The following is a 72,089-nucleotide window of genomic DNA, read 5'->3' on the forward strand; positions in this document are numbered from 1 at the left end:
ATGAAAACGTATCGAAAAATCAACCCTACCACCGCGTTACACCACCTCACCTTCCACTGCAGTGAAATCATATAAACTGAGCTCATTGGAAACTGCCTGCCGCTCTTCCGAAATCGCGCGTGGTTTGAAATCCAATCCCGTGTTGCCAACGCCGAATCAAGTTAACTAGTCGTTTATCTGTAGGCTAGCGGACACATTTTTGCAATGAATACATTCTAAAATAAAAATAAAACACATCCAGAATCTTAAAAATCTCACGATTGGACAATACCAACAAACTTTTCGNGGGTAGCCGGTCCCCTTAAGTAAAATCTAAAGGCTTTATCTATAAATGTAGCGGTAGCGCTGTAGCGGCAAAACCTCGTATCGCTACTCAAATATGTAGCGGGCGCTACCGCTACCGCTAAAATTGCTTAAATGTAGCGCCGCTACCGCTACTGCAAATGTAGCGGCCGCTACATGTAGCGCGCTACTGCCGACCTCTGACTATGATATGTAATGAATGAGTAAATTTACAACTAAAATCTTGTAGCTATATTAAGAGAAAGCAATTGTGTTAGTTAAATAATCGCAGTATTATGCTGCATTCAATAGATCATTGTAAATTTCAGTAGCCCTCTACATCCAATAATTCTGTAAATATTACGTTGTAATAAATGCAACTCCACCTGTTATTGATAACCTGAATCTATGTGCGATAGTACAGAAGACATGTTGTGATGAATGACTCAAAAAATTGGCATAATATATTCATTATTGATCGTAAATGTGTGAGCTTCTATCTCAAAAATCCTGATATCAAAGAAACGGGTCAATGGGGCTTTTGCTAGCTGATGATCACAATTCGCAACTAATTTTTTGTCTTCATGCTTCGCTTCATACTAATTCGTTGCATCTAATTCACAGTGAATGCAGTGAATATTTCGGAATATATTAAGGACATGAATGTGGCTGAGTCATGGTCACTTCTCAAGGACACGGTTATGTCTGCAGTTGCTGCGTATCATCGTATGTACCTAAAATTAAGCTTGGTGGAGCCAAAAAAAATCGGTGGATGAACAGTACAGTTTTAGCTAAGCTGAAAACAAAGAAGGAAGCATACCAGCGTTATTTACAGACTCGTAGCGATGATGACTATAACCTATACGCAAGAGCTCGAAATCAAGCTAAAGAAAGCTGTCGCACCGCTGTAAAAACCCTCGAAAAAAGTATTGCTAAAAATGCAAAAAAGAACCCGAAAGCCTTCTTTTTATACGCTAGCTCGAAGTGCAAGATGAAGGACGGTATTTCTGATTTGAAAGNGCTCCGAGTATGAACATCTTCAAAAACAGACTAGACGAAGCTATGTAGGAGCATATGTTCAGTCTTAGAATGCCTAGCAAATTACGGAGCAGGCAATAAGTCCAGCAGCTATCTCAATCAATCGTCAGTTATGGAAAGATCGGGTTCCAAAGGCCGGATCCTTTGTGAATCAAATCACGAAAAGTTCAAGAATCGGCAACAGGCCATGGGCCTATGTCTTTCAACGCCGACACTTCTATTCTATTCTATTCTATCTATACCCTGCCAACACCATATAACGTTCCAAGTATTGCGATCCTTCACACAATTATCAAGTTTAGAAATTCAGGGGGCAATGATACTTTAGTAGGTACTAGAGCGCACAGATGAAAAGTCATCGTACCTATTCTGCTCAAAAATTCCTTTATGCGTTAAAATTTCAAATTAAGTTCTACTTCGGCGATTGCAAGGAAAAGTCGTTTAACTATAAACTTTTGCAAGTCATTCAACACCTGATTTTCCAAGATAGAAATCGTCGACACCATTCTTGAGTAAGCATAGACAACAGATAATCAGATGGTTTAAGAAATATTCTTTTTTATCAGTCACTGATGTCCATTTTTTTTTTGCTACTTCGCATGCATGTGACAATATATCAAATTCAAGTTACGCAATAATTGCAGGAACTATTCAAGGATTTATATGATTTAAGTTTAATGAACACGGGTGCCATCTCCCTGAGTTCGATTGTACGCTAATTTTGATACGATGTTCACTCTAATAAATATTATTTGCATTCTCATGCAATGATCTATATTCGTAAAAACCATCACATATCTTTACAGGCTCGTTTTAATCTGAGTAAAAATCGTTAGGTGCAAATATTTGGGCAGATGTCAGGTCTCATCAGAACACAGATGTCAAATCCCATCAGCACTAGACTGAGCGCTCGACATCGGGTTTTTTCTCAGCGCAGTTGTACTTAATTTTTTTGATCTAAATTGAAAATTGCTATTAGCATCCATAATAGTGTGATGTTATCAATGTACTCCATTATACGTAAAGGTTCAGTCACGGCCCTAACGAGCGAGTATCGCGAGTTAGTTTAGGCGTCAAACCAGCGGAAGTGGCTCGTGAATTGTAACGCCCTTCCCTAACTGCGCACTTACTATGAAAACAATGATTCCACTATAGCCACGTCATGCTGGTAGTCAACTTGATAGCCGAATTACACCATAAATTGCATGACTTTATATTTTATATAACAAATGATAGCTTTTTTTATAAGCACAAGTAGACATGAATGACAAAGCATAGTCTCAGGATACGAATGCACGTGTCTGAAGGTGCTTATGCACGGGGCTAGCGTTAGCTGCGAGTATTCGCTGCAAGTTTTCGCAATCCAAAAATTGTGATGAATTATTCTTCAAATGCGAGTAGCTGATGCAATAGCGTCTGAAGCAGTTCATTTGCAAGTTTTTCTAATGTTATGAACTATGGCTTTTCCCAACAACGTTGGTTCTAATAACATCAAGTGGCGTTTAGATGATATTGAACTGCTCTTAAAGATATTCCAGAAGTACAATCTACTGTGGAATGTATGTCACGATGAATATTCCAACAAAAACTAATTGAGAAATTAATGTTTGGAAACTTAAACGAGACCTTATATTGGGTCTCTCACCCACACTCCACCCTGACCTACAAAGTTTTTCACCTCCTCAGCAGGAGAGGCAACTATGCCACCAACCGCTTCATCCAACTCGTCTTACCAATAATGTTCCAAATTCCATTATATACAGACCCCGCTCGACGGCTTCCAACAACGCACTAGCACTTGCGGATGCGAAAATACTGTTAAGAGGAGCGTCTAGGGTAAAATTTATCTCGGCTATTTACAGACGGATCACTCTGAAACTTGGTACACATATGTAAAACAGAAATCTAAGACTTTTTTGATTATGTGAATTTTTCGAAAAAATGAAAAAAAACGTGAAAATTTTAGAAAACGGCCAAAAGAGGGGGTAGCGTAGAAATCTATCTCCTCCTAGGATTTTCAAGGTACAACATCAAGACACCTATCATTCGATGCGTAAAGATCATATCTATAAAACGCTGTACGCGTTTTTGAAAATTCTCATTTTTGGGGGGGGGGGGGCAATTTTTGGAAAATTTAAGGAAAATTTTCCAATTTAACCCCCACACCCCCCTTTTTGCGGAATAAAATCCAAACTATAACGAAACTAGAAAAACGCCTAAAGGTAATAGTAGATCTTTTTCTTGCGCATCGAATGGTATATGTCTCATTGTTGTAGCTTAAAAACTCTAGGAGGAGATAGGTTTGCCGCGAGAGAGGTTTTCATGTTTTCAAACTTTTCATTAGAGGCGAAAAACCGCGGCGCACTATGTAAAGGCATGTAACGTAGCTTAGATACCGGAAGTAAGCGTTATCTCACTTCAAAGTCAGTCAACGGTGCATAGGACGACTACATCAACACCTTTCCGCATGATGGCTGAGTGATAACTGAGCTGCAGGTCCAGTGACAGTAATTTTATATGGCTCGGCAGTAATTATCCCCATAGACTTTTGTGAAGGGACCCCACCACCCACCACCCTCCCCCCTTTCGGGATCTGTCCTGAACGCATAAATCAACGTACAGAGATGGTTCTAGTACCGTTCGATGCGAAGTAGCTGATGCAATAGCGTCTGAAGCAGTTCAGTTGCAAGTTTTTCTAATGTTATGAACTATGGCTTTTCCCAACAACGTTGGTTCTAATAACGTCAAGTGGCGTTTAGATGATATTGAACTGCTCTTAAAGATATTCCAGAAGTACAATCTACTGTGGAATGTATGTCACGATGAATATTCCAACAAAAACTAATTGAGAAATTAATGTTTGGAAACTTAAACGAGACCTTATATTGGGTCTCTCACCCACACTCCACCCTGACCTACAAAGTTTTTCACCTCCTCAGCAGGAGAGGCAACTATGCCACCAACCGCTTCATCCAACTCGTCTTACCAATAATGTTCCAAATTCCATTATATACAGACCCCGCTCGACGGCTTCCAACAACGCACTAGCACTTGCGGATGCGAAAATACTGTTAAGAGGAGCGTCTAGGGTAAAATTTATCTCGGCTATTTACAGACGGATCACTCTGAAACTTGGTACACATATGTAAAACAGAAATCTAAGACTTTTTTGATTATGTGAATTTTTCGAAAAAAATGAAAGAAAACGTGAAAATTTTAGAAAACGGCCAAAAGAGGGGGTAGCGTAGAAATCTATCTCCTCCTAGGATTTTCAAGGTACAACATCAAGACACCTATCATTCGATGCGTAAAGATCATATCTATAAAACGCTGTACGCGTTTTTGAAAATTCTCATTTTTGTGGGTGTGGGGGCATTTTTTGTAAATTTTATGGAAATTTTTCGATTTTACCCCCCACACCCCCCTTTTTGCGGAATAAAATCCAAACTATAACGAAACTAGAAAAACGCCTAAAGTTAATAGTAGATCTTTTTCTTGCGCATCGAATGGTATATGTCTCATTGTTGTAGCTTAAAAACTCTAGGAGGAGATAGGTTTGCCGCGAGAGAGGTTTTCATGTTTTCAAACTTTTCATTAGAGGTGAAAAACCGCGGCGCGCTATGTAAAGGCATGTAACGTAGCTTAGATACCGGAAGTAAGCGTTATCTCACTTCAAAGTCAGTCAACGGTGCATAGGACGACTACATCAACACCTTTCCGCATGATGGCTGAGTGATAACTGAGCTGCAGGTCCAGTGACAGTAATTTTATATGGCTCGGCAGTAATTATCCCCATAGACTTTTGTGAAGGGACCCCACCACCCACCACCCTCCCCCCTTTCGGGATCTGTCCTGAACGCATAAATCAACGTACAGAGATGGTTCTAGTACCGTTCGATGCGGCAGAAAGTAAGCTTTAAGATGAGCTTAAAAACCGGAATAGCCGAGAATTTAGATTTTTAGGGTAGACGCTCCCCTTAACAAACTACTTTCCTTGTGTATATTAGCTTTATAGCAGCTGGCAAAACTTGGAGTGTAAAAACCTGCAGCGCATACTCGCAGCTAATTAATACTAGCTCCGTGTATAAGCGCCTTAACCTACATAAGTTTCGTCAAAACACATTCAGGATGACGTACATACAATGAAAATGTATAAGTAAGTTAGAGAAACTCAAAGCAGATAGATAATCAAAGAAAATACGCTTTTTATTCCTAGGCTTAAGTTTTGCCTGCTAAAAACTCAAATTAATTAATTATGGCGTAATAAACTACAGGATGATTCACGGAAGCATCCTGATTTGTAAGCTCAATTAAAAAACTAGTAAAGATATCATTACTACATAAAATTTATTGAAAACGACATTAACTGAATTTTTGTATCACTTAGTTTAAAGATGACTTTGGACAAATGACGGCTCCAATTGTCAATGCGTTCAGTTAGTCGATTTTTGAAGTTCCGTTCAACCGATGGCTTGGCGTATCTTGTTCTTCAAATGAGGTAGGGTTCTTGGACAGTCATTGTAAACAATTGATTTAAGGTAACCCCATAAAAAAATCACACGGAGCCAAATCGGGGACCGGCCTGGCCAAAGAAGGTCACCTTTCACGGAGATGAAACGCTCTGCCAAACGTTGTAAGAGATGGAGACTACTCGGCAAAACGGCCATTGATATAGGTACGCCTCGACAACAAACGCACGTTGCTCACTTGTCCAATGCAAAGTGGCAACAGACTAGGCGGGACACAAAATTTCATGACCTTGCCTTTCATACTAAATACTCCCTACTCTCTTCCTACAATATCATGGCTGCCTGGCACGAAATACAAAACAGGATTTTCCGTAAATCACCCTGTATTATAATACCTTCAGAGATCTACCAAATTAGGGTAAACTAAGTCATGTACCGTCGAACTAGTTCGTGAGATCTATATCGAGATAGTCAGGTGTACCTATCTCTGGGCAATGGCGAGACACATGGCGCTGAAAACACGCAGCTGTCGCAACACCGTGCAATCTATATTATTACTCACTGTCTGCACCTAACAATAGGATTTTCTAAAGATATATCGTTTGTTGAAGCATGAATTTATTTCAAAATTGTAAGGCATTCTGGTCGTAATTGCTGCATTTAATTATGAATGTTAGATTGAATAACCCCTAGTTAGACTTCAATCAGAAATCAGACTTGATACTTATAAATAATAACCACAACAACTGTGGACGTCATAATGTTAGCTACTGTCAATGCCGATAACGTCGCTACATAACATACGTCGCCGGCCTTCAATAAAACAATTTATTTTATAAACAAGGCTAAACCACAACATCGTAGCGCGATCAGAACGTGAGGTTATAGAGCCCTACAAATCGAAGTTCTGATTATTAGTATTACCGTATACAGTTTTTATTGACGAGCGGCGAGGTAAGTGCAGAATCTGATGAGTGCCGACGATGTCATTAACGGTTGTGAGAGGAAGGGTATCAACAAGTTATAAAGTGTCTGCCTTGTCAATATAAAGTTTTTCGTACAAATTTACAATGAAAAAACATAATCACAATCACCTGGTTTGCTAGGTTTATGCTCTCCAAGTAATACAAGACATTGACGCTAGATTTTTTACAATGAAAAAATATAAATTTTCTTTTGTACGAACTGCGGCTTTATTCGTTTTTTTAAATAAAGTACATATTTCTGTTAATGTAAAGTATTTATTTTAACTGCTATGGTAAAAAAAAAACTTACGGCGATGATAACAAAAAGAAAAAAGTTTGTTAATTTTTTTATAAATTTTAGACTCCAAATATCCTCAACTCACCAGTGAAAACCAGTCCCACAAGGCAGGTACAACATCTCCATTACCTTTTGTAAAAAAAACTAACCCTAACATTTTAAAGACGCAAGCTGAACGAGTCACGATACATTGATACATCGAGAAGCTGTTCGGGAGATAATAAGTATAGGTATCATGGATACGCCAGCAGACTTGGTTAACCAACAGAATAAAGGCAACCCAAAGCACATTGAAATACTAGCTAAGTAAATTATAATATCACAACCTTGAAACATGGAGAAAATCTTTGAGATTATTTTTGTTATTTAAACCGTAGTTTGTTCTCTATTCGTAGTCAAATTTAGATTGTTATTTTTAAGCTTACTTCAATTCTGGTCAACACACGCTGATTATTCACACCGGTGAGTGACATAATCATGTATAACATCTAGATTAAAATATCATCATATCTTAATCTGTAGTTCATTTCACTGTTTGCACGTGTCAAGTGGGAGAAAATTCCGTGAAAAATTTTCTTGCACATTAAAAATTCAATTTGATTTCCTAAATTTAACTTTCTTAATTTAGATTTATTAAATGTCAAACAATGATGATAAATAAAGTGAGCGACCGAGATATTACTACGTGTAAGCTGCCAACATTGTTATTATTCAGCTTGATTCCAATGATTGTTCTCAACATTAGAGATTACAAGTTGCAACTTTTCTGTTGGACTCGTTACGTAACAACTTCTGAGTCGCACAATATTTACACTAAAAGCAATCATACTTTACATCTAAAAATTTTCAGGCGAGACTACACAATTTGTTACAAGATATTTCTGCTAAAACTACAGTAAAATTGGCCTTGCAAGTTTATGCCTTTGTTTAAAAAAAATTAAGCTCGAGGAACCTGGCCCTATTTCATTCTGAATTTTACCTGGGTTATATATATATGAATATTTTTGGTCGTCATGACACTAGAATGGCCTTGAGATTTCAGGATACCAGCAGAGCAGCGCTTATAAGGCAGAGCTCAGGTATCACTGCGACAGTGCTTGTCTGGCCACCGTGTAGACAAGATGCTGCCACTCCTGCTGCTGGCAGGTACCCTCCTGGGGCCTGCCACGGGAGAGATCTTCTCAAGAGTTCCATGTGATCCAACAACAGAAAATATTTATGGCTTCAATGCCACGGTTTTGTACGGCAACGAAACCGTAGATTTCTCCGAGTTCGCCGGCAAGGTGAGACGTAATCATTTAACCGTGGTGAGGCGAATTCTGGCGATTCCACCCCATCCTAATTCAACTATTGAGAAAAAATTTTGTCATGGATAGGATAGCCCGATAGGGCATTTGCAGACCCTGGGATGTGGATTGTGGAAGGAGTCTCGGAAAATTTTTCTTCGTTACACGGACGTTGAAAGCTTGAAACGCACCACACCATATTTATGAACTTTATTGTGCTCTCTCCGGCCTCCGCTCCGTGCCAATTGCCATTCCTTTCATTTAATGGTGCATTGGTGTCCAATGTCCATATACGTATCACGTATGGATGTGGTACCTATGTAGAGCTCCTTCCGTTTAATCAGAATTTAGATGAATTGTGTATTCATGATAGTTATTGATATAGATATTTTGTTTCGAAAGTATCTGTAAGCTTCTAGGTACCAAATTACAAAAATATTTGAGAATTCTATGACGTTTGTATCAAGCATATGAACTTAACAAGAACTCGCACTACTCAGCACTAGCTGAGCTGACTAGGTAGGCGACGGATGGATCCAATATCATGAATACGAATTTGTTTGCTGATGTGACATTAATTTTTGAATAGTTTTCATATTATGCGATCAATAAGCTTGCTCACTGTTGTACATCTTTCTACATCATAAACCGGTCATGCGAAAAACTTCGAAGAAATTGTTGGTGAAAGTAGCTTACTCACCTCTAGCCTGCAGTGAATGTATCAATATGAAAACCTTGTCCAGCCTGCTTGCCGACTCGACAAGTGTCGGTTATCAAATCCAGAAACTTCTACAAGTAGCGAAGATAATTGCGTCTCTTAACAGCATTCCAGTGAAAAATATATTTCAACTAGTTTTACATCGTCAGTCGATTTCAGTTTTCATTATGATACTGGATTATGAAAAAAACATTCGGTTTGGAAGATGAAACCTTAGTAAGCTGGTAAAGCACATAAGAGGGTTTAGCCAGACTGTAACTATTACTCACTTTAGAATAAAATAATGATCCGAAAAACTATTGAACTGAAATAGCCTTTATTAAGTCCTCATTCTGATCAACATTTAACTTCATTCAAAGTTCTGCTAAACTTTAATCACCACTCTGATTAACTTCAATCACCATTCTAATTAAACTCCATTCTGCTTTATTTCTGTCACCATTCATCTTAACTTGATGTACCATCTGCTTCGACGTACACTGCCAATGTAATCTGGACCCATCACGGCACAGGTCCCACTCCTCTTGATCGTTGGACCTTCTAAACATTTTCCTATCATTGTGCTAACAAAGTTTCAGTGATAATCTTATTTAGATTTGCTGTAAACGGATGTTTACAGGGACGAAACCGAATGATTGGTTCTTCATTATGCAACCAGGAGAAAGGAAGAACTTAGGTTAATTATATTTGTTTTGTTTACCGCATGTTTCTTGCTAACACTGAGCTACGCATTGGTTCGTTCACTAGATTACCTCAATAGGAGCTTTGATTCCTTCTTAATTTATGATCAGTTGTCTGAAATTAGATCTCTTTATAAAGAGATGCCTGACATTGGTCACTTGCTGCACACTTCTGGGCATGTCTGTGTGGTGGCACCCAGCCATGCGGGGCACCCAACCATGCGGGGCATGTCTGTGTGGTGGCACCCAACCTTGCGGGGCATGTCTGTGTGGTTGCACCCAACCGTGCGGGGCACCCAACCATGCGGGGCATGTCTGTGTGGTTGCACCCAACCATGCGGGGCATGTCTGTGTGGTTGCACCCAACCATGCGGGGCACGTCTGTGTGGTTGCACCCAACCATGCGGGGCATGTCTGTGTGGTTGCACCTAATCAAGCTCCGCTCTTAGTCTTTAGTATCACATTGGAGAAAAACTAACCTATAACTACTATACTTATCTCATTGTGATACTTAATTCGCATGATTTTATCATGAACGACACTTCTGATAACATGACCTGTGATCAACAACCATGATAAAATTGCTCTTCATTGCTGATGTAATATTGTGCACCCAAGGAGCAGCTGTGACCTCTGTGCCCTCGACTCATTATGTGATAATAATTACATCCTTGATAAAATACTTTCGAGGACCCCTTTGATTGTTCGTTGACCACTGGTCGAGATTTCTTAGTTAACTTACATTGCGCCGATCCCCAAAGCCGCTAAATAAAAAAGATAATAATTGTTTATGCCTACTGACTTTTGTAATAACCTATCCACACGAACTAGTGTTTTTTTCACCAATTGGTGAAACTTCGCGACCTTTGATCGGTTTGCAAAAATTAACTCAAAGTGGCTATCCATTGCGCTTATTTTATGTGGCTGATTACATGATAGAATTTCTGGAAAAGCGGTCAACAGGATAAGCTGGAGCCAGTTAAGTACAAAAGGACGCAATGCCACATGCAATTTTCGACTTATCAAGAATCTTACTCTGGCATGTTATAATTGTTATAGCTCGATTAATGCAGGCATGTTCTATCGGGTCTTGCAGTGAAATTCGTGAGAATTTACATGCCCGTCTCTTGCCCCCTAAAACTTTTTTTTGGTATGCAAGGTTAAACATTGCACGACAAGAAGTTTCGTTTCATACGATATCGGACTCGGTGACATGCTAATATTCAGCCCGCCGCAATCGTTAAATTTATTGTCAAATAACCATCTATGGTAAAATAAAGATGAAATTTACCTGCTACAAGTAAATAAACAATTAAGCTCTGAAATGTTGATGTAAGAATGTGACGAGTATATGCAGTCATCTTAAGAGGCTAGTATAAGGATGCTCGTAACCAAACTAATAGCGCGACCGATAGTCGCTATTCGATCTCTATACATGCGCGTTGAAAGAATGAACCTTCAAGGTGCAACAATAGCATTGGAGAAGGACGGTAAGCTGCGGGAAAGTGAAAGGGTGTGTTGTGAGGCCAAACTTTCGACGCCAACAAATTTCGAACGTGTCCTCCAGCCGCCTCAAATGCAGTTGCCGACTACCTAGAGTCGTAGTTAACGTTTGCAATGAATTGCCTCCTTTTCATTGACAATTTTTTAACTTTTATACATCAATTCCGACTTAAGTGAGTGAATCTTCATCTAGCGTGCTATACTAATGCGTGCGCAGCCTGCCGAACATAGTTAGTGATCGATAATGAACATTTATTAAAGTTTGTATTGCTTCCGGAATTAACCTGGTAGTGAATTAAAAATGATCTCGTCAATAATTTCACTTTATGTGAATTAGTGTATTTACACATCGAAAAAGATGCTCTTCCATAGGTAACATGAGAACAAATAGAATAATCACATTATTTTTGGCATGAACTGCAAGCGTTCGTGGAAAGACGTAACCTCGACGTTTTTAAATGTTCACCACAACAATTTAGTAGAGGCGTCTTAAAACATTTACAAAGTTTGAACCCCTGTTAACTCTCGGACAATCTTGGCTTCCATAGTCCTAACCATTTTAGTGGTGGTCTATGCTTCGTTCTACAATCGCAGCTTGCATTATCGTGAAAATTTTAGTGCCCATCTTTTTCTCATTCTTCTCTCTTAGCTTCTACTATCGGGAACATTTCAGTGGTTGTCTATACATAGTTATTCAATCGTAGCTTTCATTAACATGAAAATTCTAGATGCAATCTTTTCCTCGCTCTGCAATCTTAGCTTCCATTTTGCTAGCTGTTGAGTCGAAGACTAGAACGTTATCGGCACTTGCCGTTCTGTTTATCGCAGGTGTCCTCACCTTACTGTCCTGTATAGTGTTATGGTCGAGGCGCATCCTTATTAGATTGTTTCTTCAACGTCAGGTGCTATTCTGAACTAGGATGAAAGTTTAGAAGTTGAAAGAACTTTTTCACCGTGTTAGTGTAAAAAAACACCAGCCATTTCAACTTGAATGACTAAGTCCCATGAAATGGTAACGAGAAAATTTCAAATCACCGTCGATAAACAATCTTTTTAAACACGTGCAGGTATGAAATTACTTTATTATAGCCTTTACCGCAAGTATAGAGACCCTATTTACCTGCGCACATCCATGAAGTTATGTATTTACGAGTATGTGTGGTGTGACGCAATCCACATGGATGATGGTATGATGGAACCCCTTATTTGGGTTTGCTTGTTGACATCCGTAACCTTTGTCTATACTGTTCTCTGAAGTCTGACGTTTTAAGTGCAGCCCCGTTATATCAAGGCTGTTGGAAGAAGGTAACTTTATTTCTGCTATTAATAATCACGCTCTGGATGTCTTACGCCATGAGCTCATAATTATTAATTCTGCTGTAACGATGCATTTTATGAATATAAGAGTCATTTCGATCATAATATCTAACTTTTGACTCTTTCGATCATACATATTTTAAGATCAGATTTATGCAAATTTTCGTGCATTCTTTCAAGATCCCTAATAAAGATTATTCAGTGAATAAAACGAAAATTCCGACCTACGTAGATGGTGTTTGAACATCGTAATTTATTTCCTATTCAATCTCTCACGACGTTTTGTTCTCACATCCCCAATAAAAGAGACTTTTATATTATATATATCTCTGCTCTAATCGTCTAATTATTCATGATTTGTCTGCAGTACTATACTAGAGCTGTGCCTTCAGAGCGCTTAACAGGTTTTACAATCCCTAAAGCAATGATGCTTCTTATAAATTTTTATTCGAAATTAATGGTTCCACGTACTTCCATGAGACTCTGCTGAATTTTTTGCTCCCTCCTGCGTGTTCCAGATATGGTGGTACCGGTAACTCAAGAGAATGCCGGAAAATGTAAGAGTTAAGCTTAGGCACTTGTATATATACAGACAGGCACTTGCCTCGAATACCAAACAAAGACAGCGAGGTTGCCTGCGTCGGAACTAAACGTGTAAAAGCTATGGAGTGTGTGTGTTGTGACTTGTGAGGATTGGATGTGGTCGGGTTCGGTACGCCCGGTTGGGCTTAGTCACTGCGTGGTTTAGTGCCAAGTCCACTGCGTAGCCCACGTAGCTCACTAAGTCCACGTACGTGTAGGCAGTGCGTTTTGTGAACATTGATGCGTAGGCAGTGCGTGGTCTAAAGATGGGATCTGGTGGTGCTTGGTCAGGTCTGAGGTTTGGACCGTGGTCGGGTGCGTGGTCAGCCTATTGGGATTGCCAAGTCTTTTTGTGAGTTCTCGACTCGCTCCTGGAAGTCTTGGCCCTGCGATGATTTCAAGGCCAAGTTGGTCGCTCTATCCTACTCGATAGATCATGGGATGCATTTTGTCTGTTCTCGAGTAAACCTAGACTGGCAATTCAGATATCCATATTTCATCATCCATAGAATTCACTTTACAAATCAAAAAATTTTATTTACAATTCGTTCAAAGTTTATTTCCATATTTTGGAGGCAAAATGTTTCCCTTTTATTCCGGCATTAATGTGTGCTATGAATATTCAAACACTGCAGGTTACTGGCAAGCTGAGCCACTTAGTAGGTAATAATTAACTTGAAGATCTTTGCGAATCGCGGTATATTCAGTTCTTGGCAATGTTGACGCCTGCATTTAGCCTTAGACGATATTTTAATATTATATAATATAGCGGTTTCAGCGTTTATTAGGCCGTAGGCCTGTCGCCGAATCTTAACATTGCAGAACATCCACAGCTTGTTGCGGGCTTGAACTCGTTACTAACTGCTTCAATTTTGCTTTGCTTTTAACCGCCCGGCCTCCTCGCCGATTCTGACCAGAAACTGGCGCACAGAGCGATCGAACCCGCACCTCTCTGCTCCAATCTTGGTACTCTGAACTTTAACCACGAGGCCACCCTGCCTCTAAAATTTGTTCATTTGTCAAAGTACGTATTTGTTCATTTGTCAACTTGCCATACGACGTTTTTCCAGACGTTTATGTCACCTCCGGCTGAGCAAATTATGACTGGCTAGTTTGGGCCAGTAGGCGATGACTGGCTAGTTTGGGCCAGTAGGTGAAGACTGGCTAGTTTTGGCCAGTAGGTGATGACTGGCTAGTGTGGGCAATAATTCTGATTTGTTCAAAATATGTACTCGTTCTTAGCGTTTGATACTTGCGTACTGCGCGGCGCGCGCTTCCATCGAAGAACCCAGCATATATTTTTGTAGGAATAGACTCTTTCCTCCGGCGGCGTGATAAACTGTAAACAAAATGCAAACGGTCCCTTTTATACGCTGTATATTTTGAAATTGATTTTGTTATGTGCTATATCAAGCTTACATGTCACTTATTTTTTTGCAGGTTGTACTGGTGTACAACTTGGCGACGTACTGAGGCTTGACCAAGGTCTCGTACCAACAAATAAATGCACTCGCCGATCAGTACGCAGGGCAAGACCTTGTCATCATCGGCTACCCTTGCAACCAGTTCGGTAAGGTGAGTCAGCCGTCGTAACCGCCCAGGCAGCTCAGTCGAAATATTGTTGATTACCAGTTGATTTCGGTGAAATTACGATTTATTAAAGTTATTTTAACGTCAGAATCCTTGTTCGTTACGTTACTCACTGGTATAGCAGTAGGTTATGAATCATATGATGATCTACGCATATTATGTTGCTGCCGATGTTATGGAGTATATAAATTTAGTAATTCTTAATAGCGTGAAGCGCAAGCAGCGAGTAATCTCAAGAAATTCTCGGTAGGTACTATTCGTGCGTGATAAAGCTGAAAACTAAATCTTTCACTGAATTATATGATAGCATACGCATTTTTCCCCAAGTTTCTCAATGTTTTTTTTTTACGGTTGCGCCAACCATAAATTGTAAGATAAACCAATACATCAATTTGTAAGATAAACTTTTATCATAGTATGGAAAATTAGATAAATTTCTAATAATGCTTTAGTAGAGTCAATGATTTGTATTGATTTCTGAACCACGCGCAGCAAGAGCCCGGGGTGACTCCTGACGAGATCATGAACGGCATCCGCTACGTGAGACCGGGCGGGGGGTTCGAACCCAAGCTGGATAGAATATTCCAGAAGGTTGATGTGAATGGGGCGAACGAGATCCCCTTCTACACTTACCTAAAGGTGAGTCTATTAATTGTTATCGAAATGATTCAATGAATAACAATAATTTGAAATAAGAAAGATGAAATTCATTAAGAAGTCGATTAGTTTGTTGCTTTAGGTGCCTCTAACGATAAGATGTAGGCTCTGTTGACATTTTTTTCCTATGCCTACGTTAATGCATGGCTTTGTTCTACATCTGCCTCCTAGCACAGAATGTCGTTGGGATGTTGTTTTCATACCAGTAGAGCTAGGCATAGAGTTGTGATACTTTGGAATCACATTCGGGTGATTTTTTCTAAAGATGTAAAGTTATTATTTTTAACATCGGAAGGTTTTGAACGCTAATGCAAAACAATATTATATACATAATATGTAATAATTTTATTTCTAATATGGTATTCTGTCGTAAGTGTTAGTATGTACGGTATTCATTAAACATGATGCCGCTCAGGAGTCTTAAAAGCTTGATACATGATGCCAAACTGGACAACACGTTGATCATTGTGCAGCAATGTCAAACCCCTAAAACAGTAATTTCAGATGATACATTGATTTTTGCAATTACATAATTGATTTTTGCCATCACGTTTTATAAATTTGTACCCAACAGGCCGCCTGTGGAACAACCTACACTCAGTTTGAGAGCGGGCTGTTCTACTCCCCCTTGAGGGTGGGCGACATCAACTGGAATTTCGAGAAGTTCCTCATCGGCAGAGACGGCATGCCATACACCAGGTGATGATCTATACGCTTGCCCGGTGAATTAAATTGATAGATGAAATTCGTTTGTAAGGGTAGAATAGTTAGCTGGCAAAAAAAATTCGAAATGTTCCTCATCGGCAGAGACGGCATGTCTCACATCGGCGATGCACGATGTAATTGCCTCGTGAAATAAATTTAACCAGAAAATTCCTGTAAGAAGATGCCAGGTCGTTATCAGAAAAAACATGAATTGTTGAGTACGAGTATATTAATTCCTAAATATTGCCTATCGATGTTCCCATACAAGTTATAGGCTCGGAAAACGTTAACTATACACTATAACGTTACTCACTGGTATAACATTTAAGTAATGAATGATATGGTGATCCACGCATATTATGTTACTGCCGATGTTGTGGAGTATCTATCTTTAGTAATTCTTAATAGCGTGAAGCGCAAACAGCGAGTGATCTCAATAAATTCGCGGAACTATTCGTGCGTGATGAAGCTGAAAACAAAATCTTTCACCGAATAAGGTGACTGCATACGCACTTAGCCACGTTTCTCAATTTTTTTTTTCAGTTACGCCAACCATAAATTTCAGCTGATAAACTCAATGAGCAATAAGAGTTAGAAAAAATGAAACTCATCCATTTTCTGAATATAAAATTTTCGCTCGCAGGTATCACCCGTCTGCGGTGGACCCTGCCGACGTATCGCCTGACATCGACGTGCTGCTCGCCCAGCCGCCGCCTAAAAAGCAGGAATTCGAGCAGCAGACCCGCGAGGGCCCGAAGCGTAACTTTTTCTCGAATTTATTTAGCTAAAAAATACTAATAAAAACAATGAAGGCCGCACGTTTGTGATGATTATGGACACTCCTGAAATTCCCGTCTTTTTTCACTTATGACGATGAAGTTGAAAACCTTGCGGTGGACTTCGTCTGAATCTCTGTGAGCATCGATCGTATTTGTGCATTTTTACGCCGGTCGCTTTCAGTACTTGATAAAGGACGGGAAAAGTAGGTGCGTGCCTTATTATTTACGATAGTCGGCTATTCGAAAAAAAATTGTGAAAGGAAATATACCTATATAACAAATACACACCAAGTATTATTTCCTTACTACAGTCCGCAATATTGAAGTGTCTGAAACATTGACACTCGGAAAATGCGTATGCAACTCCAGCGGCGAAACGCAGTCCAAATAATGATTAAGAGTACACTCTCTGCAGCAAGATTTGCAAGGAAGTATTTAAAATAATTTTTTATGTAGATTCGTACATTTTGTAGAACATTTCGACCACTTAATGATTAGCATTCACCCGCGGTAGTTGATAGTATTAGATTTTGCTTGTTATCTTGTTATCTAACAGGCGTTTCATTAGAATGAGGCTTGACTAATGAAATGAAAGTATAGTTAGCAAGATTTAAATAATGGTTTCAAAATACAAATACAGTAAGATTCATAAATAATACCACAGCTAAAATATACACGCTTCTAAATATATACATAAGCTTTCAACATGTGCTTAGTAACTTAGACTCGTGTTACAAGTTGCATGGAGCGATCCTTTTCATAGCGTATAATACTTAACAAATTAGGCTGCACATCTACATTGGCATGGCATTTATAACTATAATCTTGAAAATTACAAAACAATTAATGTTTGAATGTGCCAAATAATCTAAAAGAATTATTGAAACAAAACATCATCATCGAGAAAGCCATATTTCCAGTTGCAGAATGCGGCTGGTCCGTTGTTTGACGTTGATATGAAAACGTATAAAACTTCAAATCATTATCCGGCAGGCGGAATGGTACGTTGAGATATCAACATAAGAGGACAAAATGTTGACAATCATTACCATGTCGATGTTTAAAAAGGTGCAGATCACATCAATATTTAATCATCTTGACCACCCAAGCTTCAATATGTAACTTATCTTGATTTGCCGAATTTGGCATAAAGAATCACATTCTCTACAGTGGATTTGTGTATAAAAACAACCGACCGAGCAAGCTTGCATTAAACTTAATTTGGTAATATTCAAATTGGCTATGTCGAATACAGGCTGAGCATAAACCGGAATACTGAACTTACTGACTCTGGACTAGTGGTGACGACATGTAAATTTGTCGAGAACAGACAAGAATTTTTGCAAATTTGTAATTAAGTTTGAGAAGTACATATAAGTACGAGTTTTAATTTTCAGGAAAAAGACTGATTAATTTCTGCTTTTGCGATTAAGCTTTGAACGATTAGCTGGAACTCGCATCGTACATTAATGTATAGTACAATATTATTTTAGAACCGAGCGGCAGTTTAGTTGTCCATAGTAACAAACAAATTGTAAAAAACACACGTATAAACTCAAGAGGCAAAAAACATGCATTTGCTTCATGCTACAGACGACATGTTACGTACAGAAACGTACATTCCTTCTGTCGTCATTCTGCTGAAGCAAAGTTGGCAAGTATATCAACTATGCGAAAAGTGATGAAGGAATGTAGTCAATTTTTCAATTCCTTATGAATGTTATCCATTCATAACTAAGAAAGCAGGGGTCGTCATCCATCATTAAATTTTTAATGAACGTTATCCACTAGTGAACGACCTTTAGTACCTATCCTGCGGTCATAATTCATAATTAAATTCAAAATAAACGTTATGCGTTCATGACCTTAAGTATCCATGGCTTGTAATAAGACATGCGCATGTAAACGCCAGGCAGGTTGGGGTAGGCACACTTGATACCATGGGAGACAGTGCCCGCCAGCACCCAGCGCCCGTCCGGTCCGCGTACTGCCAGGGGACCGCCGCTGTCACCCTGCAGAGAACATGCACAGTTCAGAAAACTGTAAAAATAAAGTAAAATTCAACCAAGACAGTTCGAGTTTCACTCGTAAATTCCACAAAAAAGGTGAAATGGTTTTATTGCAGGGACAACCGGCTACTAGAACGCCGTTTCGATCGTTTTTTTACCGTTTTTTTCGATCATGCACTACGTACTCGCATAAAAAGTAATTCGGTACTGATAGTGTAAGCAATGAATGCTCTCAATCAAGAAAATAAATAAAATTATTCCCTTTTTATTTCAGTCATTAGTTAACAAACGAAATTAATAAATCCTAGTTAAGTCACCTCGCAAGAATCTTTCACGCCAGACTTGAAACCCGCACACATGAACTCGGGTTTGATTTTCTTGCCGTGCCCCGCTTCACGGAACCAAGACTGGCACTCGTCGTTGGGGACGATGGGCAATCGAACCTCGTTGAGCTTCTTCGGCACATTTCCACCTATAAAATTAAAAACCTTGTTAGAGATTATGTACACTTAGCCGCAGTATTACAAAAAATCAACTATATGCTTTATCAATTAATAATGGAAATTGAATATATTAAGTTTCGTTGGCATTCAAAGCAGTATGATTTATAACTAAATACGCATTTGGTTCATTCCCTTCGAAATTTCGATCAGTGTTAAGGCAAGAAAAATTCATTTCCTCCTGCACGTCGTTGCTCTTACCATAGGATAGTCTTCCCCAGCCTGTGACGGTGCCGACTTGACCGACGTAGTCGTCGTCAGTCTCAGGCAGGCAGATTGGCAGGATGTGCTCGGCAAGCTTGACAGGTTTGTCAAGCTCGAGCAGAGCCAAGTCGTTGTCAAAGGTGCGCGCGATGTAGCCACGATGTACGACCACGCGCTTCACGTTGCGCTCCACGGCTGCCGCGGGTTCAAAGTCGCCAGAAAGATCAAAGTCGCCCAGAACCACAATTAAGGACGCCAGGAATCTGATAGTCAGGTCAAAATCTCTTGGCAAATGTTGTTGATAAAATACAAGTAAATTGTAAAAAAGGAAGTCAGTAATTCACATAACGCTAAACCCTATTTCGAATCCTGGCTCTTTTATCTTCCCCTCTTGGCAAATGTTGTTGATCAAATATTAATCATTGTTAAAAAAAAGAAAATCATTCATTCACATAACACACGAACTTGTTCAAGTCCTAGCTCTCTAATCTTCTCAGAATACTCATATGTCAGAACGTTCAAAACACATAACTTTATGAATTATGATGAAATCAAAATTTCATCTGGATAAATCCCAGACCCTGGTCTACTATCATCACAACAAAGTTTTAATCAGAACACGGCAGACCCCGGCTGGCAATGAGCTGCAGTGAGGACGTAGCGATCGTTGAGCAGCACTCCCCCGCATTTAATTTTAGTGAAGAGACCGAGCCACGTGGACTCCTTGACGAGCACCTGCCACGGCCACACCCCGAACGCCGCCTCCTCGCCGTTCACGATGCGACCGGTGCGCGACAGCGGCCGCACCCCGCAACCTGTAGTTATGCATTAATAATTTATGAAATTAAATCAGTTTTGAAACATAAAAAAAAAATAAAGTAAAAATTCCAGAAAGTTCAAGATTCAAACGCAAAATAATAACAAAAAATTCGCAATATTTACTATAATTGAATATATAATTGAATATTTCCTGTACAATAGGAAACAGTAATTTTGGAAGAGGTCGCGAAATTTAATTTCAGAAATTTCGGAAGGGGTCAAACTTTGAAAAGGGTCAGAAATTTTGTTTTGTACGAGCAATACAAACGCACCGCCTACTAGCGTAGACAGAGAACCTGCAACCTGATAACAGTTAATTAATGTTCATAACTGTCATTCGTATTTGTGATGTAAATGGAAAAGATTTATTCTGATTACTATGTCGATTTTTGCGATTTTTGTAGACGATAAGTGCAGTTGCGAATAAGGCTGCATTCGTTAATGACTCATTAAAGAGAATTTAGCAATGAAAAGAATCGTTAACGCACTGGCGGCAATTTTTGGTAATACTTTATCAAACTTTACCATTTGTGAAACTAAATTGTGACAAGTCATCGAAATAAAACTATACATAATGTGAGCGACTCAAAACACAACAGTCTGAATTTAAAAGAAGTGAGCACTAGCGCGACTTACTCGTGCGCCAGTCCCAATTCTTGTACGTCGATGTAGAGAGTGTAGTGGTGGTAGGTGAAGTCGTGGTAGTAGATGTAGTTGTGGTAGTAGAGGTAGTTGTTGACGATGTAGAGCTTGGCGTTCTTGCCGGGATAGTGAAAGGAGTAGTGTATTTGGTGGTAGTTTTGACAGTAGTTGTTTTGATGGTCGTGGTGGCTTTTGTGGTACTAGGCTTGGTGGTTGTGGCCTTGGTGGTATTTGGCTTGGTGGTTGTGGCCTTGGTGGTTGTGGCCTTGGTGGTAGTTGGCTTGGTAGCTGCCTTGTTGGTAGTTGATTTGGTAGTTGACACTTCAGTTGTGGTTGAAGGCGTCGTCAACGAGGGAACAGATGTGCCGAGTTCAGCGGAGTCTTTCATGGCGTTGACACTCATGTTGGCAAATGTAGCGATGGCGGCCATTGCTGCCCCCAAGTCTTCAACTGAACCAACGTCTGAGCCATTTAACATCTGAAAAATTGATTAACATCAGAAGAAAATTTGCCGTTACAATGCCAAGCACCATATCGAACCTGGTGGAAGTCTAGTAGCTATTTCAAACTAGCGACTGTTTGGAAAAGATCCGGTCGAAGGACCTGTTCTTTGAACTCCTGTGAACAAGTTACGAAAAGTACAAGAATCGGCGACAGGCCCCATCAAGCCTACTCTTCAGCGCTGACATCACTATGATATGATAATTGACTTGATATATAAGCTTAAAATAAGTTTCATAGCACAAAACGCGTGCCACAGCAGTCAAAAATGTGGAAATTTTGAGTATGACAAAATAATCGCATAATATTAATGTAATTGATGATTAATTAAGTTTTTTTACCTGTTGAATCAAATCGAGATCAATTGGAGGAGCCATGGATGTGTTCGACATCATCAAAGAATTGAGTAAACTCTCAATGAACTCGTCAATGGGAGTGGTGCCCGAAATGCTGGCATCAGTGGCGGCTTGGGGTTCATTCAGAGTATCAGTCGATGATGGCGTCGTTATGGTTGATGCGGTGGTGGTTGATAATGGTTTAGTTGTGGTTGATGGTTTACGAGTCGATGAAGATTTTTTAATTAAGGGTTTAGGAGTAATTGAGGTGAGGGAAATTACTTCACTTGAAAGTGTAGTTGTTGTTTTTATAACGGAGCTGTCCAGATCAATGGTGTTCTCTGCAACATCGATGTCCAGCGGAAGGATGGGGTACGTCGAAGTAGCCCACGTCTGTGTAGAACTCGGAATCGTCATGAGTGTTAAGGACTCATTTCTCCTCTTGACTTCCTCGTCAAGGAGGGCGCTAGACATACTCTCAATAATATCGTCTATCAATGCTTCTGCACTAACGTTATTTTTCTTGGAAGGCTTACTTGGCAACAACAAGCTAGGAACTTTCATTTTGATAACCGGTTGCTTCTCGACTGAACTCGATGAGAAGCTCGTGGGTCGGGGCCTTAGGCTAGGCTTAGAAGTTGTCCAAAAGAGTAGTGCATCGGTTGTATCATCTACTTCGAGTGAAGTCTTAGGAATGGGTTGAAGTGCGGGTTTTCTCAAAGGTTTCTGGGCGATTTCATTTTCATTTAGGTTATAAGAGTCAAGCCACGAAATTGTGGTTGGTGTTTCTGTTGTGGACTTCATCTCAGAAGAAGAAACTCGTTTGTTGGGCTTGGCCCTCACCAAGTAAGAAGAAGTGGAATCTTCAATTTCATTTTCATCCTGAAATTCTTCAGAATATGTTGACGTACTTGGTTGATTACTACTGCCATCGAGCGATATTGGTGAAGTGGCATCGAAAGGAAGCTTGGGAACAGTCATAAACGCACTAATCCCAAAGTTATGTTTAGACACGGTTGGAAAACCCACTTTAATACTGGCTGACACTGAAGTTGGAGGCTTGAAACCCAATATTGGAGTCTGTGGCTCCAATGTCCATATAAGTAGTGGTTCAGGCGTTGAAGCTCCTGATGAATCGCTAGAACGGGAAGTAGTTTGGAAAATTTTCGCCCCAATATAGTTGTCAGTCTCCGTTTTATTATTTTCTGTCAAAGGTTCAGAAGCCGTAGGCTTATTCATGTCATTGGTGCTAATGTGAATAGTAGGCATGTTGGAAGTGTTCAAGCTAGACAAAACTTCTCCATTAAGAGCTAGTAAGGTGGTGGTGGATATAGGGGCATCTTTGGTGCGGTTCTTCTGCTGTTCGTTGAGAAGAGCTGAAGCAGGAATTTCTTTAGAATTAGTATCTAAAGGATCCGTCGATATGGATCCGGATGTATATAAAAGAACCGTATTGTTGGGTTTAGTTTTGGTAAGCAGCACGGAATTTTTTGCTGGGTAAGTGAATAGGGTTGGTGTCATTTTCTGTGTCGATGGCTGTAGTTCTGAATGGTTTTCAATATCATGCGCTATCAAAGAGGAGTCTGTTTCTGTGGTGGAAGGGTTATTCATCACCAAGGGCTCATCGGCCGAAGACAAGTCGGAAAGTTTGCAGCAAACTCCAAACAAGAAGCCGTCCATGCAAGTGCCGATGAGATTCCCAGAGCGCTGGAGACACTCGAAGTTAAACATGCAGACGCCAGTGTCGCCTGAGCTGCTGCTGCACCGCGTTCGCTTGATGTCCAACTTTCTGGTGTGACCCAGCCACGGACTCTCTGAAAACAAACGTATTATACATTAACACATCATCAGTAATTGACAATAATAGTAGACACTGACTACTCTTATTACGAACGGTTTGAACTTCCAACAGTGATTAAGTGTAATGATGTAACTAGTTTTTCTTGCGGTTTATCTTCTCCAACGCTCATGGAAGGCTCTGAAATTAGAAATATCGGTCACCATCAGAAATAGAATATATCTAACCACGTAATAGGGAAGAAAATGATTATCGTAAGTAATAGCTTCAGCCCAGTAATATGAAACTTTAATATTAACATCAAAATTATAAGTTAGTGAAAAGAGGTGATATTGCCACAAATTGATAATTCAATACTTTCACTGTTAAATCGCTTTTAACTAAACCGGTGAGTCGCTTTGAAAGAACTTTCGTTTTCGTTAGAAATCGTCTAAGTTCCAAATAACGGTGCAGAATTTGAGCCCGGAGAAAGTAAAATATTTGCAGAAGCAGGTCGTCAAAAATAAGATTACAAGTACTGTACCGGCAGAAGTTGTTCTGGGGTACTGGATGCGCCAGCTTTCCAATGCGCAATGGACTTGTGCATCGAGTTCTGAATAAACGTGTAAGACACACACTTTGCAGTGACTTGGTGCTTCTTGCTGCCATTCTTCAATTAACAGCAAAAGCGGTCGCGGAATCCCCTTAAGTGCAATTTCACCTAAACACTACGAGCTGCAAATTTAATTGAAGAATCATTGCAAACAAAATTATCGTTAACTGCATTAATGTTACAAATTGGGCAAACGTTCAGCGGAATAAATTTCAGTAAAAGAAATATAACGTGCTCATTTTCGACATTACTTTTTCGAACCGCACACTTTCTAATGCGACTACAATTAATACTACAGCATATGTGATATTAACGCTAATATATGAGATTCTGATACTCGCTTTCGAAACCATGCGTATAACATACTGTTCTACGACATCTCAATGAGAAAACTTTTGCCTTCATAACACTAACGTCTAATTTGCGGCGTAATTCCATCAAATTAGAAAAAAGACTCACAAAAAATAGATCGTGCAAAGCGCACGACTCTCTTAGAATATTTTATCCATAAGAAAATATTAACCCGAGAATTCGTTGTGTATTTTTCTTCTTCTTCTTCACAGTCTTTCACTCTACTCTTTAAATGAAAGCAATAAAAATTTTATTTCAATTAAATATATTATCAAAAAATCTCCAAAACATTTTAATGTAATAATTAATTAAAAGCTGCTGCAAAAAGTCAGTCAGGGTGATAACGATTAAAAAAATCCCTCATACTGAGTGAAATGATGGTTTAACTTTTACGAACTAGAAACTAAAGCATCACGGAAAAATTTAAGCAAACCATTATAAAGAAAGAGTCGTGAAATAATATCTAGACCCACATAGATCGCAGAGAAGTCCAGTCTTGATTGTCATTTTTGTACATGTTGATGGGACACGTGATTTCCGAGAATTGCTTTAAAAGTCGTCAGATACGTGAAAAGACTAATTCGTCAGGTACGCGAGAAGACTACCTCACCAAGTACGTGAGAACATTACCACGAAAGTAGTGCACTAAAATTCGTCAGGTACGTGAGCATACTATCACAAAAGAGGCGCTGAGCTACCGCAGCAGCAGCAGCAGCAGCAGCAGCAGCAGCAGCAGTATGTGACGCAAATCTCGACAACTTTCGCTAAGCGGAGCGCCCGCGACTCCGGATCTGTGACGAGAATCCGGGCCATGACAGCCGCTGCAGCTCGAGAAATTTGGGCGGTAGTCGGAGATCCGCCCCGCGAGTGTCGACCGCGGCGGAGGAGAGAGGCGCGCGACTGCCGCGCTGCACAGCGCGCGGAGTGCTCGTGACTGCAAGCCAGGGGCCGTATTATCAAAACTTCGTAAGTACGCAAAATCGACTTGGACAATACTTGGAGTGGCGTTGCTATGACAACGTAATACTAGCGGTGGTATTATAAAAACATTTGCGCGGGAAAAAAATTTAGGTTTTTAGCTAAGACTTGCGTACAAAAGTTTTGATAATGCAAAAATTAGGATGTATATAAGTACCACAGAACTTTTTTGTCGTAAGTACAAATAGTTACGAAGTTTTGATAATCCGGCCCCTGGCTTCGTAAAGTGTTGGAATTTTCTCAACCAAAATTAAAAGGATTGTTGACACAAAATATTCATTTAAAGTTTCAATATTATATGCAAAGAACATAAGCACTGACATAGAACTATAAAAACTGGTAGTTCTAATGGCAATATAAAAATCATACACTCCTCATAAATTTTCCCGTCACTTGCAATTTAAGTACAGTAACAATTTAATTCGTGTCGTAGATTGAATTCCAAATTTCGCTCATCAAGTGAGAAGAAAAAACTTGCAAATCGGCGATTCAGAAGTCCATATTTGTCATCAAACTTCAAATGCTTCATCTCAAATATTCATTCATGAAGAGAAGCAATATGCAAAACTTAGGAGTATAGTTTAGAAAGCACTTACAGTAAATTTGTTAGATAACGGGACCTTGTATCCAAGATTAAATTTGCTTCATCACCGTTCACTCTTCTGATGATGCAACTCACGCTCTACAAATAAGGTCTGTATAAAAGAAAGTCTGACTCCGTAAAGCAGAGGATTGACAGGCACAACACGCGCCTTTACATTGCGCTCGCTCCACGCTAGACATGTCGAATATTCACTCGACGTCTGTTATCTTTCAGGACCACATGAATTGCAGCTAAAAATATCTTCTCAGGTGACTCATTTCAGCCTTTCAGTTAACTAAATATATGTCTATAATAAGTAGGGTTAGTTTCACATCTAAATAACTACTGAGCTTTCAACTTTATGCAATTAACAACGCAGATCCTGCACTTGTAAACGATTTCCTAGAAAGCACGAGTTGGTAAAACGTGATGTGTTCAGACGAAGATGACCCACAACAATTTAATTCTTGAATTTGCTTCAATTCAAATCAGTTTAATAATAATTTTATTGAAATACTTAACTGAACAGTTATTAGTTAACCTACGTGTGTTTCTTAGAACCAATCACTCTAATAAATAGTTGAACAAGCGAAAAAAGACCATCTTAATAATTAGTGCCCAAACCTCCCTTCTCCTTGGAGCCGCGAACTTGCTTCCGGTACCTTGTCTCCACTGCACAAACTTTCACTTCAAAGATGAATATGCTAGATGTAATAGAGACAAAGATATATACTAGATAGAATAAATGAATAGTTCAATATACTTGATGAAATGGATACAAAGATAAATATACTGGACGAAATAGAAGGAGAGCAGCCGGCGAATCAGGTTATGTTTTGTTGTTCGAGTGTTCAGCATATTGAAGTCAAACTGGATGACAAACGAAGAGTTTTCGTGGCACTTTGCTTTCAATGCGTCAAGGGAAACAAATAGCGCGGCGTAAGAAGCGACTATTAGAAATCGTCGACGACTGAAGAAAGTGAGTGCTTTCGTTAGGGGGCGATTGTTTGTCATACTTTCACTGAAAATGCCGAGGGCAGGACCATACAACAATTGCTTTCTGCCGTCATACATGCCGTAAGAAAATGAACACTCAAGTGACCAAGGTCGAATACGAAATGTCAACCATTAATGCAGATCATTTATCTAACAAATAAACTTAAACGGTACAACGACACTTAAATTGAAATTCGGAAAAAGTGTTCGGAAATGCACTTTTACTGCGTCGTGATAATTTTATTCAGACACCTTATAATCGTGATTTTAGGTAAAGAATCGATGATGAATTTTGCTAATCCGCAAGCTCAACGTCGCAAATGTAGAAACAATGTAGTGGTGAAAACTAGTTAAGCATTATAGAACATAACGCGAATAAATCGTTTACGCCAATTTAACTTGCCTGTGTGTTGCGCATCTGGTCAAATATATTACGCGCGAAATGTGTTGAAAATTGCAACAATTGTACATGGTAGCGAGGCAGCATAAATGCAAAAGGAGCAAAAGTAAAAATACAATGGTGGGTAAGAGCACAATCATACACGGAGAGAGTGAGAGAGAGTGTTATAGTAGGTCGATACGCGGGAACATCTCTCTGAGTATGCGCACGGTTCATACAAGTAATGAGTGCATGGAAATAAACTCTCCTTTAATATGCGCATGGCTCATGCAGATGATAGTCGTACACGAGAACATCATCCTGCAGAATATGCGCACAGTTCACGCACTGTGTGTGCAAAATTATGTGCAATTTAAGAAGAATTAATGTAATTTGATTGAAGACCAGAAGATGATTTTTATTAATAATCTTATTTGTTTTTCAACGAGTCGAAAAAAATTTCTTGTTGGCGCCTGGAGATAAAAAAAATACAAGTATGACACATCATTGTCTTCAGTCAAATTTGCATAAAAGAAAGGCTTCTGCCGAATCACACCAATTAATGCAATGTGCACGGTATACACAGATCACGATATAGTCACTGCAGAATAAAAAAAAAGTATCGAAGGAGCTTTAGATGAGCAAGCTATAAAATTTTCTTTATAACCATAAATTCATTTTAACAATTTCTTTGCAATACAAGTATTTCTCTAAATTCTGTCTAACAACTTGTTTGTAAATAACATGGTTGTACTTCTCATTTCATACTTAAATCAGCCGAAGATCAAGTAAGGAAGATTTCCATTTTATTTGATCTGCTAGACTAGTGTTTTAGAAACCAACAAAGCTCGAAATAGGCTCTGAAGCCTTTAAGATTGTCATTATCTCTAACTGCCCTCGAGATGGAGCAATGATGCGGCAAATCTGGCACGTTATAAAGATATCTACATGTCTATACCTACAATACCCTTCAAAATGCTCATCTTTGTTAAGAAGAAGCAACCGTCTACCTTGGCCGCAGCTTTCTCAATCTCTACACTGGAAAGAACAATCTTTTATACGTGTGAAATGTGAGCAAGTACATTGTAAGTGTACAGGACGCAATGCATTCTCCGTGTATTGAACACAAGAAAGAATCCACGAGAATAGAACATTGACCATTGACCCATCGCTGGACTGGGTTTATAATTTTAATAGGGAAAAAATTCTTCAACGGTATTCGTTATCATAAAGGTTCTGAAGTACACCGATGCACCACAACAAGCGGCGATTTCTGCTTAAGACAAAATTAGCTCATAGATTTTGTGCTTACCGCTTGAAAATTATCCTGCAAGAATTAATGGAACAGAGCATCGATCGCGACCGAGTGGTGACTTCCACTCCGTTCCTCAACAGCTATTAATTAATAAATGTAATTCCAAAACGGAGTCAAGCATAGAAAAAAAGCGTCTTCGGCCAAAATTTAGTTGAACAAGAAATTATTCTGCCACATTTATGGGCGAACTTACTGTTTTGTAAATTTTGAGTCAGATACCCTCGCAAAATGGGGGACATTGATTGCTAATTCTGAGAATATACCAAATCCATTTACTATTTTTTATTGACTAAACTTGGAATTTCACGAAAGCTCGGATATATTATCAGCAGTTCCGTCAGCACTAAATCAACAAAAATAAAATGTATAATACCTCTCGCGATTATAAATTTTGTATACAAAAACAAAAGTAATGCATTATTTGGAAAGTCCATGGTTTGTAACAAAGTTCTTGAACATTAAATGCAAGTGCGAAAATGGACCTCAAAAGCTCAGAGGTTATACATCGGTTTGTAGGCAGTGGCTCGAGGAGAAAAAAAGGCGCTTTAATATACAATCATTTGAAAAAACTTAACGATGTCACAATTTTAAATCTTTGGCTTGATTCCGTTTTTCGTCTGTAGATGAATTTTTCATACAAACCTCAACAAAACTTTCAGTATCTCTTAAAAAAGGTCTTTGCTACATTACAGAAAAAAAAGTAAATATCATTATTTTCATGTAACTAAAATAATTCAAGTATTTCGTCAGAATAAAACTTAAAATTTGGAAACACCGGGATATGAAATGAATTACAGGCACATGTTTGAACAACAATATCGGCAATTCAGATTCTTCTCAAATACACTCAATGAAATGAGCATCAGAGAAAACAATACGAACGTTTCTGCAACGATATTTCAAGCCATATCTGATACACCTCAACTGGTTGCTAGTGATAATAATTAGGGTCGGTGAGAAATTGTAAGTGTCCTACTCGAAACATAAGGTAAACTGGCAAGTTATGAAGAATGGCAATATGCGTGAGAAAGGAGAGAACGCTGATGAGATATTGTCGCCTATTATACTCGTATAAACATCCCCGCTGAAGTATGCAATAGAAATATTTTATGGGGTGTAAAAGGAAGCAACGCTACAACCAATAAGTATAAGTCGTCAACAAAGAAAACGTAAGCCAGCTGCCACCTTTCTATTTGCCTCGGAAGTTTTATCGAAACTTTTAAGTTCCGTTTGAAGAATTTATTCAACTTTCTATATGCATTTGAAATATTTCAATGACTTTCTACATACACTTGAAGTATTTTTGCTACGTCAAACTTCACACTAAGCTGGGCACTGAGAGCTGAGCGCGTCTTGACAGTCGATGCGCACGACGGTGCGCAACCGATGCGAATGGCTGGTTTTAAGGTTCATTTCTAAAAAAAGGAAGTAACCTCATACATAGCCCGACACGAATTGAGTTTCACTATTTCTTTGGTTGTTGATAAAAAAAATTGAATTTGAACAACTGAGCATGACGTACAGAATGCCCATTAAGAAAATTTGAATTCAGCCACCGGCGTGTAACATATGTTATTTGAGTAAATATAGAAAAAATTCGACAGCTTCAACAAAAAGAGGTAATAGATAATTTCAATAAACGCACTCATATTGACCCAAGAACCAAAAGCTTATTACATCGATCATTCTTCAGTCCCTTAAAGTAATGTGTTTAGTCACATTTCATGTTCATGAATTAATTAATATATAATCCGAGAATATACACATCCCAACTTTCCACAGGTTTTAAGATCGGATGGCGGCCAAGATGAAGAAGACTTAAAAGACGTGGTCAACGAAGTTAATGAGTAATTTCTCCCTCTAAGCCATTAAGAATCCTAATGAAGCACAAGCCCGTATCGTGGTGTGACACCCGAAGTATGGCCACCAGGCCATCATCATCATCATCATCTTAAGCTAATGAAGGTCTTTCTGGCGGAAGTCAAATTATCTCGCGCGCGTCGAGGCACGAAGGCTTTGCTTTCACTGGACACGACCGGCGTACACGCAGTGTCATGGAAAGCCAGCTTCACCGAGTGTGTGTGTGGGTCTCTCCCACTTCTCTCCCTGAAGAGAGTTAGCGAACTCTATGAAACAATGACTCGACGAAACTCAAGCATCCGGCAAGACAGGAACAGCGCGAGTGACTTATGGGAATGCAAATGAGAGGGTGAGGAAGGATTTCCTTTTTAGCACCCCACTGCCTCGTGGCTACCAATAACCTCCTAACTTATTAATTTTTCGAGTTCTACATATTCTGTGCCTGCTCAAAGTTTCCTCACCAAACGATGGATGTCGATCACTTGCGTGCAGAAATACTTCGTGAATAACAAAATCAGGCGAATTTTAACTTTTTCGTCGGCATTCCTCACATTAATTGATACTCGGATTTCTAAGAATATTTTCCTTCCAAGATATTTATTGGAAAAAATGCCCAATGTCGAAAGAACAAACCTAAAAGCATACTTCAATAAAACTATCGAGTGCCTTTACAAACATCTTCAATTCGTGATAAATCAATTGTTGGCATTACCTGATGTTTATTTAGTCATTGAAAATACTGATTAAGAATAGAAACTAATCGAACAGTAAATTAAGATGTTATGAATCTGACCTCTAGCGACGGAGCGACTCCTCCAAGCAGCAGAACTGGGCACCCGCACAGGAGTTGCAAGCACCACCTCGAACGGCCGCATCACCGCCACGAGGAGAGCCAAAGCGCACCATACCATCGACACCCACGAGCCGGGCCTCGTCTTCCATGAACAAGATGACACGTTGCCGGATTTCGGAGGCGGTAAAGTTGATCGCATCCGAGAACTTCTGGTAGTGCAGGGAGCATGTGACTGTTGCCGATGGAAGTTCGAATATTTCTTCTTCGGTTTATATGAATTGGATACTACAGCGGCCATTGCCGGGTATTCCTTGTAATAATTACTCCGATTACTCACGTCTGAGTAATCATATTCAACTCCAGTGGAGCTACATAATGAAATATCTATAGGTAAATATGTTTGAGATTTATCAAGAGTTAATCTAGATTGACATATACAATGAGCTGGAAAACATTTACAATCGAAGAGCATTACTGCATGCTTGTCTGCTCCTCTTCTTTGCAATGACTTGCCTAGCTCGGGGTCTCGTAAATTCAGGTCACTGAACCTGGCGGGAGAGCAACATTTATTCAAGCTGTTGACGTTTTTGTTGAGGTACTGACTATTAAATCTTGCGACATCGTAACTTTTTGTGATTATCTGGTCTTGGGAAGTGCACGACTCACAACGAGATCCGCCTGCCCGCTGAGCAGTCGAGTTAATTTCTCCCTCCTGGTCGTTGTCGATCTGAAAGAAAAAATATAGATTTTGTAAAAGAGAAAGTACAGAAGTTAAATGCCATACAGAATATTGTATTGATTAATAATGTTAATCGAAAGACTCAAACTTTTTCGACGAAGAGAATTAAATTGCGCCAAACATGGGGCGTGGGAGAACTCGGTTGTAACGGTCGGTGAGAACCACCGCGCCGTCTGCTACAACTTGTCTTAAATGACAGTCAAGTTAAGCCACTCCCTTATATAGCCCTAAGAACAACTCGAAAACGGTTGGTGAAGACTGGAAACACATGGCCACCGAATTTTAAAAAGATTCGACCGTCAACAAAGAATTCCAAAAAACGAGAAATCCCTTAAGAACGAAGTATTCTTGATAAATACCGGTAGTTACAAGTTTATTATAAATGCGAGTATAAGAAAAATAGCTTCTTGACAATACTTTTCTAAATGTTCTTTAAAAATGTGCAGTTTGATAAGCAAACTCCCAAGACAATTCTACCCGAAGCCAAATTTAGGTGCAAATAATATATTCAATTTTTCGTTCTCAAAAAGCAACACATTTTTATGATATTAGTCTGGGCTCAGCAGGATGTATTCATTCAGGAGTTTAAAATTTTCTGCCAGCTTTATAAGGTAATCAAGAAGTTAAGTCAGAGGCGGAAAAGCGTATGTACAATTGTACATGTGACCAATACATCCTTTTTCTTCGTCTCTCACTAGTGAAGCGCAGGGACGATCCTTGCAAAAAGATCATGACAAATAAATTGATTTTAAAAGTCGAGGTAATCTTACAGTTTTTTTCATTGGCGTTAGAGATAACTGCGATAAAATGGAAAATGCAACGATAAGCGGTCAGTCGTACATCAGACATCAGCTGTGGTAAGAGCGTAGGCCTCTGTATAGGCAGACTGAATTTCCGGAGTGAGGGAAGATGCTTACGTTCGTAGTCGCGGTTCAATTATTTTTATCAGATTACGTTGATACATTTTAATTAGTGTCCATAGAATGTTGTCCGTGTTTAAAATGTTGTCCATAAAATACTGTCTAAGATTAAAATGCTTTCCATGGTAAGACACTTGGCCCTACGTCCACACTTCACTCCTCACTCACTTTAACAGGGAACAGAAAGTGCACTTAATAAAAACTTTCAAACAATGCGAAGGAAAAACTACTTCATCGAGTCATTGCCGAGACAAACTAGTTCAGTTCTGTTAAAAATACATCAGTTGCAGAGCGATGGGTCTCACAGCACTTGGGAAAATTGTGACTTAACTCGATTTGACTTCACACTTTCAAAGTAAAATACTTATAAAAGAAATGAAGCACGAATGGAGATAACAAATGCAATCAAATGTTAATCCAATAAAATAAAGCAAATAAAAGAAATTTCCCTTCTTAGGATTCTAGGAATTCACGCATTAAAACTTACGACAAAAGTTGGCTGGAGAATTTTTCGATGATCTACTTGATTTCATTAATTTTTATTCTGGGATAATTGTCGACTTTTCAGTTCCGGCATAGTATTCACACACGAGAAATTAATTTGAGATTTTTCAGCCAACGTCCACATCTTTGTACAAAATAGACTTGCCAGCTAATAGGCAAGTAACGAATAAGAATTCGAAGATTCGATAGAGAATCAAAGGCCATACAATTTTTTATTATATGATACTAACAAATTTTGCAAATTTCATTGAATTTAAACCCTAAACAGGTAGGAGTTCTGGAAAACAAATGTGAAATTTAGCATACGTAAATGATTCACTTAATTTCAGTTCATTTCAGCAACATTTTTTCAGAATAACTAAATTTTTAAATATAATTAAATTCACGCTCAACTCGATTTCACCCCTAAAGGTTAACCACTCATAACTGGGAAATAGTAAAAGAAAAACCAACCTCTAGAGCTAAAGTGAAATTCAAACTTTCTACCTTCGTTGGAAAAAACAGATGATAATAATGTCTAATTACTTTTATCGACTGTCGTGACATCAGTAGACAATGTACGACTTTCCTGCATACGAAGTTCCGTGCCTCAAGCAGCTTCGTATAACAGTAGCGGGCGCGAGCAAAAAGTGGGAGAGCGGGACGATCGTTCACAGAGTGACGGTACAGACCCACCAGGCATTTGACGTTGAAATAAAATTGATTAGCGTTGTTCCAATTAGATCAGCTCGTAATCAACGTCATTTGCCTGGAGGGTCGAGACGGTGCCGCCGGACATCTACGTTGCAGGCAAATGTTTGATAGCCGCTGCGCACGTCACGCGATACCAATTAATTAATAGCGACCGCGCGCCGTACGCGTTGCGACTCGTACATTAGATATTGTCGTACATTGCACTTTCTAGAGAGTTGATAATGACATGTTAAATTTAATATAACAAAAATGTTGTCCTACAAGCTGTTAATGGAGGATTCGAACCGAAATTATTAGTACACTGTTACACATGAGCAAAGATATCGACGTAGCTACACCATTAAGCTAATAAAGGTCATCGATTTAGTAGGTTATGACTCCTCAACTCAGATCAGCTAGCGCATTATTTGATGCTGACATCTCGATAGATACCCTGGTGAAAACCACAGTAAGTGACACCTTAAGACCATTATCGCAATTTAATCATAAATAGTAAAGAATCATTTTGATTTGAAAGTAAAGAAAATATTTAACAGTTAAGAATAGAAACAGATTAAGAATACCTTAAAAGAAAACAGATTACGTCAAGTACCTTAAGAAAACAGATTAAGAATTGAATAGTAGGTACTTGACATTAATGCCGATTAAGCATAGAATTTTATTTATACAATACTCCTAGGATAGGTAAAAAAATATCTTTTATATCACCTACATTGTAAGTAAAATATTGGTGAGCGATGGTGCCAGTACTATTACTTTTCAACACGTTTCTAGCGAAACTTTCTAGCTAACAGGAATATTCATACCTTTAATCGCAACAAGGTGTTTAAATTATGAAATTCTGTAAAAAGACATCACCATGGAATAAGGAACACTTGGACTTAGAGATCGAGGATGCCACTAAAATGTTAAGATTCGAGGCTTTTAATTAATGCTGACGTTCGAAATTCAGCAGCAGAATCTGAACCGCCCCTACTAATTTAAAGGGCACTTTCCACAATTTACTTGGATTTCGTTTACACGAAGACTTAGGCGCATTAAATTATATCTTTTCAATCCGAATCAACCAGATCTCACCGTAATTTTTTAGTTTTATTCGATATTTCTTTAAAATATTCAACTGCCCTTTGTTCAAGTCCGACACGTCTCACCTTAAAAATACACATAAGTACTGATAAAAACCTCAAATCTGTTTCTTTAGTGACGACACGAGTTTCAGCAACAATATCATGCGATGCCGCGAGAAGTGTGATAATAACTGAGATCTCATCGAGCCCGTCGATGGATTCATATTGTAATTACATGCACCAAGCGCTAAATCATACAGGGTATGCCGACGTGTGTAACCTGACCTGTTACAATTGCAGAAGCCTACAGCAAACTTACTGTACGACGCGTCTATACTACTGAGAATATATCGGTCATTTACAAAAAAACTAAGTTGGACGCATAAGGATCCAATTTACAGTACTGACGCATCTTAATTAGTAAGTTATAGACTCCGTGTGCTCTGAAGCAAGATTTCAGGCAGCCTTAAGCTGCCTGAATTTGTAAGGCGCTACCAGTACGCATTCGGTTTGTACGGCACTACCAGTATGCATTTGGTTTGTACGGCACCACCAGTATGCATTTGTTTTTTTAGGCGCTGCCAATACGCCTCTGGTTTTGTAAGGCTTTACCCGTACGCCTCTGGTATTGTAAGGCATTACCCGTACGCCTCTGGTTTTGTAAGGCTTTACCCGTAAGCCTCTGGTTTTGTAAGGCATTACCCGTAAGCCTCTGGTTTTGTAAGAGTCAGGCCGCAAGCCGCGAGCCGTTTTCATAACGACATTTCACGGTCGTTTCAGTGTTGCAGGGTTCGTCCAGGGTGTTTAAAAAATTTAGCTGGCTTTTTGCTGTCGTATAAGTAAAACAGGATTGGAGCGGTACACAATGTAATTGGTTTTTTTAACGTTATCGTGTTTTTGAGGCTTTGCAGGAATTGGCAGGCATAAGTTCAAAAAATATCCTATTTGTCATGATTGTTGCCGTGTAGCCGGACTAAAAATAAAAAATTCGATTTTTTTAGAGTTAATATACTGTAGTTTGAGTGCTTAGAGAGTGGACAAGCAAAATTTGAAAAGTTATAAGGCTTTTCCTTCTTGTTTAAGTGTATCAAGGTTGGACCGATGAAATGTACAAAATATATCAAGATTTTTCAATAATCGTTTCATTGTAGCATAAGTGGATTGGGGTAATGTAGGATTTTTTAAACTTTTCATGACGATGTCCTTCCAGTAGAATTAGAGAAGAGAATTAATCCAAGGGAAAATTCTCTATCTCAGCATACCAAGGGTAAACGATACACGAACGCAATGAGTGAGAGCGCGAGAGAAAGAAAGAGAAAGCACAGCAAAGGTACGCTTTACACGAAAAGCTCGTAACACAAGCCCCACTAGACCGTTTTCTCGCGCTTGACATTTCAACCACAGGAACAGAAAGCTTCCGGAAAGTCGCGCCTATACGACACGCACGACATCCAACGTCCCGAAGCGTGCGTCGCGTTACGAGACCAGCACGAAGAATCTTCCGTGGACAAATCCTTTCGTGTGGCCAAGGCACAGATTTCACCTGCCGACGTCGCGCGATTCCAGTTAGATATACATCATAATTTAAAGTCACCAGCAAAAAATATCAAACATCTAATATTTTAGCCAAATTTGAAAGGATTTTGCCGGAAAGATGCAGGGTCACGATTCTAGGACTAGCGAAGATGGGACAATTTGAAAACGAGATAGAAACTTCAGACTTACAAATGAGGTGCAAGATCTTCATGTTAAGCAAAAGCTAAACGCACATCGAACCAATTGGCATGTGATTCATGTGCAGGTTATTTAATGCGCCTCTCCCACAACTTCAACATCTGTTTACAACCTCCACGTTCTTTAGAGCAGCGTAAACGAGGTGCGGACGCCGGTCGAAAGACACCAACCAAATGCATGCAGCCCGCGCGACATAAGAGATCTGCTGAGCAGAACCACCTTGCTAACCACACTGAACCTTGAGCTCAATGCCACCTAAATTGTGGTGAGTTTACAGTGGCCATCTAACTCGTGGTCAGTCCAAGTTGGTCACCTAACTGTGGTGTGCTAGCATCATTCACCTAATCGAGGTACCGTATATAATCACTTTCGTTACCTCTTTATATAGCGATAAGTTCGCATTAGCCACCTGTATTGTGGCTACTTCGCATTCCCTGCTAAAATCTTGGCTCACCTGCTAATGCCGACCGAATTTTGGCTAGTATGCAACTGCTATCTAAATCGTTTCACGTTTGCCAAACGTTATCACCCAATTAGCGCCTGGAGGGGCCGTGCAAAATAAAACTTGTAGGATACGTAACAGCGCTGAGAGTATGCTATGCCCAGAGTATGGGAGCGCAAAACTTAGACGCTCGTAGACGTAAAACACTTGAAGTAACTCCAATACTCGAGCGGCGCTTGCAACTAGCGCAATAGCAAAGTGGATATTAGTCTAATTTAACTCTGGCACAGGGCACCGGTAGGTTCTCCAAAATTTAAGCGAAAATAAAGTTGCCGAGAAATTCATCATTTCTTCGCAAGAGAAAACGTTTCGAAGTCCAGCTCCATCGTCTGTACTAAATTCTAGAAAACACGAACAAACAATTAGTAAACTAAAATCCACATTGAAGCTATTGAAATCCAAATAAACAAAAGAAAAAGACATAAAAAGTAAATAATGTAAGTTTTGGTTAGTATATGTGCATCATGGTAACGCAGGCAATATTCAAAGTGAATCCATGAGCATCAACATATTTTGCATGATTTCCGAGTCAATTAGCGTAAGACATTTATGGGTGCGAATCGACAATGCGATTTGAGTTCAATCGTGACCAAGCAAAAATTTCTTTCGTTGAAATTATCCATTACCTTGTGAGAACAAAATCTCGTCATTCTAAAGAACTGCTAAAATAAGCATTGAACCTTCGCTCCACACGCTTACTTATATCGCGGACAATAAATTATATTTTTAACCAGTAATGTATCAGTACTCATATTATGATACCATGGAAAACTTTAAGTTTGCAATAAAATGTTGTTCTTATCGGGCTCGGGAATTGGAGCACACAGTCGGTGATCATTTCCGTAGTTGCTGCAAGTCACTCAATAAACACGACCGAATCGAAGCGTAAACATGACGTCAGAATTTCCCAATACTTTAACGGGGACACGAAGCAGTTCAAGCAACGCTCATTTATTCCTTGACGATGAAATTGCTCATATTGAATGAAGAACAGTGACTTGCTGACTTTCTAAGACGGGCAATTGCTTAGTCTTAGCGGGATTCCAATTTATCTCAGTCGTAGCGGATTCCCAACTTATCTAAGTCGTAGCGGATTCTTAACTTATCTAAGTCGTAGCGGATTCTTAACTTATCTAAGTCGTAGCGGGATCAAAACTTATGGAAATCTCAGTCGGATCCCGACTTATCTTAGTCGTGGCGGGTTCCAAACTTATCTTAGTCAGAGCGAGATACCAACTTTTCGTATTCGTTGCGGGATCCCAACTAATCATAGTCGTAGCGGGATCCCAACTGGTCTACAGAACTGAAGTTTGGAAGAGAATTGATGTATATATTTGCTTTCTAAATAGCCGATAATTTAGGATCCGACATTGCATATAAATATACTCAGATTCCCTCAATATCTGCTTGGTGACATGTCAATGCAATAATTCCACGACAGAGAAGGCATGAACACAATAAAATACATTCTTGAGCAAAGCACTTAATTGGAACATATATATTGGAGTTCGAATACAACTAATTCTGTAAAATTGCTTCAAGTATTACGTGGCTAGAATCTTGAGTGATTAATCCCGTTGCAAATGGGTGAAGCTCAGCATTCTAGCTTGTTATCGAAATAAAATCTAAGTACTGAATCTCGTCAAAAAACTTGACAGCATGCCTGCTTCCTACAAGAATTCAGGGACATTTCGTAAAAACTTTGAATCATTGATCGAGGTTAGTAGATCGTCATCACCAAATACTCCTCGGGTGCTTTCACGTTTCATTGAACGTAACCACGGGACAAAAACTCTCCGGCGCGGCGACAGGGTTGAGGACAAGTGATGAGCGATGAGTTTCTCCGCACAACCTCGATATCAAAGGAGCCTCGTTACTCAAGTTGTCCAGGCAGAACGCTGAGCACGTCCCGCCCCCAAGACTCGGACGATGACCATTCTGAGGTACGTTTCCAACTATCTGTTATTATGATTCAAGTACTGTAATGATAGATAGTCTTCCCGATTACTCGGCTATTCTGGTTTAACCCTCTACCGCCGAACGTCAGTCTCTGGGAACACAACTTTCACCTTAAATTATAGTAAACTATTGAGTGTAGCAACCTGAGGACGTTTGTACGCAACAGTGAACATTTTAAAGTTGTGCGTGTCGGCAGCCATCAGTACAAGTCATTTTGCGATCACGAAAAGGTATACTTTTTGGGAATTAGGCTTGTGAAAATATTGCTCCGGTTACTCATATCAGGCGGCACCGGGTTAAGTCTGTAGCGTTGATAGTCTTTCCGACTACTCGGCTACTTCGATACAAGTCTAGTGACGACGGTCCTGTTGGATAAAAGAGTAAAGATAGTAGAACTAGGATGGCATTCATTGAAAATTGGTCGTATATTTTAGTGAAATTCATCGAAAATTGATTGATTGTTTGAATAAAATTCATTGAAAATTGACAAATTAACGGATATGCGGCTGTTCTTTCCGAAACTATCGGGTAGCGGATACGGGACGAAATGAATGTTAACTGCCATTTGCCGGACGTCAATCCTAAAGAACAAAATAATCTGATCTAAGTAACTAACAATTTATGTAACAAACTTCCACTTAAGATACGACTCAATAGAAGATGAATTCGTTGCCAAGATGAGTGATATATACGTGTTATGCACAAAAACTTTTTCACAAGCATCTATGCAAGATCAGAAATGCATGTCCGTCGCAAGTATCATGCACTCATAATTACCAGTAATAATAATTCGAGTCTTAAATATGCAGGAATCCGACTAGGTATTATAAATTTAACCTAAAAATACAATTTCCTCAAAGTTCGTAATACAGAGAAAATTACATAGACCTTGTTTTTGATTGAGTAACGATTATTTCCTGTAAAATCATAAGCATGGAATAGATTTCGGAAGATGTGACCAAAAAATTATATTCAAAGAGTCTAATGTGATCGCCAACCTATTTCTTGCGGAACGAATCCCAAGTTCAATGAAGAACACGATTCCCTTCTTTGATGGATCAATGTCGTATCACACGTTCGAAAAAAAATACTGTATTTCACCAGTCAGACCATCATTTTTGCCATGCAATCTATTTCTTTGGTCACAAAACCAGCGTACAGCTTAGGTGCGAAGAAAGAAAATGTGGCACCGCGCAGTGCTAGCTGCCCGATATGAAACGAAATTAAGATATCCATTGAATACTCATGCCCTATCAGTCGTCTCGTTTACAAGCTCAAAGGCATTTCCCCAACAAGCCTAAAGTTCTCAGAATAAACAATACATTATGGCATACAATGAAAAATTATTAAATACTATTAAATCGCTTTTCATAATTTACTTCACTCCACCTGTCATGAATTTGTAACCCCTAATTTTACATTCAAGTTTTTAATTAAGACGATAACTAGTAGTACCGTAACTACCAGAAAGATACCAAATGCCGCAACGCCAAGCAGGAGTTGGGAAAAGCCTGCTTTTATATTTATTGTTGTAATATAATAATTTTATGGTGTCAGATATGAGTCCGCTAGGTAGAAGTGGGTGAAAGATCAATTTTAAAGCAAACAAATTAGGGATGCAATACTTAGTTTACGGTGAATTAAAAATTCAACCGGTTGTTTTATTTAAAGACAGCTAGAAAGAAACTAGGTCGAAATACAAAGAAACTTACCTGCAGATAATTTCATCAAAACTTCTGAACTTTTCCACAGGTGTAGTAGCACTACGTAAATGTGGCAAGTTGCACTCCGGAATAAATAAATCATTTGTGAAAGTATCCATCGTAGCTGGATAGTGATATGGCAGTGAGCTAGTATTACATACAATAATTAATGACAGAAGCAATAAATTCATCAGCGCGACACAAGTTATCAGCTTTTCTACGCTGCCTGAGGTACACTGTTATGGGCGACCTCTAAACGCCGGAATAATTGCAGAACTTTTCAGAAAATGCATCAGTAAAATTCGAGCAATTTATCTTCAAATTTGCGGAACAGATCGCAGATGGGAAAGATACATATATTAACATTATACCAAGAAACGAAATTTCGATACAAAGCCACGCACTAATAACAATCTGAAAAGCATATAAAAAAATACGTCGATATCTACGACGATGTTCATAGATATCGCATTGAACTGAAACAATTATCATCTACACACACAATATTGCAGCGTATTTGGAATAAATGTGCCCAGAACATGAGTAATAATAATACCTGCTGCCGTTTCATTATCGTGAACACATTTTCAGAGCATTCACCAGGATTTCCCTCGCCTTTACCAAGAAACACATCTGACCCATCCAGAGGAGGACCACGAAAAAGAGGATAAAATTTTCGTCACTCAAAGCAATTTCCGTTTATATTTTCTAGTATGTAGACGTATTTTCGTAAGTGACCGCGGTGACGAAAATTCGCAAATTTGCGCTACGTGCGTTACCCCAGCCTTCGTCGCTGCATGCTGCCTTCAAAAGTTGAACGATTCAACACGTTTCTGTAAGCGCTAACAAATATTTCTAAGCATGAAAACCGTCCTTTTCTGTGTGACATTTTTTTCGCATCACTTCTGTAATCACTTCTTAAGTATCACTTTTTACGTGTTTTAAAAGATGCAAAAACAGTGATCCTGTAGAAAGTTTCGACGGAGAGAAGACAACGAACGTTTTTTTTTACATTTAGCGGGCATATTACTAAAAGGATTAAGTAGGGAACCAAGCAATATTTAGAAATCAAATAATTTTATCTCATTAGAAGGAGCAAAAGTAAAAGGTTTTTTCTTCTTTACCAAAACCATCGCAGATAAATTGTTCCATTGAAGCCAAATTATTCATTCGTAATTTGTGTAAGTTAGTACCAACGGCATATGCAAGTCGACAAAAATCAATTACAAAATTCTTGCACGTTGCTATTGATGCAATGATATACTTTCATTCAACTACAGTCGTATTTAACTTATTGTAATTGTTATTTGCGACTGTTCGCTGTGCCGTTAGTTCTAATTCAGCCCCATTTCGATCTTATAAAAACACTTCCCTTTAACTTCACTTCTTGTTGTCTGTCTGCTACAAATCTTTTAATCGATATTAACCCTTCTATCTTTCCAATCGATCTGAAATTTTGCAGACTTGCGTAAAGTCAGAGACAATGCTTGATACATATGACAGAGTAAATAATTTATAAAATTAAAACAAAAATTTTTACTATTATAAAAATTTGAAAAATAATTTTTCTATATTTAAAATTAAAATGAAAAATTCATTGCACATGTGTAACATCGGAGACACTGGCCTCTTTAAAAGTGTTGTCTTTAATAAGTGATTTTTAAACGCAAATTATTCTAAGTAAAAACTTAGTCATCAGTCAAGCAACTCTCAATTCCTCCCGAGGACCTAAAAATACCTCACTGTTTTTACTCATAAATATTTTACTGAATATTTGAGCGATGTGGAGATCTTCGGTTTGTCTCAATACATGATACCTAAATTTCGTATAAAATATTGACCCACAAGTCAGCCGGCTACACTAAGACCATATGAAAATCCACCGGTTTTTTCAACCGATGTATAGACCGATAATGTTTACATGTACGGTTGTTTACATGTACGGTTATTTATACATGTTTACATGTACGGTACGGTAGTTTATATGTTTACATGTACGGTCTCGATGGAGGAGGGAGCTTCGATTATCGCTTGCAGTGGATATACTGTACATTATACAGCGTAATTTACCTGTTTCCTATAACGAACGTTGATTCTGACTTGGAGGCGGGCTGAATATACGAGTGTAAGCTATGCTTAGCATATTATGAATAGAACACGGAACGACTTCGATTCATGATATTTATAATAATAATTTGAATAACACATTAATTACGGAAATAATACACTAGATAATTACAATGATACTTGAAATTAGACACATTCGACGCAGAATTTGAACCTCCAACGCTGCTATAAATGAGTCGTAAGTCTACTTGAATTTCATACGTTCCGTGATGGCTTAGCTCTCAAATATTACTACAGCCTAATTAATTTGAACATATCCCAAGATTGAGTGAAGGAAAAGTATTGCAAATGTACACATAGATTTCCTGAAGCATAAAAATTCTTACCAGTGTAAAAGTATTCTAATATAGCGAACGAATGACCACTGTCTCATATTAAGTAAGTCTGTGGAGCTGTTTCCAGCAGAGATTCATATCGTCACACAGAAGCTTCAGTAAAAAATGGAAACAAAATTTCTCCCGATTTACTCGCATTTATAAGGGCGCTTCCTTGCGTCGTAGTAAGTCCGGAGAGAAGAAACCGATAAACAGAAATACAAGAAAAACTCTACATTCCAAAATTTCTTCTTCATCAGATTTTGGATATATACAGAATTAACTATTCATGAACGATAAGATAAACAGGACTTTATTGCGGATACCTAGTAAGCCACAGCATAGAGTCATATGCACCTTGACGATGTATAAATATATTTGACTAAAGTTACTTTAGAAGCACGTATGTCGGCGAAAAAATGATCAAAATATCTCTCCGTCACAGGCGAAAAAGAGGCAAAATAAGGCGCTGTCTCTATGACAACATTCTACAGTATTAACAGCACTCATTCATAATAACTAATAGATCTTCATTTATAGAACGGATTTACTACGGGGGTTTACAACCAACGATTGAAAAGCGAATGAAATGCAACAATTTGCAACCACTAAGAACGTAGGCATACACAACACAATATAAAGAATTGGGGTGCAGAATCCTATTACGAGAGAGTAATGATTGAAAAGTCTAGTGTGGAAAAAGATCTCGGAGTTTATGTCGACAAGGANGTCCCTTATTGCTGTCTCTTATACACATCTAGATGTGTATAAGAGACAGGTGCTATGCCATCTTGAAGCTGATGGAAAAGTGTAAGAAGTGTTGCTTAGGGGAGCAAGTTTTTCTCATGTCTGTTCGAAAGCTTGACGTTTGATCCCTTAGGCGAGTTCTCCATTTCAGTCGATTTGCTACGATAACTTCAGGGGCTGAAATCGAAACGTTTTTAGTTCTTTTTGTTCAAGATTCTCATGTAATAAACAAGTGTCACTGCAAGTTGCAACCATGTCAATTAAGTTCAAATGATGGGCACAATGAATTAACCATTTCCTCGATATACACGACCCGACTTGCGGGTGTGATTTTTCAAAAAATACTTCTATCACTTATAATTACCCATGAATATAAGTTAGTCTGATATTTAAAGATTGGCAGATAGGACACTCGTGCAAATAGGTTGCAGTGGTGGTATCGGAGCTTTTTCATACTCCACCTACCACTACCACATCAAGACCAACACTGACTTGCCAGCGCTCGCTAGACTTTCGACTGGCTCGCGGTCGCCTGGACTCTGGACGGTCTGGAGTGCTTTGCACGAGGCGACGAGTCAACAGATCAAGGAACTCTGACTGATGTGAGTTGAGTGAACCACTGAACCTGTCGTTACACTACTGAATATCACGTGCATTTATGTTCAACCGCAGCTATTAGGCTGAATAGCTTTTTTTGAATCTTCTTCACATCACAGTCATTTTTCACGACGACTCTTTATAACCGTCAGTATTTCTTAGCAATGTGCTACCTCACTCTCCTCAGATTTTGTATGAATAAAGATTAAATCCGTAAATATGATCCGATAGAGCTTTAGATAAATTTAAATGCAACTGTATGTCATATTGTATGATACAAATTATGTATAAATAATCTCATTTGCTTTATATAAAGCAGATTTGAAATAAAAACGCCGGGATGATAAGCATCTTGGATGGACAGCGCAGAGCATCAGCTCTCCGCCTGTATTTAGGTCAGAAGCTAGCATCGTCGGCCGGCGGTACAGCAGGCCTCAAGCGTGGCAGATTTCACTCTTGCTGAGAGCATCTACTACAAATGACGAGGGATCAGGCCATGTAAGGCCTATTCTCAGTATTAGTTGGCTAAATAATCTATTAAAATATGGATGACAATATTAAACCGAGTTTATATAACATAAAGTGAAATTCCATGAATGAGGCTTGGAAATTTTTATGTATCAAAAGTCATATTAGAGGGAATAGAAACAACGCCGACATTAATTGTTTTACCAATTTTATATGAGTAAAAATCATTTCCAAATGAAGATAAGTTGTTTAACTGAAGTTATAAACAAAATGCCATGGTTTCGGCAAACATTTAGCTTAGAGAATCAAAAGCAGAAAAAAATAAAATATTTAACTGACCAAATGTTAGGAATTGAGAATTTAATTTTAAAATTTACTAAATTTATGACTTTACCTGAAAAAACTTATGGTATTCATTCATTATATGAAATTTTTGAGTAATTTGGCTATGCCAACTGCCGATGAACCAGTATGATGGCCAACCATTGACGAAATCACATCAATTATTGGGAAATGTTTATGTGTTTCTTGGTCTAATTGTATTGTCCATTATATAATGCGCAACTAAAACACAAGTGAAACTTTAGAAAAAAGGTAACAAATTTGTGTATCTGTCAAAAATTTCAATTGATCGAGTGCGCAATTGAAATACTGACAAGACCGTTAGGACCGAATCGACACTTCAGCGATCTTCCGTGACGCTGTGAAGCATAAAGTTGCTAAGAGAAAAGAAAATTCAAACTGAGATAATTCAATTGCATTTACTTTGAATTGCTTATTATATATTTATTCTAGAAGATCACGAAATTCGTGTTCGAAAATTCCATTATTTGTATAGATTATCATACATCAAATAACAAAGAATATCCTTAGTCCTTAATACTTAACACTTCGCATAGGAATAAATTTTTAGTAAGATTTTATAAAGCTTTTGATAATCTTCAACTTTATTGCTTCTGGCACTTCTGCCTAATTCAAGTAATAGTGTACGTATAAAGCAATTTTCAGGTTCTGCTAGAGCGGATTCATTTAAAGTCCACTAACTTCAAGTCAAAACAAAAACAATGCGCATTCTCTATTGCTATTGCGAATGATTATTGGGAAGAGTACGTTTGCTGTTATTTCAAGTTACTAACTGCACGGTCTGCACCAAACGAAGAAATAATTTCTGTATTCAATTTTTTTCATTGCTGACATCATGAACAGTTCATTGTAAGTCTTTTGTGCGTTGATACGGTCATTTATGCACTCAGAGACCAGAGTCAGGCAGAGACAGTTTTTCCTTAGAGACCAAGAGTTGACTCATGACTGTTGAGACCATACGGTCCATAGTTCATACCTATTCCATAGTCAGGAAGATGTGGCCGCGCGAGATGGAGATGGTTGCAAGGGAATTTATCTTTTCAATCTGCATGATAGGGTGCAGGAAGTGGCTTAATATCTGAAGATCTTTGGCAAATTGGCAATGCATCAGTAGAAAAATGTAACCTTCAGAAGATTTTGCTGACACATCTGGTTTGAAATAGGGTAAACGCACCATATTCAGACACTGAGTGGCTTGTAAATAGTTTGTCATTACTCAGCGTAAATGGCTTTTCATTAAAAATTACCCGGCGATGCATCTTTAAAATGGCCAGCGACGCTTTGGGCTTAAAAATCCATATATTGCCGATGCTGCATCCACCCTCTGCATAGTGGGATCCCGCCATCCTGGTTTTTTGCTTCCACTTGGTTTCTAGGTTTTTCATTAACAAACTGATCCTAATCTAATTTTTTTCAGAATGGTGCGCTGAAAGCAGAAATCAGTCAACAGTTATAGCCAACTTAAGCCAAGAAAGGGAGAACTGCTACGATACTTATGCAATGGAGATTGGAGCCATTTACAGGAGATATGAAAGTAGATTACTGGATGCAACTATTCAGGAATGATTATGATTCACGAATAAATATTACTTACTAAGTTAGTAAAGTTACTATGCTCATAAAATGATGACTAGCTTAGTCAGTTATCACTTATCATTATCAGTAATCCACTCGAGGAGAAACTGGAGATCGGAGTAAGAACAGCGCTTAGCAGTCAACACAGTTCCTGTTACATGAATTAATACGCGCCAGTCGTGGACTATAGATGTAACGTACTATAAACAAAGGACAATAAGGTAGACAACACTTAACGAATTTTGCACGTGTTAAAAGGGTCGAAAGCCTTAAATTCAGTTGCAAGAGTTAAAATATATTATTATTTTTGCTTTCAAAACATACATTTTATTTCCTATGTATATTGATTATCGGCTGCCATTCTGCAACAATATAATGTGTCGATCAATCTAAATAGTCATGGCAACAACTCATTGCTATTTAAATTAAAGACTCATTAAGCAATTCAAGTGTTTTTTTCCTTCCTAATTTTTATTTGTTCACAATTCTCTCATTTAATAATTTTATCACAACGATTGTATCCTTGACTTCAGGTTTGTTTGAAGAACTTCGAAAGGCGATGTAGACCGAATCGACAGTTCTGAGACAAATTTCCACTGAAAATGTTCCACGTATACTTTTTTTTAATCGAAACCAATCTTGACCTAATAAAATGAAGGGTAGTTTTTTTCCATATTATTCAAACTTCGAAGTAGTTCCCTTCGATATTATTTAGCAAATTATGGCTACTTTTTATTCGCAGAAGTGTCGGACCGGTCTTTTTATACTTTTTACCATATGATCATGCACAAGTTTGCCAAATTAATACAACAAGGAGATAATTAACAACTAAATTATGTATTGACGTTATCATTTTTCGTGCATTGTCTTAATTTTTTTATCATTTGATTTCATTCAGCATGTTGAAGCTAATTTTTATTAAAAAAAGCCCGCTTAACAGTTCACACACACGTAAGCGAGAAGCCAATTAGAAACAAAGCTATTTATTGACATCTAAAAAAATATTGAGATATAGCCATTAATTAATTACTATCAGTATATAAAAAATCTGATGATATTATTTAAAAATTTAATAAAACGATGTGATTCTCACAAGAAAAATACTTTCCAAAAATTTTTTTTAAGAGAACTCGATCGTCCAGTTACATCCTCATATTTACTTTAACCCATTAATGCCGAGCGGTTCCATTTGGAACCAGCGAAAAAAAAAATGGATTCATAATAAAATTGTATGGTCAAATCAATATACTAGTGGATGCGTAGGTTTGATACACATCTTGTACATGTTCTGGCAACGTTTGGTTCTGCTGCGCCGACTACTCCCTGCTCAGTTAACATTAAAAGATTGTAAGTACCGGGTGTCAGACAGAAGGGCTTGACACTGTCTCTTATACACATCTAGATGTGTATAAGAGACAGGTGCAATACAGCTCGCCATTGTACCTTTCAACATAAAATTAAGAAATTAAAAGCAAAAAGCGGTAAGTTTTACGAACAAATACGTGTAACTGAGGTCATACTTATTATTAGCGAAAGTTTTCCTGTGCATACCAGTGTCTGTTTAAGGAAGAATGTTGCTTTTATTAATTTATAAATGATCTTGAAGATTAGAGTCTTTTCGCATTCCGTGAGTAAGTTAGGACTTTTTTAGCACTCTAAGACTATTTTGTATTGAAAAACCGCTTGCACGACGACTGCTGTGAGCCAGGCAGTGTTATCTAGACTGTCAGCGTGGGAGGTTGTCTGCCGTGCGCGCGGGGGCTGCGAACAGCGAGCCGCCACTCCTCTAATTTAAGTTCGGCGTTGCCCAAAACTCAAATTACCAAGGTAATTTAAAATTTATATGTAATTGCACCATGCTGTGGAGTGTGGGTAATTCCGACATCCCTCAACTTTTTCCGATATATTAAGCTTGGCCTTAGTTCCACGCATGCGTAGGGGGTTGAAATAGTGATGTCATACTATTGCGCGCCAGATTTCTGTAAAACACTAGGTCAAGCGGGAAAATGTCAAGATCAGCAGAGCAAAAGTCTAAGTCAACTAGTGAGAACACCAGGGTGCAGAAGGTGGAAGCAGCATCGCCAATGCCCAATATAAGGGTTTTCAAGCCCAAAGCGTCGCCAACCATTTTCAAGATGCGTCGCCAGCATGCCAGGTAATTTTTAATGAAAAGCCATTTAAGCTGAGTAATGAAAAACTATTTAAAAGCCACAAACTTATTTACAAGGTTGAATGCACGTGTTACCCCAAATAACAAATTTTACCCTAAAAACAGTCCGATTGTACAGCAAGAGCAAGTGTCAACTGAACATGTGATGATGCAGTCTGACTGCTCTAATGTGACCGTAACTACATTTTCTTTACATTTTTTTGGCGGGAACTCATTGCAACCAATTTCTGTACAAGCTTTACTGCATCCTGATCCACCCAACATACCGGAAAACTTACTCTTTTCTAAATAGTTGGCCAAAGACTGACAAATATAGTAAATGCAAGAATTTCAATCTAAATGTGTCGACAAAATCTTTTGAAGGCGTAAATTTTGATACTGAAGCGTCGCCAAAGATCTCGCAATATTCATCTACTCTCTGCACAGTGGTGAGAACATAAAAACACGTACTATGAAAGTTGATAGTTGACCTTGCTTTACTAAATAGTGATAAACTGTTTGGCTAGAAAGAATATTATGGTTTGAGACTTTTGAATAAGTCTGTGAATATATTAGGAATCCTTTAAGAATACTCGTATTTGCTGATTTTAAGTGGTAAATGAATTAATAGATGATTGATTTAAGAGATAGTTTTACTAAAATCATCTCTTAAATCAATCATCTATTAATTTATTTACGATGCTGCTGCCAGTAGCTGCCACTATACAATGATGTGACATTTTCACAACGTTGCCATGTGTCAATAATCACAGCATATTAATAACCGTAATAACCCCTGCTGCCACTAGTAGCTGCAGCTATGCAATAATGTGATATCTTCTCACAATGCCATGTGTCAATGCTTGTAGGGTATTATTATTATTATACTATTAAAATGTTGACTCCAAAGTGGTACTTGAACATATGTATTATGTACCAAAATGTATTTTCCCAGGATGTAGTGGTATATAATTTAGAGTTGCCAGATGGCCTAAAAAATGGCCAAGTCCACAAACATGAAAAGCCTATATTTTCAATAGATACTTGTATATTTGTGTAGGTTATGGTGTAAAAATTTCATTTTTTTTTAATTTAATCAGGAAGTACTCCTATCATAACTTTTAGCCAGCCTTAATGCAATTAAAAAAAAAACATCTGGCAACCTTGTATTGATGATACTCCAGTACAGAAATGAAATAATAGTATAAGATGAAGCAATCAGAGTCAACATGTTTATAACCATATACAGTTTGACCCCTTCTGCTGCCAATAGCTGCAGCTCTGTGCTGACTCATGGCGTGATCGTATTTTTGTGCCTCACATACAAACTATGGGTATGGTTCACATCCTAACCATACTCAAACTAAAAAACTATACCAACTCAGCACAACCCAACCCAGCAATAGCACAACCATACCCAACCCAACCATACTCAACACAACCATGCTTAACCCAACCATACTCAACCTAACCAAATCATACATACCCCAACCCAGCACAACACAACCATACCCAATCCAACACATCCATACCCAACCCAACCATATACTCATCCATTGCCAACATAACACAACTCAACCTAACCCAATTCAACCAAACACAATCCACTCTGTCCCAATCCAATCAAACTCAACCCAATTTAACAAAATTTTTTGAACCCATCCCAAACCAATTCAACCCAACCTGGGGGCTGAGTTGGTTTGAATTGGATTGATTTGATTTGTTTGTCTTGGATTGAATTGTTTTAAATTGGGTTGAATTTTGTTGTTTGTCTGTAGATAAATATGTTCACTGAATTTCTGCTGCTTCCATCCACAGCTGCAACTGTGCAATGACGCAAGCATATCGTCTCTCCAGGTTTCTATAAACATATGTGTATCAGACTATTAGTGTGTATAAATACATTAAATGAATGACTGCTGCTACCTTCAGCAGTGGAAGCTGCATCTGTAATATGAGACAAGCATATCCTCTCTCCACGTTTCTATAAATGTATGCATATTAGTGTATGGTATATAATTACGTTCCAGGATTGTCTGCAGCTACCTATAGCGGAGGCAGCTGCGGCTGTGCGATGACACAAGTGTATCCACTGTCTATGTGCCTAAGTTGGTACACGAATGTGTGACTGTACACACGTTCAAGGATGATGTCACATCATCATGAGATGCATTGTGATATTGGCCACCATATTTGTTGCATGGGCTAGCTTTTGCCTACATTTTATATCTATGGTGCTCATCTCTTTTTCAAGTTTTAGCTTGAAGATGGGATGCTACTGCGCCGTTATTTGATGCTCCAGTCATTCTCATGACTATAACAGAAAACTAGACAATGGAATGCATTTCTTCAGTTTCCCAGCTGTGAATGCCACATATATAATATCAGTTTATGAATTGTACTGATATACGTATCGTATATCAGTTAACCAGCTGTGAATATTTATGGTACACAATACTTTATATTTACAGGGGCAAAGTCTGTTACGTGCCACTAGATAAGCTATATATATATGTAAGAATATAAAGTAATAATATTCACAGTTGAGATTACATTGTCATGATTCATTATCCTCGTGCACCTTCACCTTGGCAGCAATGACAGTGTTTTTGCAGTTGGCTGGTTTGTGGGTGTATATCTCTTGCACCCATCCATCCATAAATTGCCTGTAAGCTTCAAACGTCATGTATGCCATGAATTCTTGCAAGGTGTATTGGCTGACACCAAACACCAAATAGTCCAGTAAATCACCGTGTGAAACAGGAGGTTCGCTTGTAAAATTTGCACACCACTGCTTTGCCGGCACTTTGTAGGGATCAACATCATTAATGCCCAACAATTTTCTTAAATACCGGTCTCTTGCTGAAGGAAAGAGTTTTTGACAATAGCTTAATCCTCTCTGCCTTGCTCTTTCTTTCTTCATTACCAGCAGTGACAGACTAGTCTTAAATTCCCGATAACCAATTGCGTCACCTTCAAAGTTTGGATAGTCTTGAATGCCATGCCCACCGATGACCGGAAGTCAAAAGGATACTTAACTATTGGTTTAATTTGCAATAGCTTGGGCTGGACGGATTGACAACTCAAAACAAGCTTACTTAATTTTTTTTATAGATAAACGGCATATTGAAACAAAACAAAGCAAAACTAACAATTTACAGAGACGCGACATATGTTCCAAGCGAATTGACAAATTGAATGCCGAGAAAGCTAAAATGCATGGAGAGCAAAATGCGAGGAGAGAGCTAGAGCATGGAGGTATGAGAATAACACACGATCCTACAACAGTAAATAAAAGTAAATACCTACACATGACAAATCATTATAATCACACAAATCGCGATATTTCACCAAGTAATCAAATTCAAATTTCACCACTTATCGCACGCAACTCACCCTAGCATTCGAGTTAAAATCCTAGAAGAAAGGAACCAGTATGCAAATAGGGATCTGCAGCTTATCTGACGGCTACAACCAATTTACCGCCCACATCAGAGCTGGTCCTGCGTAATCGTTGCGGTCAGATAAAGTAATGGGAAATTTGCATTGTACAGGGTGCGGCGCGGGAACTTACTTATTTGAATTGCGCGCCACGTGGCGGCCATTAGTCCTAGGAAGGTGGCGCCATGCGCAATATGGTGCGCGGGCTATGAAGTTTTTCGTCCACTCAGTTCAGTTGCGACCATGCAGTGGTCGAGAGAGGAGCGCGCGTTCGCAGTCTCTGTGTACTTTTCTAGTAACATTTGGCTGTGTATGTTTATAAAACAGTTAATGGCAATGTATATTACTTCCAACTTAATTTCAATATCAGTCATACTGCCATAAATTAGAGAAGCATTTCTAAATCATTGTCACACAAGGTTTATTTTTCCTTACTTATTAGATCCCCTCAGGGGGGACTTCTGACGCGTGTCTTTGCGCGTCAGAAGTCCTGTGGGATTTCGCGTTCCTAGGGGGATTGTTCCTGAGCGCCCCACCGCGGAGCTCGCGGTGTCTGACTGCAGGTCTCAGTTGTGGGGTTAAGTTATTATTTAGGTAGGATTCCTTACATTTCCCTTCTCTGTCTCTCTCGTGCGGGCGGCCGACGTCCCGTATAAGCGACCTCTTGTTCGAGTGTCTTCGTTTCGGTTGCTTTTAACCTGTCCCTCCTTGTCACTTCGTCTCTTTGAGATGCTAACGCTGCTTCTTTCGAGCCAGCTTCAGCGGGCTGGACAATTGAGACCTTCCGTCCCCTTGTGGGTGATGAATAATTGAGACCTTCCACCTCTATGGTGATGTTCATCTTGACTTTCGGTGCGAGATAGCTAAATAGCTGAAGCGCTAGTAAACATTTGGCCACTAAACTAAACTAAACTTACTTATTAGATTGAAAACAAAGTTGAAAAAGTTTTCTTTGGTAACATATTTAGATGATACATTGTTTTATTTTGAAAGAACTAGATTTAAAAAAAAATTAGAAAATTCAGCGCCAGACTCAATTTGATCCAATGATTTTATGTTGCATGTGGTCTTTTTCTGAGTTGTTACTTCAACATTTGTTTGCTGATGCATATTATACACCTGTTACAATTAAATGTATCTATGAAATTATAATAAAAATCACGTTGGTTAATAATTACCTATATTTTTTGTCTGCAGACAAATAAATTTGAATTACTCTGCTATTGAAGCTGCGGTGGAGGCCCACAATGGACTCCTGGAGAAAACGGCTGCAAGGTTAATTCCTCAGCTCTCACGGCTCACTATCAGCTTGTAAGTTTCATCTTTTCTGATTGTCCAAAAAATTGAACATTTTTGACAACAACTTAATTCATATCACTGACATATGCACTGTGACAATAGTTTTCACAGATGTTTTCAGAACCTTCGTGTTCATTACTGGTTATCTTTATATTTATATATTTAATGCAGAAAAACCTGTGAAAAAGTGCGTGGCAATGTTAATTTAGTTTCAAAAGCAATCATGAATGTTCTCTGTACGATTGTCAATGAAAATTTGCAAATTGAATTGTAATAGTATACCGTATTACCTACTAGAATAGCTTTGATTTTGCTTTAATTGTTGGGTTACATTCACCAATATATTAACGTACTCATTATAAATTTAATTTTTGTAAATAAAACCTGATTATGTGAAAATACGCTAATTAATATGCAGCCAGAACTAATAATACTCTGCTTCCTCCCGCCAGTTCCGTGACCCGTCCTTCAATTCAAGAACTGAAATTAGCAGCCTCCGAAGTTTTGGAATCTCTCAGCCTCGCAAGTAAAGAAAACATCAAGGTTGCGACGGTCGCAAATGTTGACTGTAAGATTGTCACTGATTCAAGTAGCTCAAGAGAAGCGGAAATAATAGTCGAATCACTGAGGGTTGATCGTGAGCCCAAAAGGAGCAACACATCCAAGACACTCTCCGTCCAAGACAATGCTTGTCATATGTAAGTGTTTTTTTATAAACTTCATCGCAAGATTGATCATACAAAATTTTTTTAATGTTCTTTTAATAGCAAATTAACGAAGAATTTAAAAACCAGGAAAAATTCTAAGCAAATTCACTATATATTCAAGGTAAGATTCAATGAAATTATCGTAGATTTGCATGACATTTTCTCTGCATGTAAATTAAAAAAAAAAGAAATATTGTTTTCTAGTCAATATAGCCATGCCTATCACATTAGCAATTTGTAGAGATTTATTATTATTTTTTTTTATTTTTAGTCAATTTGAATTCACCTAGACCTGAATTTCAATTTAATTTAATTCATTTTGAACTCGTTTCAAATTTTCTTCATAAAACTTAATAGCAATTGTCCTCGTGCAGAGACTTGAGTGCTCCTGACGTTCGAGAGATACGCACGGCCACCAACTCGTTGCTGGACCGCCTGCATCTTGTGACTGAAACTATCCGTAGATTTGGCCCTGCATGTCCAGCATCAAAGAAGCTCTGTTCCCATCAAATACCATAAATGTATTCTTTTAATTGCAAGTCAAATTCCCTCACTCAGCTTAATTGCACGCAATATGGCGCTCATAGTAACATTTCATTCTTCCGTGATTATAACATTACCTGCAAAAAATTATTAAAGTAAGATTCAGACTTGTTAACATATATATTTGCAAAAATAAATACATTAGGGTCTAGTGAGCTAATTGATATTTTGAACTGCCAATGTATGGGTAAATAAAAGTTCCTATTATTCAATAGATTCAACTAAATCACAAGGTCATATAAAAAATATCAAACCTAAGACAATGCCGAGTGATTCGTCACATCTTCAAAACAATTGTAAGACCAGCTCTGTATTCAGTTGACAAAATTCAAGAATAATGGGCAATAAATAGAGAAAAGAGGAGACCGAAATGAGAGGGACTGAAACCTGAATACGAATTATTTGATATTGTCAATTGATCTGTACTTAGATTTCTTGGTCTCTTTGTTTCAGCGTTTGTCTCGGATTGCCCGTGTTCAAGCAAATGTTGAAACTGGTCTCTATCGTTTTCAATGAAGATTGGGTGAATTTATTTGACCTTTTAATTATTTTTGAAATTCCTGTCAGTGAAAAGACCAAGTAAATCACTCACTTCACAGTAAAAAAAATCCTTCCATAAAAACTGCACTCCAGAGAGAAGCAAGCAAGCTCTCTCTCCATTTCGCAATTAATCGTACTATATTTGGTTGAACCAGCAAACTACGTTATGACAAATATCGTGGCTTCTCCATATTTTTGAAGTTTGTCACCCGCCTGAGATCAAGTGTCTAAAAAATTCTTGCTCAATCCCTTCCTAGAAATTCAAACGCGCTTTCTGTCCGAAGATAAAATGGTATGGCTTATTTCATCACTACTTCCAAATACAGAGCAATCCCCAATGCTCAGATATGAATGCTTATTTCATCACTTATACAATCTCAAAATAGGCATACCAATTCCAATGATCAGATATGGAAGCTTATTTAGGTACAGATAGGAATGTGCATTTCCGATAATTAGATATGAAGGATTATTTCATCACTCACACAATCTCAAAAGGCGCTTACAATCCACAACGATTATATAAGAAAGCTTATTTCATCACTCACACAATCTCAAAATGCGCATGCAATCCCCAATGATCCGATGGAAAGGCTTGGGTGCCTTGAACTTTTTTGAGGCCAACGAGGCCGAAATGGCGGATCACAGCCACGCTAGGGCCCTCTTTGATTTCCTTCTCTTTACTGGCCGGTGAAGCGGATTTGTCACTCCGTCTTAAGTACATTCGGTCGAACCGACAACGAGGTTGGAACTTGGAAGCCATCTGAAAATCAGAAAGTAATAATCTAAAGATAGTTTCTAGCTGAGATGAAGATGTTAACATACAAGGACGTCTGAGTTTAAAAGAAAATGTTCACCACCACTGAAATAATGGCCTTGCGTCTACAGATCTATTAACCGTCATCAATTCCATGCGTTTTTAAGGTCTGGTAGCTTAATTTTCTTGGGAAAAAAATTATTTAAGCTTTAAAATGTTTAAAATGGGAAGAATTCATTAATGGGAAACCATCCCCGGTAAGACAGGCAGATGAAAAGGACATCATTCATCAAGGAAACTTAAGAGGACATCCTCTTACTTTTTTATATTTGACATATTAGATACTATTAAGTATTGTTTGGTAATTCGAAATTAAAATTTTGAAGGACATTTTATTTTTGTTCTTATGACACTTCAAATGGGAATATTTATGCATTATCAAATAAAACGGACTTCTCAACCACTTGAAGGTCGAGATTTTGAAATGACAGATACACAAAAATTTAGCAATATTTATTTAGCTAAAAATTTATAGTTTAAATTCAAATTACGTAATAACAAAATATCATGTCTCTTCAAAACCTTATATTCGTACTAATAAACCTTACTCAATGTGTAATACGCAAAATAAAGAAAAAATATAACTCAGTACTCACTGTAGTGAGTGACAGAGCGCGCATTTTCTCGTCGACGAAAACTTGAGGTCACGGACAGACAGACGGACATGGCGAGCACAATAGTGCATTTTTTTCCATAAATGAGAAAATGCGCTAAAAAGAGAACGAGGTGTAATCCAATCAAGAGATGAAGATAGCTCAGGAGTCAGGTACCAGGCCAGTCGTCATCTACAGAACTTATTCTTCTCACTTGTTTGTTGGTGTTTCTTGTGAGATCCCACGTGTACTGCGCTGCCAAGCGTTTGCCAGTCGCTTCCCAGACGTCGTCAACGCGAGACGGCATCCCGACAGCTGCCAACTGCAACAGGGCAAGCATAAGCTCCTACGGCTAAAAAAAACAGCTGCTTGGGCTTATGCTAGGCATTACTTGGGCTTACACGAGGTATTATTAGGGCATGTATGAGATATTGTTTGGATATGCGTGAGATAATATCTAAAACACAAAATGGAGAAAAAGAAGATGGTAAATAACATCTCTGGTCATCAGTGAACTTTTCTGAAAGAACTATCCATGAATTGTTAGACAATACTTTTGAATTTTTTTGAGCAAACGAGAGCCACATTCTTGAGTTGAATATTCAATTTAAATAAGTGCATTAGTTGTACAATAATGATTTCACTTGTTTGTGATGTAAAAAATAATTTATGGGTACGTGCCACGCAAGAGAGATGCAGTTGATATAACGAGATTGGTTTTGAAACATGCTTTCCTTGCTCCTGAGGCACGTAGCGAGGCTGGTCCGCTCACATTAGTAAAGTTTCATTGCATGAATAGGATTCAGACACAGGAAAAAATTATTTCATGTAGAGTGTGGATTTTGCTATAGAACATCACATGCGAACACTTGCATTTGTTTCTGTATAAGATGGTTCAACATTGCGCATGTGCACACAGAGAACTCATTAAGCTGCTTATATTAAAAACAGCGGCAAGGCTCTGCTGCAGAGCTTCCGCTCTCTTGAATTTATGAACTAGCAACGGGTAGGAAAACCTAATTAAAAAAGTTGAATATAATAATACCAAAAAATAATATAAATTAAAATGTAATAAAAAATAGAAAATAAAAGAGTAAGTGGTTCAACTGAAGTCGATTAAGCACTGGAACAAGTATAATGTATTTTCACATGACAGGTTGTATGCATACCCATTCTTCTGAGATGCAGGTCACCACAAAAGACAACTTTGGATTTACTCATATTGAACACCGTAATCTTGCATACTAAAATATAATGTAGGTGTGTATTTGATAGGCAGTCTGACATACTTCTTTATCTCTGAGATTGAGGTCACCACCAAAGATAACGTTGAATTTACTGGGAGCGCAAGTCACGCGGTCAAAGGCCATATTGAGTTGCTTCTTGCGTTCCTCAGAGTGCTCTGCCATACTCTCTAGGTGGCTCGTCATCAGCCGCAAGTTGCAGGCGCCAATGTGTGCCTACAGGAGCAAGAAACAAGTTGTTTGCATTTGATTTCTTCTAGCTAGGATCTGCCTCATTCATGTTTTTTCAAGCACGTGCTATAGAGAAAAATACAATTATGCAGACTAATATTAATACTTGCTACTTCACAATTTGCATTCAGTGAACATCAACTTGTACACCATTTATTGAAAAAAGAATTAAAAAAAAAACTGGGGTAATTGTAGGCAGTTTTGTCTGTAGCATAATTACTACACAAAAGCTATGATTTAGAACTATGTCTCGATGTTATTACTGAACAACTCACATCTACAACCAGCAAGTTTCTGCTCATTACAGTACTGGGAAAAGAAACCAATTCATGTCCGTCGAAGTAGACAGTTGTGCGCAGCAGCAGCATGGTTGTGAAGTATCCTTCTGAGCCGGCAGCAATAAACATGTATTGAGGCAAGCGTTCCTCCATGTAGCTGTATGTCACTGGCACCACCTCTTGCAGGAACACTACATCAGGTCGCTCTCTGCAAAATGCATTGGTTGTTCTCAAATACATCATGATGTGATCTAATTTATGAAAAAATTCTTATATCCCGAAACATATTTCAAAGACATTTGAAATACAAAACTAAATCCAGAAATACTGCCGGGTATTGAAGAAAAATAAATTTTTGGCAAAAAAATATAACCTAGAGAGATGTTATACCTAGATATGTTTATTAAACATCATTCACATCTAAATTCAAATTAAAACACTGATGTTCTGGCTTTGGCTGGTGTGTTGTTAAGCAAATAAAACCAATTCAGTTAATAAATATTTGCTGTATATGCGTAGTATATTATTGGTATATTGGTGATATATGGTACTACTTAAAATATCAGAATTTTCTAATAGAAGGAAAAAAAATTAAATCCCAATCATATGGTTTAAAAGACAAATAACATTCAGAATAGACAGAATGTCAGATCTACAGCAGCTGGCAAACATAATACACAGACCTAATGTGATGCCTAATAATGATTTTGAACTTGCTCAGCACTGGTTTTGAAGACTTTATTCATTCACTAGACTGAACTTTCCAATTTTCCTTTTGATCATTTAGATAATAGCCTTTAATCCTTACATTGAAAACCTAATGCAATGATGGAAATGATGGCAACATGATTTTTTAACTGAATTACAGACACTTACCCAGTAATCATGAAGAAAACCGCCTTTGTTTTTTTTTATTAAAGTTAACACCAGTGTCTTCTGTCTCAATGGTTTTGACAACTGCCAAGATTTTTGTAATTAAATTTAGTTACTTACTCTTCGATGGTTTTGATGACTGCTTTTGTCCTCTTCTTAAGACAACTTGGTTCTAAGCCATCAATATTCCAAGAGATGATAGAAAATTTTGATGGGGCAACCGTTGATACCTGCAAATAGGGCTCAACGATGAAATTTATGTAATTTAATTTAAATTTATCAAATTATATATGTATATGAGCCACTCAATTTATGAGAATTAATAGAAGTGATCTTGATTAAATTATAATAATAATGATGATCTCAAAAAAGACTGCTACGGTATTGTCACCAAGCAAAACAACAGAAATTTTTTTCCACAGCAAAGATATACTACAACAAATCATGAGGCTCAAGTTAACATGTATTTTACCAACAAGTAAAAAATTGTTTCAAATATGTACTATAGCCTAAAGTTAATAACAGTATATACAGCTATTAGAAACACAAAATTTGTGAATCACCAAGCAGAATGTTTTCCTTATTTATATTTTAATACTACATCACTTGAACTTATGTTCTCTAATAAAATGTAGGTAGTCATTTGAACATGAGATGGCATTACAACACATTTATCATTGCAGTTTTTAGTTTGGACTTTAATAAAGAGTTCATATATATGAAACATTTGTATAGGTATTGTTTCACCTGTACACCCTCCAAAGCTTCCACCATTTTAGAGTCAAAAGTGACCACCAGCTCATTTTCTTCTCCATCTTGCAGAACTTTCACTCCTCCTTTTTTACTTTCAAAAAATGCATTCACTGATCTCTGGAAAGAAACTGATGTCACTCAGAGTCTGACAGGCTCCAACATGAAAAATTTGATGAAGCAGCTGAAAATTTGTCCAAATATCTCCCACCAATTACGGTTGTAAATTATCTTAAAAGAACATATGGCCAAAATAATTTAAAAAAGGCTTGCCATTAAAATACAAATTTCTAGGCTTCAGCAAGAATTTATAAATAAGGATGGGCACATGTGTGACCACACACATAATTCATTACCATAGTAAACTTTATATTACCGTCAACCGGGGCTACTCGGGACGGTTTTGAGCGTTTTTTGTTAATAACTTCTTAAGATGAAACATTTCATAAACAAGTTTAGGCTCATTTTATAGCTCTTTACGAGGGCTATCGAATGGCATCTTCAAAAAAATTCCATATGCTATTCGTAAGGTGCCAGAAGCAAAAAAAAAGAGTGTCCCGAGTAGCCCCGTCGAACGGGGCTACTCGGGACACTGGGAATAAAACTTCATTTTAAAAACACACATAATTCATTACCATAGTAAACTTTATATTACACAAATACATTTATGTTGATGAAATTCACAATTAAAGAAGAGGAAACCTAAAAATTAGTTTGGCTTCAATTACTGATTTTCCATTCCAAATTTGGTGATGTTTATAGATTGATAATGAAAATTTCACAGCCACCTTTTGCATGCCAATTTACTACCAGTCCTTATTCCTCATGGTGGCAGCTCAATAAGCTTTCATCAAAACAGTAAAAATTGAGATAGATGAAATGTTAGCATGATCTACTTGAGTAAAAACCAAAGCTATAAGTACTTAAAAATAAATACAAATTATCAAGTAATCAAAAGTTCTTACCTCCAAGTCCCATTGTCTGTCCTGCAGGAAGAACTGTGCCAATGCTGTGTCTGTGCCAGTCACTTGGGCAAACTGTTCTGTTAGAGCCTGGAATTATATATTGTTCATTAGAAAATTATATTGAGGGCAAAACAATGATAATACCTATTGGCAATGAGCATAAATTTGAAAATTGAGAGCTGAATGAGACAATAAGAAATTTTTAGCTTTCACATTATAAAGTAATAGCAGTTTCTTAAAGTTATTCAAAATTCGAATAGAAAATATAGTTCACAGGAAACAGACCTGACAAGTCTCTCTGCTGGGGATATGGCTGTCATCCTCATTCTCGTCTGACACAGAAAGAGTTGAATTCCCAGAAGAAGTGTGCTGATTTGCCCTGTGACTTAATGGTATGTCATCATCATCATCATTGTCATCATCAAGATCAATGATAGATTTATCCTTGGTATTACTCATTTTTGACAGTGCTGACTGCCTAGTCAACAATCAACAAATTCTTGACCTGATTCTATTTTAAAAATGCTATTTATTTCACATAAAAATGTGATCTGTATGTAGAAATTGGTGATAGATACAACAAGAAAGCAACAATATAAGACATGATTTTGGCACTCAGATTTATTAACTTGAATTTAGCAACATTTATGAAATTTGGTAATAAAAATGGGATTTTTCAGAGTATTTGAAACCATATTAGTATACCTATATGTTAAAATGAGAACTAGAGCATTAAAAAATAATGCAAGACCAATTTGAGCACTCTACAAAAAAAATTACTTCAATGATATGACTCTATTCCATTACCTAAAATGCAAGCAGCAAGCCCATGTCAATGATGATGTCATGTGTATCACCTAAAGGATAGTTGATAATGCCTAGCCTAATAATGGTGCTCAATATATGTTCAATAATAATTCAGCTATCTCCATTAATCAAAACATGTCAGTGGAGAAACAGAAATAAGATCCAGTTCCAGATCTGATGGAGAATTAAAACACAGGAGATTGGCACCACTACCACCAATCCCACTATGGAACAAGAAGGATTCATGTCAAATGAATTGTCACCAAAAGTGGAATATAATTGAAGTTTCAACAGCATGTTTTGAGATTCATTATCATTATTTTAATTATGCTATGTAAATTGCAAATGCATTTCACTACATCTTTGCACCAAATTCCAGGTTCTGATCTAATGCTAATGCCACAGCATTCTTCATACCCACACATTTCACCACACAACCATTCATGTTGCAAATCTGCTTCATTATTGAGCAATGAGCAACCACCCAGTCCACCATTGTTAGCCAGTGAGACATTCTGGCACTGGCAGGAGCCACATCAAATGGCTGATTTTCAATAATTGCAGGGGAAAATAGGCCATTCTTCAAATTTTTTACAGATTAAATTTGGAAACTGCCACATGAAGAAGTGAAAGTAACCTGATTCATGGAAGTTTCTGCTCAATTCACAGGTGGTTTCTGCCAAATTTTCCAGTTAGGGATTAGGGTCAGTGAGGCTGGGTCACAGAGGTGAGACTCTGTAAAACTGTCATGACTCTGTTTCTTATGAAGTTATGAGTTAAACTAGATTTGAGGAATAACTATTCTACCAATAAAGTACCATCAATAAATAATTCCTATACAAACAGTTATTCACTATTTGGTAGAGCAAGGTCAACTGTCAAATTTGACACATTTTTCGATGATTTCACTGGGTAGCGTGCATTGTCTCTCTTTGGATCTCAATATTTTCCCGCTAGATGGCAAGACCTAGTGTTTTGGCAGTAGTTTGACACGCAAATGTATGACGTCACCATTTCAACCATCAACGAACGCATGGAACTAAAACAAAGCTTAATATAAAGGAAAAACTAGAGAGGTGACGGAATTACCCACGATGATGGAATATACCGCGTTTACCCTAGTCTAAGGTGAGGAGTAAGGACTGTCAGAGTCAAAGACTCAGAGACAGAGTTAACCATGTCCATGGGTACCTACATATAGTCTCTTAACATTAAAATTGTTGTAATTTCATTCTTTCTTTAACAATATCTCAGACTTGCTGACTTGGTATCTCTCACAAAACTTATACTACATTGTTGATTGTACGTAGGTAGAAGTTTGAACCCAAAAATCATTTACCTACTCTGAAATCGGAATAATCTCAAGAGTCACAGTCATAGAAAAGATTATAGCTACATGATAAATCACTAAAATCACCATCATTGCAATTCAGTGAATTCGCTAATTTGCAGAGCAATTCAGAAGGCCCAGAGTACCTAAGAGTTTGTATATCAAAATCATCGGAATAAGAACCTAATCGCTTTGCTATACAATACACGCATTCCAGATTCCAGTCATTCCACCAAGTCAAAATTTGCTCACGCTATCGCCTATCGGTATCGCACAGCCTGTTCGTGCAAGTTTCCCGTGTGCAGGTAAAGGGATGAGTCGTATGACTGGGCCCTGGGGTAGACAGGACACTGAGGACATACTCATGCCTCATGGTTGAACAATGAAATGGGACAGCACACAGCAGACCTGTTGCATCACGTATTAACGCATGCAAATCCAATGATTCATGATTTTGACGTGACGATCTGAACTTCTGAAGGCCGGTCTCCAAGCTCAGTTTAACACAACGATTTGACAGCGCAGTTCTAATCGTTGCAGATTAAACGTTACGTGTGGACGGGATTCCACTGGAAAACTGCGCAGGTTTGAAGCCGGCGCGAAGATTGCACAGTTGCAGCCATGGTTGAACTAGTATAAGGTTGACCCATGAAAATCTCATTTTTGCGGATGTAGTCATTTTTGCGGATGTAGTGTGTTGCTCGCCTGTGACGTCACTGAGATCAGTAAAGGTAAAGGTGTGGAAAAGCTCATTTTTGCGGATGTAGTGTGTTGCTTGCCTGTGACGTCACTGAGATCAGTGGCGTCACAGACGAACTACGCACTACATCCGCAAAAATGAGCTTTTCATGGGTCAACCTTATACTAGTTAATCAATCACCGAAATGCGATCAAACCAGTCAACCAATCCATCATGGGAATGACGGGTTTGCTTCCGTTTCTTGAACTCAGTGACGTAACAAGAAAGCTGAACTGAAAGGCGGAACTTCTCTTGGGTCAGCCTTATATAGTTCAAACTATATTTGAGCCTATATAAGGGTCAGCCTTAGCGATATTTGTAATTTGAGCTACAGAGTATATAAGTCTTAGTATATAAGTCTTAGCATAGATTTCGATGAACTGCGCGGACAAGTCGGAACGTTTAGGTAGACGGTAGCACCGTTACCGGATTCAATTTGTGCCCAGTTTCACTTACCAGTTAACGAAGTAAACCTGGCGCTTGTTTCGATATAATTGTTGTATATTCTAGGACCTAGGTCTTGCAACTTCTGCCAGTTGCCAAAAATCTCAAAGTTGCTGTTAGTCTTTCGTGTAATAATATTGATGTTTTCATAACAGTATTTGCTTCTATTTTAGGGGGTGTCACTAATTCCAATAAATATGTATGTGTCTACACTCTACATCCATCCTACTGATTCCGCCAGTCATGAGGTTCATCATGTAATTCGCGCAGTAATGTGATATGAGGAAAAATACTGCGTTTTCAAAAGTCACTTCGCGACCACTTTGAATGCCGGTTATTTCTGTTCTCTTCCAATTTTTTTTAACAAGGCACAATGCCAAAATTGACCAAAGTACTACCTCCTTAGTGGCGAGATCGCACAAAACTGAGCAAACTACACAGATATGTCAGCACCGTGTGGAAGCTCTAAAAATTGCAACGATATCATTCAGACTTGAGACTGAGCAGATAAATTGTTGTGTAAAACTGAGCGTATGGCCTTGGGACCTAAATGCAAATGGTCAATGAAGAACTGCTGGCCGCCTTGAAACTCGGAATCGTATTTGTAAGTGGCTTTTTGTTGTATCGAGGTCAGAATTGAAACAAATGTACGTGTACGTACGTTTATGCCCACCCAAGCATTTGCTACAATGCATAAACGATAATGGTATTTTTGCGTTAAACAAGGAGGCGGCAAAATGAGCTTGGGGGAAAAAGACAAAAGAAAACAAGGTATGTATCTAAAAAATGAGGCTGATAGTTTTCGTAGGCACGTTTTGTGTAGAAATTTATTGGTTTTCTTTCAATTGATGTTATAAGCTTAAAATTTTTGGAACCTGCAGTGTATGGCAATAACCTCGTCAGTAGCAATAAAGTCGCCGCCCATCAATAGAAACGATCTATATTACTGTTACAGACAAAACTGAACCTCTTCTGTCAACAGTAGTTTGAATAAGCAGCTCTATATTAACCATTATCATGTGGTTATCGAACCCTTCAAATCGTAATTTTGACCATTATTCTAACCTGTATCAAACCCTTCGGCTCGTAATTCTAACGAGCGGTGATGTAATTGCAATTTCTACAGAGTGGCGACTCGGGTGCCCTTGGCGGTAAATTGATTAGTAAATAATATGTGGTTAGCGATGGCAATTGTACAATGAAAGTAATACAGCGCATCCACTTTTTTCTCTGATGATAAGTTAAAGGGCCAAAAAAACATTAATTAACGCCTCACAATTCTGTTCTATGATGCGAAAGCAAACACGCTGCTCATTTTTAGATATAAATGAAAATAATGAATAATAAAAGTTCGATGCTTGCTTATTTTTAGATCTAACTCAGTAACTGTTTTCCCCTTTACGATATGTCATTTCATAATCCATTTCATCACTTTAGCGCAATTATATGTCAGTATAACATATCCACGACAATTTTGGCTATTTATATATAGCGACCTCCAAACGTCATACAAGTGAACACAACAAATTTACACAACTAATATTTATATTAATTTTCAAAAGAATTTTTATGCACTCACTCGTTCCTGTTTAGTGCCTTTTAAAAAATTGCGTTGTCTTCTAAATAATCCCATTCATTTGTAAACTCAAGTAAAAATTACATCCTACTCAGAGTTCTGCTGTGGTGTGACTAACCCAAAACTACCAAACATGGGTCTGCTCTAGCAGGCCTGAGAGTCTTCCTTTAATGTACATATATGCTTTATCGATGTACACGTCATCTTTTTGTTGGTCTGATAAAGTCTCATAGTGTTTTACGATAAGGTTTTTATTACCTGGATGTGTTAGCATAGTTAAAATAATGCAGTCTCACGCAGTTGTACAATAATTTGTTTTACTCTCTCGCCTTTTTCGTACTGAAGTGTGAAACAGTTATTTCACATTCCCGTTCAGTACAACATAATTGGGATATTCTTTAAAATTGATTTTAAGACTTCGGATATGAAGAGATCGCACCGCCCAGTCTGAACACAACTTGATTTTTATCTGAGTTTTTTTCTCGTGCCTCTAGTTTCACAGTTTAATTTCTAGAACACTTTCACTAGCCGGTGGTTTTTGTGTAAAAGAAGAGACAAAAGAATTAGTTACAGGGGCATCTTCATATGGTGTTTACCATGCTGCAGCGCAGCAGGTATTGTTCCAGCCGACGAATTACTGATATGCTTATTTTCTGAGGGATATCTCCTTCACCAGGAGCTGATACAAGGTTCGAAGGAAGTGAAAGATTTTCCAAGTTTGTGCGAAACTCTCTGGTTTGAGTTCAGTGAACACTGCAAGATGACATGACTAATATTGTCCCCCGTATTGCACGTAGGGCATATACAAGAATTAGACAAATTGAAACGTGCCTATAGTTGATCCTCACGCCAGCATGGCCAAGTCGAAGGAAAGCCACAGCGCATTCCGTAGAGCGTGGGAAAGATCCATTAACCACATATAAATAAACGCTGAAACCGCTATGTTTTTTATTTCTTTCTCTTAGTTAATGGAAGACTCCAATGTCATACGTGACATTGCGCTAGCGTTTTCAAACAAAATTAAAAGTTCAGCTCATTACCTACGTAACATTGGACTCAACATAAATATTCAGCTTTGGAAGACATCGTTCATGTGTTGTAATGATGAAGCACAATAGCATGACACATCTGGTAACTTCATATGTTTAAGAGAGAGTTTCATTATGATTTAAATAATCTATAATTTAATTAATAATCAATCTAGCAATAATTTCACATTTAGCAATAAGTAAGTACATATAAAAGGTTACAGATTTAGTATTAAAAAAATCAACACCTTCGTAAGTCAACAATTGCTTCAGCCTTAAAATAGATTTTAAACAGAAAAAGTTTACACATTCGTATATATACTTTGCTATGACAAAATATTCATGTTGAAAAATTCATGTAAAAAATTTATGTCAAAAGATTTGTGTATAGAAGTTTAATGAAAAATATTTGGGTAGAGAGATTCATTTATAAATTAAGGATTATGTTGAAACAAAGGCTCGTGTAGAAAAAAGTTTCATGTAGGAAGATTCAACTCGGAAGATTCTTGTATAGATGTTCATACATTTCTCGTCTTTGATAAATAAATATTTTTGTTGGGAATTGCTCATGAACGAACGATTAAGATAAGGTACGCGCAGTACCGTGATCACACAACCAAGTGTTATTTACAAACAACGGTTCATTTTTCATAAGAAGCTTTTCAATACCTAAAGTATTTGTTTGTATATGTGGTCACGATGGAAGCACGGAGAAAACACTCGTAGGTACAAAATCAAGTTTACTTCCAACCATCCCTAGCGAGGTGTTCACGGGTCCTTGATGATCAAAAACTGCACAAAAAAATTTTAGAAATTAACTTGACAAACTCAAAATATAATTTCATAAAAAGAGAACATACCAGAAGAGAAATAATCCAGCTTATAGGCAGTACCTGAATTTGTAATATCTAAAATAACGAGCGACTATATAAGTAGGGATATAAATTTTGATCAATGAGAATATCCAGTTCGCGAACAATCTGCAAGATACAACTCTCTATCTTTAATTAAACTCATAACGTGACAATGAAGAGTTTTATATAAGCTAATTCGACTCAAAATTTATTTCGACAGCAAAAATCCGCCGCGATTCTAAAGCTTTCTGCAATTTCAATTCAGGGAAAATTAAATAACTATTGTCAAGCGCAATCACTTTTTCTGCCGCCGCATATGCCCTATATGTCCTGGGTTCACATGAACAACCTATGCAAGCAAAACGGGATAGAGTCTATAAAAACCTTTTTCTGTCCCAGACTATGAGCCAAGTTGGTGAGTTCGTCCTGCTGGGCCTGTTGAATAAGTTCAGTCGATCTCATCACCACGAAGTCTAACGCAACGAAGCCGCGCCTATGCAGGCCTTCGAGCAGCAGCACAGCGCCTGTGTCTGAAGCGCATAACCAATCAAAAAGATTTGTTGTGTTTCCTGCTAATTAGTTTAAATTATTACAGTTTTTTTCTCACTAAGAGAACACAGGATTAAAAAAATACGAATTTGAAACGAATTTCGACTGGGGTGAATACTGTTTTATAGTCTTCCTATGGAACACTAATTTAATAGGTTAGGTTAGAATCCCACAGTAATAATTTAATTCAGAAATTTCAAGTACTACAAGGTGCATAGGTTGATAGGTTGATGGTTGAGCCAAACACACAATGTTAATCTTTTGACTCAACAATAATTAAGAAAGTGAATTTTTCTCTCACTTACACGTCAATTTGGTATCCCAATAACCAAAGATGGTAACTTGCTTGTTTCTATCTTCAGGGCACAAGTTTTCGAGAGCATCTAACGCCCACTCGATGTCGTCGGCACAGTCGCGCAAAACTGCCGATATGAGGAGCACAAGGCGGGGTCCTTTGAACCGTACGGCTTCGATTGTGGTGGGATCAGGCCGGTGACTGAGGTTCACTACCGTGCCTGCATAAATCGTCAAAGTTGGGTCAAACAAATTAAAATAAGTAATGATAGCGTTTGAAACTGAATTAAAAACTCGCATGAGCATCCAAGGACGCAAACGGGGATTCCAATGAGTAGCAGTAAAGTTTTGAGAAAATATAATAATAATAAATAATAGCGGTTTCAGCGTTTATTAGGCCGTAGGCCTGTCGCCGATTCTTAACATCGCAGAACATTCACAGCTTGTTGCGGTCTCGAACTCGCAACTCACTGCTACAATCCTGCTATGCTTAACCGCCCGGCCTCCTTGCCGATTCTGACCAGAAACTGGCGCACAGAGCTGGGATCGAACCCGCGCCTCTCTGCGCCAATCTTGGTACTCTGAACTGTAACCACTGGGCCACCCTGCCCCTAGGGCGGTTAGCAATAAAGTTATCAAATTTATGCATAAAAATAAGCCAATGCATTATGAAATTAGTTATGATTGTGTAACTATAAAACATAATAATCCGTTTGCTGAAAAAGTGCTTGTACGAAATACCAAATATCTTGTTAGACCTATGTACGTGCTCAGCTTGCAAGAACTGCCAGTGGAGGTCGTGTTCATAAATTATTCATGCGCAATTCAATCGTTATTTTTACGCATCATAGGATAAATAAATACTAGTTGTTAACTCTGCAAGTTCTCGGTTGCAACTTTATTCGATTTGATTGCGTAACTGCTTAGCGTCTTGCTTGCTGGCCTTGACTCGAGCTTACTGTATTTATAATGCAAAGCTTCGCAATTAACGTTATCCCATCACCAGTCTCCTGTTGGTAATGTTTCATTACTGATGTCAGAATCGTTTCTCAAACGTAGTCACAAATACCATCTGTAGTTCGTTTAGTGCATAGAGCCGTCACAGTTCGATTTGATATGCTTTCCAACTACCATATCAGTTCAATTTTATAACAAATTTGTTATTTCTGTGGTACCGCCGCAGCTCACAAATGACTATCTTACACATTGGTTAGCACGAGTGACTTACCTAAACTCCACAGCTGAAGTCGATCTAGGGATTGGTTGAGGTAGCCAATTTGTTCAGGGGGTAATCTCAAGTTCATGACCCCCAAGCATTCTGGAAGGATGTCGAGACCCTCGTTGCTTAGTGCACCCCAGAATTCAGCAAGTTCGCAAGTAGTGCTGCCGTTTAGAGGGACAAGAAAAGGGGCACAGTCGCCGGGATGCCCATCATGATACATGTGTCTGAAGACAAGCGACAGCTTCTTAACCATTTGCTTAGAGATGGTTTGAAGCACTTCATTAAGCTCAAAAACCAATTGCGGGTCGGTGCAGATGTCAATGGCAATCATCTCAGGGCAAGTGACCCGTAATATTTGGTGAAAGATTCCCAGGCTGTTCTCCTTTACTATGCAGAACTTTTTCTTTGTTAATTGATTTACTTCAACTGCGACGAATTTTATGATGTGTTCGTCGTTTCCGGATTCTGCCACAAGTTTCATGAGAATATCAGTGTATGGTTGGCCGTTTGTGGTTTCTTCGTCGTCCACAAGCTGAACAATGTCGCTGGCAATCGAGACGAGATGTTCTTTATTTGTCGCTCTGATGGCACCGGTCATGAACATTAACACGTTTTGAGCACGGCTGATGAAATCTTCACGTTGATTTTCATTCCAGCTTGAGATTATCGGGTATTCTTTTTGAATTACTTTCCATATTATGTTGTTGCTTACAGAAAGTTTTCTGCGTCGAGGTTTGAAGACTGAGTCGCCTGTCTTTGTTGCCTTCTCCGGAGAGAGTCCAGAAAATTCAGACATTTTGTTTTCCTCTTTCGGAGGCGATTTGATACATTCGTCCTGATCTGTTTCGTCGTCGGTGAGATGGGTGCGGTCAGTGTTAGATTGGATTGCGTTTTCCGGAATTGTCAATTGCAAGCTCTCCACATACTGTATGACTTCTCTAGCTAAATGACATCCAGCGGCAAACTCGAGCATCATGAGATGCTGATAGGTATAAACTTTCTGTGATCCAATGCCCCGAAGAGATCTCTTTGTGTTGAGGTATGAGGATAAAACAAGATCATCAGGTAGATTCAGTTCCTCACAAACGCACTCAAACTTTTCCTTTGTGTTGTCGCGCAACTCATATTCTTTGCGACAGAAAGCTCTGAATGATGTTTGGTCAAAGAAACGCAAGAAGCGCTTGCATTTCTTATTGACAGGTGACTCTGTGAGATCAGTGCAAGTGACTAAGCGGAAAACCAATTTATCGGTCATCATCGACCTAAGTTCATGGTAGAGG

The 72,089-nt window shown here is 38.3% G+C and overlaps 5 protein-coding genes across 6 annotated transcripts in view; 2 read left to right on the forward strand and 3 right to left on the reverse strand.

Moving 5' to 3' along the window:
* Positions 1-8,127: 8,127 nt before the first annotated feature.
* Positions 8,128-17,154, forward strand: LOC108674090 (glutathione peroxidase-like). Its single transcript, XM_018161998.2, has 5 exons — positions 8,128-8,335; positions 14,579-14,713; positions 15,221-15,367; positions 15,960-16,084; positions 16,734-17,154. The coding sequence occupies exons 1-5, from the start codon at positions 8,174-8,176 to the stop codon at positions 16,876-16,878; spliced, it is 714 nt and encodes a 237-aa protein (XP_018017487.1). The 5' UTR covers positions 8,128-8,173; the 3' UTR covers positions 16,879-17,154.
* A 310-nt stretch (positions 17,155-17,464) lies between these two features.
* LOC108674062 (nuclear pore complex protein DDB_G0274915) lies at positions 17,465-45,008 on the reverse strand. The gene is made up of 8 exons (XM_018161964.2): positions 44,898-45,008; positions 31,525-32,251; positions 21,886-23,693; positions 21,038-21,521; positions 20,211-20,397; positions 19,580-19,845; positions 19,196-19,350; positions 17,465-18,881 (listed from the first exon to the last, which is right to left on the reverse strand). The coding sequence occupies exons 1-8, from the start codon at positions 44,985-44,987 to the stop codon at positions 18,720-18,722; spliced, it is 3,879 nt and encodes a 1,292-aa protein (XP_018017453.2). The 5' UTR covers positions 44,988-45,008; the 3' UTR covers positions 17,465-18,719.
* A 1,639-nt stretch (positions 45,009-46,647) lies between these two features.
* Positions 46,648-55,804, forward strand: LOC108674102. Of its 2 annotated transcripts, XM_047884709.1 has the most exons (5): positions 46,648-46,810; positions 54,324-54,437; positions 54,878-55,123; positions 55,507-55,661; positions 55,692-55,804. In XM_047884709.1, the coding sequence occupies exons 1-4, from the start codon at positions 46,797-46,799 to the stop codon at positions 55,649-55,651; spliced, it is 519 nt and encodes a 172-aa protein (XP_047740665.1). In that variant the 5' UTR covers positions 46,648-46,796; the 3' UTR covers positions 55,652-55,661; positions 55,692-55,804. The 2 variants fall into 2 exon arrangements, with proteins under 2 accessions (XP_047740665.1, XP_018017498.1); XM_018162009.2 differs by lacking the exon at positions 55,692-55,804 and having other exon boundaries at positions 55,507-55,665.
* Positions 55,805-55,900: 96 nt separating this feature from the next.
* LOC108674081 (tyrosyl-DNA phosphodiesterase 2-like) lies at positions 55,901-62,552 on the reverse strand. Its single transcript, XM_018161987.2, has 8 exons — positions 62,252-62,552; positions 61,967-62,053; positions 60,999-61,121; positions 60,372-60,481; positions 59,376-59,586; positions 58,915-59,085; positions 57,840-57,947; positions 55,901-56,978 (listed from the first exon to the last, which is right to left on the reverse strand). The coding sequence occupies exons 1-8, from the start codon at positions 62,423-62,425 to the stop codon at positions 56,760-56,762; spliced, it is 1,203 nt and encodes a 400-aa protein (XP_018017476.1). The 5' UTR covers positions 62,426-62,552; the 3' UTR covers positions 55,901-56,759.
* Positions 62,553-68,615: 6,063 nt separating this feature from the next.
* LOC108674072 overlaps positions 68,616-72,089 on the reverse strand; it is a 6,662-nt gene continuing 3,188 nt past the window's right edge. The window contains exons 1-4 of the mRNA XM_018161975.2: positions 70,816-72,089; positions 69,599-69,808; positions 69,129-69,274; positions 68,616-68,682 (exon numbers count right to left, since the gene is read on the reverse strand). The exon at positions 70,816-72,089 is cut by the window's right edge and continues 3,188 nt beyond it. Of these exons, the coding sequence (XP_018017464.1) occupies positions 68,659-68,682; positions 69,129-69,274; positions 69,599-69,808; positions 70,816-72,089 (1,654 nt within the window). The 3' untranslated portion in view covers positions 68,616-68,658. The remainder of the gene's footprint in view (positions 68,683-69,128; positions 69,275-69,598; positions 69,809-70,815) is intronic.

The sequence above is a fragment of the Hyalella azteca genome, unplaced genomic scaffold (genome assembly GCF_000764305.2).
Source record: "Hyalella azteca isolate HAZT.00-mixed unplaced genomic scaffold, Hazt_2.0.2 contig16022, whole genome shotgun sequence".
Classification (NCBI taxonomy): domain Eukaryota; kingdom Metazoa; phylum Arthropoda; class Malacostraca; order Amphipoda; family Hyalellidae; genus Hyalella; species Hyalella azteca.

Coding starts and splice junctions, on each gene's coding strand:
- LOC108674062 (XM_018161964.2), bottom strand. CDS start 44,987: ATGAAAAAGCTCCGATACCACCACTGCAACCTATTTGCACGAGTGTCC. Junction 19,351..19,579: donor CTGGGGAAGACTATCCTATG/GTAAGAGCAACG, acceptor TTAATTTTATAG/GTGGAAATGTGCCGAAGAAG. Junction 18,882..19,195: donor GCGTGAAAGATTCTTGCGAG/GTGACTTAACTA, acceptor TGTTCTCTGCAG/GGTGACAGCGGCGGTCCCCT.
- LOC108674102 (XM_047884709.1), top strand. Junction 54,438..54,877: donor TCACGGCTCACTATCAGCTT/GTAAGTTTCATC, acceptor TCCTCCCGCCAG/TTCCGTGACCCGTCCTTCAA. Junction 55,124..55,506: donor CAAGACAATGCTTGTCATAT/GTAAGTGTTTTT, acceptor GTCCTCGTGCAG/AGACTTGAGTGCTCCTGACG.
- LOC108674081 (XM_018161987.2), bottom strand. CDS start 62,425: ATGAGTAATACCAAGGATAAATCTATCATTGATCTTGATGATGACAAT. Junction 59,587..60,371: donor GTCATCAAAACCATCGAAGA/GTAAGTAACTAA, acceptor TGCATTTTGCAG/AGAGCGACCTGATGTAGTGT. Junction 57,948..58,914: donor TCAATCTCAGAGATAAAGAA/GTATGTCAGACT, acceptor GCCCTGTTGCAG/TTGGCAGCTGTCGGGATGCC.